The sequence below is a fragment of the Pollicipes pollicipes genome, unplaced genomic scaffold, assembly GCF_011947565.3.
Source record: "Pollicipes pollicipes isolate AB1234 unplaced genomic scaffold, Ppol_2.1 Scaffold_7261;HRSCAF=8764_pilon_pilon_pilon, whole genome shotgun sequence".
Lineage (NCBI taxonomy): Eukaryota > Metazoa > Arthropoda > Thecostraca > Pollicipedomorpha > Pollicipedidae > Pollicipes > Pollicipes pollicipes.
Window position 1 is genome coordinate 34,924,124 of NW_023597054.1, and position 70,781 is coordinate 34,994,904.

General features: G+C 53.6%; 2 protein-coding genes across 2 annotated transcripts; one reads left to right on the forward strand and one right to left on the reverse strand.

Moving 5' to 3' along the window:
• Nucleotides 1-21,354: 21,354 nt before the first annotated feature.
• Nucleotides 21,355-37,360, forward strand: LOC119113005 (putative defense protein 1). The gene is made up of 4 exons (XM_037237316.1): nt 21,355-21,544; nt 29,663-29,876; nt 33,997-34,210; nt 34,540-37,360. The coding sequence occupies exons 1-3, from the start codon at nt 21,364-21,366 to the stop codon at nt 34,208-34,210; spliced, it is 609 nt and encodes a 202-aa protein (XP_037093211.1). The 5' UTR covers nt 21,355-21,363; the 3' UTR covers nt 34,540-37,360.
• Nucleotides 37,361-38,438: 1,078 nt separating this feature from the next.
• LOC119111351 (poly(rC)-binding protein 3) lies at nt 38,439-60,628 on the reverse strand. The gene is made up of 9 exons (XM_037235167.1): nt 60,617-60,628; nt 60,203-60,319; nt 50,292-50,444; nt 48,539-48,646; nt 47,992-48,291; nt 46,838-46,916; nt 41,760-41,907; nt 40,841-40,975; nt 38,439-39,050 (listed from the first exon to the last, which is right to left on the reverse strand). Exons 1-9 carry the CDS (start codon nt 60,626-60,628, stop codon nt 38,960-38,962), a joined length of 1,143 nt encoding a protein of 380 aa, XP_037091062.1. The 3' UTR covers nt 38,439-38,959.
• Nucleotides 60,629-70,781: the final 10,153 nt, after the last annotated feature.

Here is a 70,781-nt window from a genome sequence, read left to right on the forward strand (position 1 = left end):
AGCCCACCTAGTCTTGTAACATGACAAAATTCTTGACAGCAATATCCGTATCGTCACAATGCCCACGTACAAGTGATGGTGATGCCGTCATTCATATACGTGAATGCCGTCACCAAGACGTAAATGTCATCATTCATATACCACCGCACCTACAAACCATCAACAACCCTTTACCAACGTCATGTTCCCCGCTCTCCGAGGAGGAAAATGACCTCTCTCGCAATTTTTACAAACCAATTATTCACGCATGGCAGGTAGATAACGCAACCCGGACACAGGAACGCAAAAACTGGTCGAGCAGCACGCAGCCTTCCTGCTGTCAGACAGCCTTCCTGACCTCAGCCAGCGGCTGGACGCGACGCGGTACCGTTGGACGAGACGGCCGATCCGGGCTGGGCCGGTCGCCATCAGCCGGCCGACGAACCCTTGTTTTAAACCAGACCGGGTGTTACGGGAATGACCCAGAGAAAATGAGCCGAGAGTGCGCTGTTGGGGCTTTCAGGAGCATTGCACTCATTATTGCGACATTGCGACTGCTATACAGCATTGCAACATGCATTCATCAGATCTGAGAACGTCCGCATTCCTGACACAGCGAAACACATTCCATTTTCCACGCTCGCAATTTCAAGCATGCTGCAAGTGGCCCTAGACCAAAAAGATGTTCCGTGTGGTGACATACGTCCGATGCAGTGCTTGCTCCGTCAGAGTAAATGCCCATGTCACATAGAGTGGGTCTAGGGCCCACTATATACCAGGTCATACACAAACGCGATTTAGTTGGGTTTGAGCGAAGCCCCTCCGAGCACCCCTATCGAAGAACCATTTGATATGATTCGCTTGAAATATTTGACGATCAGTTATGTGTAACTTGGAAAATGCAGCACCAATGCCTTTAAGTAGCTGATCATGTAGTAGCTAATCATGCCGCATTCATATATTTGAGTTCTGGGCTAAAGGTTTGAACTGTGGTAGTTTGTAGCCTGAAATTTCACCAAACGAACGGCATAAATTTTCTCCATTACTGCACCGACATGGTCGCCCCATTAAGCCTTATTTAATTCATCAAAAGCCACGTTTTCATGCCAGCTTATATTCATCATCAACGTCATTTAAAGCAAGCAAGTGGCTGGTCTCGTTGCTTGAGGTGATCACGTTTGTTTTTTTTTCTCAAATCGATATAGATAAAATATGCGCAAGGATCCCTGGCTTTCAAGTAACAAGCAAAGTTAATCAAAGTTTCATGTTCTCAGAAATGATTCACTCTGAAAATCGACTGCAAGAGCCAAACTAACAAGACATGTACCCATGCATCATGCATCGGAAAAACGTCTTGGGTACCGTGGGGCTGCATCGGGTGCCGTGGGGGGTGCGGTATGATCCGGAGTTTTGTCGAGCGGCGGAACTTTGTTCCGATCATGGTATCGGATCAGTATCACAACGCGCATAGCCGATGTCCAAAAAAAGAGCGATGCACTGTGGCGTGCGGATAAGAGCTATACACACCCAGAGCGCGACGCTAGGTGGCCAGCGGTTATTGTCAGTGCGGAGAGCTCCAGTCCTCCAGCAAGGTGTGTAAAAACCGGAGCACACGCCTGATTCAATTTCATGATGCATGATACTTTGTTGCGGCCACCCCGTAGTCGACCAGACACCGGTATATAGCCGATGGCTCCACTGAACCATGCCATCCCAGCGGTAGTGTAAACGCTACAGAAACGAGAGGTCGGTTTTTGCATGTTCACGGTCATTACACATACAAGGTCGCCAACCTATACCAGGCCAAAGTCAGGCCTTAGTTGTGAACGGAGAAGATTCTCAGGAAATTTTTCTATCGGATGTTACAGCGAAGTGTTAGACAAAGTCATACAACATTCATGTGGTATTCTAGACTATCAAACGACTGCTGTTAGGATTGCACGTGATTTTTTTAACCTTGGGTCAAGAATAAATATCAGATCAAGGTCAACACACAAACCGAATGTTTTCAATCAAGGTGATTGAAACATCCCATTTAAGCGGCAGTTCAGGTGGTTTCAATCAAGATGATTGAAAACATTCCATTAAAGCAGGAGTTTAATCCGTGGTGGCATCCGTATCGAATGACGTGTAACGAAAATATTCCAATTGTAACATAACAACAACATGATGTTTTTAATCACAGTTCAGCCAGTGGCAGGTTATAGCCAGGTGTAAATGTCTGGGCATCAGCTTATTCGTATGAAATAATGATGGTAATAATGATGATAAGATATTGCCTGAAGCGACTTTAATACAACACACAAATTGATCACTATGTGCCTAATCATCAATCGCATCTGACAGCTACGCTGTTAAGTGAAGAGAGCTCCTCACTTGGAAAATAACCACAGACCCGCGAGCGATTTGGTTTGATCTTGTGTGGCTCGTATCGCCACAAAGTACCATAGCAGGGATTATTTCCCGCATCGGCAATTCGCATCGCATATAGATTAATACCTTGGTATTTCTTAATAAAACCGCTCCCATTCCGAGATAGCGTCGGCCTACACCTCGTTACCGCCCTAGGATGCCCGGCTTAGCTTGGCAACAGCGATTTTCGACCTCACGTCATCGCAAAGCATGTGATGGCTTAGAACAGCTGGTCTCAATAGAAGACACCCAGCGTGTCAGCGAGCATTAGCCGTTCGGTAGGCAAACGGAAATGCATCACCGTTTTCGGGATGGCATTGTTTTTATTTTCTTGCCCAAGTTTTCTCGTCGTTCTTTGTCAATCCATTTGCATAGACACGCCCTTACACCCAATCCATTTGCACACGCATACACACACCCAATGCATTTCCATAAACACGCCAAGCGCACACCATGGGTCGACATCAGTTCTGTGTTCTCAAAAGGGAAGAGCTTATGTCATTATAGACATGCTCAGGACTGTCACCCACATTTCAGGTGCCATTGTTCAAATACTGGTGATTTGCGCACTGAACTCTTTGCTTTGCAATTTCTAACACAAAAAACTTCGTGTTTAGAAGTTCGCATTGTGAATCTTTGAGCACAATTTCTTCGTGCCACGATATTCTTAACTCAAGACATTCGTTGTCGTAAAACTTCGTACTGACAAATGTTCGTAACACAAAATTCGGTACAATAAATTTACGCATTGCAAAACTTCGTATACGCAATATGCCGTATTGCATTTCCTCTTAAGCGAATTGTTCGGAATCAAATTTCTTCATTAATGTTATTACTTGCACATACCATCTTATTTTGTCATATTTCTAATCATGACCTGTTTGTCATGCCGTGTTTATTTCTAAGATGTGTTTGTTTGCATAGGATTTTCGGCAAAAGCCATTGTTCGTACAACATTCAACGGAAATTGCAATTCTTCGCATTCGCAGCTCGAATTCGCAGACGAATTCGCAGCTCGCACGTTGTGCCGCACCGCACGCACGCGTCTCTGCCAATTCGCACGTTGTGCCGCGCGGCTCGTACGCGTCTCTGCCAATTCGAAAACAGTGCTCAACTTGTCCTCCAGCTGGCGTCCAGCATGGCTTACTACACTTGAACGGATCTGCCCCCTCTAAATGCCTCATTTTTTCGTGTGCGGAACTGTTTGTATCGCATCTGTCGCGCAGGCAATTATGTGTGTTGCATTTTTCGTGCACGCAACTACGGTGCTACATTCGTAAATGGGTACCAATTAGTTCATGACTCGTGTGTTAGTACTGATGTGACGTAGAATAATTTAGATCTGCTGATTTGCTTTTGCATAACCGTATACCGATACAACTGACTTGAATTCGCAATTTCTCGTTAGATGTGGAACCAGCAAGGTGGCGGAAGATATGCGTGATGCCACACCGGGGCGTGTCTATGACCCTTCAGCGGAACATGTCGAGAGCCAAATATGACTGCCATTGATTTCTGCTTTTGACTGAGAATCATGAGCATGAGGGTAAGCTATTTTCTTTTCAGTAAAATTTTTGTTGGACTTTTTCAGACAATTAGAAAGTGACGTATTTATATAAGTATTGAGGTGGCAGCATGACACAGTACATCATTTCTGAGGTGAAAGACGAATTGTTCGTAACCCGCTGGCCTGAGCACTCAGCGCTTTTCCACCGAGCTGCGGGGACGGACAGAGGAAAGGCGCCAGCAAAGAGGCACGTCATACCCTGGCCCAATGGGGTCATGTGTGGAGACAAATAATCGCAATATACAGGATGGAAACACCGATTGAGCCATCTATGCACGGGGCGATTAAAAACCAAGCAACGGCGGACGACAACATATCTAGGAACGATCAGCGTAGCAACGGGACGCATCAGCAAGTACAGAAGCCCTTGCCCTAGTGCCAGATATGTCATGCTGAATACTGCTCATGCGGAAAAGCGATGCGAAGAAATGCGTGAACGAGCAATTGCATCTACCAATAAACGGAACGCTAGAAAGTGCATTCAACAAATGGCATACGAAGAAGTGGGATGCGAAAAATCGTTTGCGCTAAAAATGAGATACAATCAGCTGCTTGACAAAAAGTGTGTATGAAGATATGCAGTGGGAGGAAATGCAGGGACGAAGAATTGCGATATGTTGCATTGTGCTACCGGAGCTCCGCAGACGCGATACGTAGGCGATGCAACATTTGCGCGGGACTTGCACGAAAATTGTTGCGCATTATGAAAAATGGTATAAGGGGACCCGTTTAAAGAAATGCTGTAGCTGCACCTTGCAACTACGCATCATGCAAAACGCAATTTTCGCAATTAATTGATGTATCTCATTGGCATAGTCTAGCCCGGAGGCAACCTGCGCCTCTCTTCCTTTCTTGTGGGCGGGGTAAGTGCTGTCCCTAAAAGTGGGCTGTGGTGCCGCGAGCAGCCCACGATATGCCGCAGGCGTCGGTGGCGACAGCCGCCCCGCGTCCGAGGCGGTATGCAGACCACGCCGGCCCGCTCGGTCAGCGCTGCCGGCGTTGGGGTAGGTCTGACCTGCCAGCACTGGCCGGGGCGTGTCTGTAAAGCGTGGCCGACCATCGGTCCCCCGACGCCCCGCTCCCGGCGCCGAGAGCCAGCAGTAGCTGCTCTCAACATGACAAACTGTCGTGCTAAGCGGCCGCGAGCGTGACAGAGACAGACAAACCCGGTCTGAGAGGAGGTCTGGCCTGGGTAGGGCCTGGCCTGGACAGGCCTGGGGGAGGCTGACCTGGAGAGACTCTGTCCTAGACAGATCTGGTTCGGAAAGCCCTGGCCTGTGGGAGCCTTTGTCTGCCTGCCATCATCTGTGTCTGCTGTGCAGCCTCCAGTCTGCAAGAGCCCTCGTCTGGGTACTGGCTGTCACGCCAGTCGACCGGAAGGCAAACAGTCCGCCACGCCGTGGCTGTGCCGGACCATCAGCGAGCAAACAGGCCCAATGGGTTCCTTCTCGTCGAAAACACGCGGCCCGAACGAGGTCGGCGTGTAAACTGCCGCCTCGTTCCACCAGAATTCGCTCATCTTAAAGCAAAATTTATCCTTCCTATAGGAAAGGCAGGAGCGTCTGCATTGATGTTGATCTAGTAAGGTCACTTGACCAGAATGGAACGGTTCATATTACTATTTTTCAAGGGTGAGGGGCGAAACTCACTCCTGGAAGGTTGCCACGGCGAAAGGCCCCGGCATAGCGCCGGCTCAAATAAGTCTTTACGTGTTCCACGTTTCGTTTTCGCGTCTTATAAATGGACTGTCTCTGTCCGACAGCGGAGTTGAAATACTATCACACACTTCCAGAAACCGCATTCTAGTGTTGCAGGGCGAGCGACAGCTAGGCCGCCGCCAGACCGAGCGCCTGCCAAAGCTTGCGCCGTGACTTCTCAGCGCTGCAGTAGGGGGGGGGGGGGGGGGTGATCCGCCGCAGTCCGTCTGCGGGCCACTGCTCAGACCTCAGCGCCCGCTCAATACCGGCGTCCCGAAAACAAATCGTCCCATCCGCCGTCGCGGCCGATGGCGGGGGCGGCCATGAGGTGGGAGTGGCCGCGTGATGCATCGACCACCCACTGTGCTCCGTCGCGGTCCAGCCCCAGTCGTATGGTCTGTGCGGCGACGTTTGCGTAGACTATCGCGACGAGGATGCTCTCTTTGTCCGCGCGGTCTCGCGCCGGCGGATCTTCGGGAGGAGCGCGATGATCTAGCGCCTTTATGTCGTCAGCTGCTTATTTCTCAGCAAGAGCTCAGGTCAAGCAGCACATTGCGTTTTTGTTTCGCCTTGACGAGACAATCTCGCTGCCATCAGGCAGCACTACAACATCGTGAGAAGATCATGACGGCTAAGCACCGAATGGGTCTTCTGCAGCAATCAGAGCAGCTCTCGGGCTCCCGAGCGGTTCGTCACGGGTAACTATGACACCAGCTTACAGCACTCCAGATCATTACAAGGTGTTGTCAATGACATGAACTCCGCGTCATATGCCGCGATGATGCAAAGGGACGCTCGGGAACACTGAAAACGGTGCGGTATCCCGCAGCGTTTTAAGGTGAGCCTGTTGTTCCAACCCACGACCCACTCTGCCCGCCTCCACGTCAGCCCCGTCTCACCCAGCCGCCTCTCTGCACCGCGGCAGCCCGTCCGGCCGCTGCAGCAGGCCCCTCCGGTCCGGCCGGTCCCTGGCCCGTGCTGAAGCCGGCCCGACGACGCAGACCGCCGGCGGTACTGACCTCCTGGCGTGTCCTGCGGCAGCGGCGAGGCGCGGCCCGAGCTGAGCAGCGCCAGGCCGAGCGCGGCCACCAGCGCCGGCCAGCCGGCCATCTCGGCCCCTCACTGGCGCATGTCCGCCTCCGACGCGCCCGACCGTCGCCACCGACTGGGCGCCGCGGTGGCGGCCGCCGGCGTCGCCCCGGCCGCACGCGCACCCCTCCCCGTCAGCCGCCGGCGCCGACGGCGGCCGCTCGCAAGAGCACTCGAGTCGCCTGCAGGCAAACGCTGCCGTTCAGCTACTGCAGAACACCAACGCCGCCCTTCTGATGCGCTCTTGTGCAGCATGCTTCGGGGCCTGGAGAAGAGAGGGGTGGAAGCCAGTGACGTAGCCACGAATTCGCCCAGGAGGAGGTCAAATTGGGCCATGGAGGGCCCTTCTGACCAGGTGCCCTCTCCTAGTGGCTTAAGAACCCTGATATTTTCAATTCGGTGGAGCTCTTCTCTCTCGGGACCACCTTATGCGATGTTTTAGAAGCGCTGCAGGCATTTTAAGCTGGCGAAAAGCACCGAACCCCTCGGCTCCAAGGGGGCCTCTGACGCCTCCATGGGGGGCGGGGGGGGGGGGCAAGAAGCCCCGAAATCTCCTGGCTTCCCCGCTACAGGGAGCCAATGAGGCCTCGAAGCACATCCAGATGTATTTCAGAAGTTTTCTGCATGCTCACCTGTACTTTACCGACTGTCCACTCTTGCCATTGGAACGCTTTAGACCAGACATGTGTCTGGATCTTGAGAAAAGGTCCCAGATCTCGAACCCTTCGACAACAATGAGAAAACAATTACGAAGTTTAAAGGTTACTTCGGACCCGAATCTTGTTGAATCTTGTTGGAAAAGTTTTATGACGCTACATAAAAGAACCTTGAGGTCATGGAAGAAACAAATAAAACATAATGTACGCATAAAATGCATTATGCTCTTGACAGATTATTGGACAAAAATATACCAAAGCTGCAAAATTTCAGAAAATTCTCCGGAAAAATCATCAAAATAAGATCCCAATAGATCCAGCCGCAAAGTTGTAATATACGCTAGATCTCAGAGGATCCCATGATAACATTTGAAGAACCGCCAAGAAGAGCATATCCAGCCGAAGAACGGCATTACCGTGCACACCACCGGCTCCAACAGGTTGTGCCCGAAGAACGGCAGCGTCGACGTAGCGTTTCTAAAGCCGCTGTCAAGCTCTTATATTTGAATGAGTTGAAACCAAACATTTAAATGAGTTGAAACCAATCGAATTATGCAAAACATATCCTGAATATTAATTCGTGCTAATACCATGTCGGGCGTTTGACGCCCCCCTCCCCCTCTTCCGGCCAATGGCTGCCCTCACGTCACCAAACCCCATCAGTGGGGCCGGCCGGCTTGGTTAGACCCATCGACAAGTAGCAGGAAACGGCATGGTCCCTGCTTTGTTATCGTAAATGTTAAACATGTCCTGGCAATAGCCTGTTGGCTCGGTTGAAGGAGAAGTCAAGCGTCTCGTAAAAGCCATGAGTTGTTGGAAGTTTGGTCATGTTTGCCCTCCATGGGAGGCTCTCTCATTCAGTTTCACATGTCGTAGAGTGCCGGAAATTCGCCGCAAAATCCTGTGAAATCCGGGAAAAGGATGTTGTGGGAAGCAGAAAAGCATTTAAGGTATCGAAATCCCAAACAGGTAACTCGTGGGCTTGTAATCCCAATTTTGTGTACGTTTTGAATCCCAATAAGAAATTAAATCTCGATTTTTTAATCCCGGTAATGCCCGTATGCGAAAAATTGCACGGTGTGCATTCTTTTTTGCGTCACTTTTCCCATACTCATCGAACGGAACATACGGTAAAAACGGTAAGAACTTTGAGACGGTAAGACCGGGGTTTGGTTTTTTGCGCCCCTTTTAACATGTGTATACCTGGCTTTGGCGCGAATTTTGTTGTCGTGCGCCTCCCGCGACCGCTCCAGACGCGATTCCACCCTTTTGGGGAGCCACGGTGGGCCAGAAGGTCTTAGTTTACACACCAATACCCCTTTGCGCTACTATTATGTTAACGCACGTTACGTGCTAGCGCACGGTGCGGTGAGAGTAGTTTCCCTGGGTTGCCGAGCTGGTGAAACGATTGTCATGTCATGCACCTTTCAGCGTTAGCAAGTATGGTAATATCCATAAGATCTGATAGCAATCTTTCCTCCAATATTAACCAAGAGCATCTTAGCGAACCACGTGTATCGGCCGTTCTCACGTTGTGTACGATCATTACAGTGCGTGCTATGGTAAAAATACGTGGGGTGTCGAAATGAATCCTTTCCATCGCACCAGTTTACTTATAACGTATGGGTTGACCGGGAACGCCACCCAATTGTAAGGGAAACGGACCGCGTGTCCCATTCATTTGGCATTGCAACTCTGAAAAACTTTCACCTACTTTGAAAATTGCACATGCATGTAAAGACTGCACTCAGCGAGGAATGTCTGAGGGGTAGTGACGCGAAAACAACAAGCCTCCACTGACGGCAGCCCGCGTTATCTGTGGAGTGTTGTGTTTGTGTGCGGCAGGCCACTCACACACTAACGCAAACGGTAAGCTTGCCCACTTTAAGTGATGAAAGCGTGTGCCCTATTCCAGCGGCAAATCCACTGGAAAACAAGTAGCCTAAAATACTGGAGCCAGCTGTGCAGCAGCCGGCCAATACGGTCCAGCTAGTGTTCAGGGCAATGACGTGGTATTGACTAAAAATACCATGCATGGGCACTGAATGTGCATACCGGAATCGCTAATTTATTGGCGTTGGTTAACGACTAAGCTGAGGGCAACAACAGGCACATAGGTAGTAGGTTACGTTCGATTCCCATTATGCATGTTTCAAAAGGGCTGTCCAGTGTGCATAAAAACCGTATCGACAAATGCATCATGTGACTGAGCACTCCAAGTTAGGATGATTAACGAGCGCGTGAATGTGTAGCTTTTGTGCTATATTACCTGCAACTCGCGCACAGCACGCAAAGAAGCCGCAGCAAGCTAACGTAATCTTGAATCGTCGCATAGAGTACCAGCACTGGTACGAGTTGCCGCTTTGGTTTGTTTTGGTTAAATGCATGCTTTGAACCGTTCGGACTTTCCACAGTGATGCGGAAAAACGAAATATTCGCAGAAATGAGACAATGCGACCAACCGCGTGATTTGCACCTTACTACACACAGCGTTCCAGTTATTGCCGAACACACCTTGCAAGTGCTGAGTCGATGCGTCTAGTGTGCGACATTAAATATCTCCGTAATGAGTAAGCAGTCAGCCACTGACACTGCCCACACGCTAGTAACGAGCACGAGCGGAACACTACTTTGAAATGGCAGTCGCAGGGCTGATGGGGGTCACAGCAGAATCAGCCTGGACGGCGGCCTGCTGCCGGTGTCTTGAGCCCAGTACCTCACCCGCCCCGTGACCTGCACCCCCCCCCCCCCCTACCCCGCCGTACGTCAGAGCCTCAGGAGGCGCCCTCGCATCCCGCCTCCCGGCCGTCAGCTGCACTTCTCCTGCAAACGTCGGACGCCGCTTCCCAGACTAATTTTATTTAGCACATGTGTTCTGAAGCACGCTGCTTCCATTATGACCACGCCCCGCTGTAATTTGGGGAGATTTGGAAGCACACCCGAGACGCGACGTTCAATGGGCTCTGTATCTTGCTACTTTACTCGCGACTCGTGTTGCGAATGAGAACAAACACCATGAAAGCACATTCCGTAGCAGGCGTCAAAAGCGGTCAGCACGTTTACAGAGAGCGAAGCCGCTCGGGTCACTGTTTCATCGCCACCTCCTATCTTTAGAGGCGCGTTTGGTTGTAAGGCACGTGTTATGACGCGTGCAGGTCCCTGGTGGGATTTTCGCCAGTCCCGACGCAGAGGCGGCACCGCGTTGCTGGATCTACGGCACACAAAGGCGCAGCTCTGTGGCGAGTCACGGAGAGCTAGTCAAACTCGGCTTAAATGATTAAGCCTTGATAGGCCGGGCAGGTCTCGGGAGGTGCTCGTGGGGCCTCCGGTTGTGGCTCGGCTCTGATTTGTTGGCGTACTTGTGATTTAGCGCAGAACACTCCCAAATCCGGGCGCGCGGGCCCGTCTCAAGAGATCCGCCATAGTGCGCCAAAGCTGGCCACGAACTGAGGATGCGGGTTATGTATGCGTACCCTAATGTATTGGAAAAGACAGTGGCGCAGTTATAAATTGAGGAGATAGAAAGTCAAAAGAAATTCAAAGGGTCGCCAATCTTGTTTAAAAGACGACACATTTGTGCTGTCACTTACAAGTAACACATCCTTTCTTACGTGGAGCATACAAGACACTCCACGGCCAGCTTGAGCAAGTTATAACTTGGTGTCAAAGCCTCACCATTTTGTGTATCATCATCATCATCATCATTTTTATTTTGTGCATCCTCATCGTGAACCATCTTGGCGGGTCTCTGGGTATATGACTGCACGTATGATGCCTGAGGCACGCTGTATTCTCAAAACAAATATGACGGTCATTTTCATGGAACCAAAATTATATCAACCAAGAGGTCTTCGCTTATTTCCTTGAACAAGGTCGCGGATATCCTGCCTATGACTTCTTGGGGACAAAATTGTGGTCTCGCCGGGAACAATGACGAAAGCTGATTCGACATCATCACGGACGACGTTAGAGGGGGTGATCCACATTTGTATGGGGTTTTGAACTGAGAAAGCTATTCTGAGATAGCCAAGATCATTTAGCGCAGTTCACAGCTCTGTCCTTTTAAGGCTTAGTTTCTGAGCTTGGCGCTTGCAGACTTGTACAGACTACTTCGTGCAGACGATTGCAAAGTTACCCAACCCTGTATGATGCCACAGAAACGTCACGCGAGCACCACCACCTCATGGACCATGTGGTGCCCAAGACCAGGAAAAATATAATCATCGCGAGATTTGTGTCTGGCGCACGTCAACACGATTTCTGGCCACAACGGACTTCAATTGGCTCTCAGCCAATGACTTGCGTTTAGTGCAATTCGAACAAGAATCAAGGTTTATACTACATAAAATAGGGCGTCGGACCCTAGTCCCTGGATCAACGGTATGAGTTACAATGGAAATAAGACCGGAAATCGAATACTTGGAGCCATGACCGAGTATGTGCATGCAAGTAAACAATATAAAATCACGGAAAAATAGGCAAGAGCATCCCGAAAAACGGCCAAAGTACGCATACATATGATATGCTTGTTTTATAAGCACCACACCGATTGGCATCACACCTCTCGACAAGTTGAAGTGTTACAAATGAGTCAGCGCGTCCGCTACGGTGTCGATTTCGCACGGCACGGATTTTCGCATGTCGATGGCAGTCACTCTGACGTTGTGCAAACGTTTCATGACGCTATCAAATGACGACTCACTGAGAAGTATATTTACGAAATAGCGAAATTGTGTTGTCTGTAACGGTCCTTTGCACTTAAATGCATACAAATAGTTAAAAGTCAGAGTATTTCATCATATTTAATGCTTGTATCAATCAGACATGTGCCTGGTTTCCAAGGTTTCTTCCCGGGAACTAGTCCCTGGTTCCAAATTCCGGAACCAAAAAGAGTTCGGTCACCAGCCTGTTATTAGGCCGAAGAGTCCGCAGCAGCCAGAATACAGCCTCGTAAGAAGCCGAAATATCCGGCATGAGCCAGGATCCAGCCTCATATTATGTCAAAAGATCCAGGAAGAGCCAATACCCAGCCCAATATGATGTCGAGAGATCCGGCAAGGACCACGGCACCAGAATCTTACCTGAGACTGCTGTCAGCCTTGCATTTTGAAGTTAAGCAAGGTGTTACTCTGCAGCAAGATTTTTCAAAATAGTTTTTGGTGGCCGAGTAGGGCAAAAAGTTACACCTATTCCCACTTTTTCTTAGAGTTGAGATGCCTGGGATGACCAAACAATATGAAAATACAGGCCTGGCACTCTTTAATACATCAATTATTTCAGAAAGCTGTCCAGTTTTCAGGGATTTCAGCTTGATGCAACCCAGCCACAATGAGATCTTGCAAACATCGGCCACACTTTGCAGAATGGAACATGGAAAATGTAGTTGTGTGAATTTTACCATTCCATATTTTTCACAAGCATGTAGTATTGTATCTATGGCTCAAACATCTCCTTCTGGCTCTTGCAAGATAGGCTGTCCTCCATGCCTGATTAGTGGAATGTCTGTCTACATGGCAAATTGCTGTTTTACCACAATCACTGATTGAGGAAAATTATTGTTTATTTGCCTCACACTGCACCTACTAACAACTCCTTTATCCCCGGTGACCGTCAGGGAAGCTCCTTTCCATCCCCATAAGCCCTCAGTAGTCACAAACACAGGTCACAGCAATGTTCCATGACTGCATCTCAGCAACAAGACTTGTACCATGAAGAGCTCGTGCCATAACGCATAAAGTAACGGCGGTATTCTGCCCAACTTCACCTGATCTATCCCGCCATCCGTTTTTATCTCCGTTTTGGCCGAAGTAATAGAAATTGGGTAGCATCGAACCGAACTAAAAGCGCAGACCCCGTTGGATGACCACGGCCAAGTGGCGTTTTGGTGATACCATTTTGGAAACAACTAGTCTAGGGATATAATGACCAGAATTCGTCAGTATAGAATCAAGTATGATGACCTGCAAGGCAAATTATCCTACCATTTTAGTTTACATTTGCTCAGAAGTCTGAGGTTGTGTAGGCTCGTGGGCAATGGATGGAGGTGGATAGAGGACTGATTACCAGCTGACCGACCCACACTGGCGACACTAGCCTAGTTCTGCCGGTATCTGATTTCAGACCTGTATCTCATAAATCTCACCTGCTATACGGTCGTGGGTTCCGGCCACACCTTGTTTCGGTGAGGTCATGACTTGACAGGAATTTACCAGCAAGACAGGCAAGAATGATATGAACGCAGCGTAGACAGATAGTACAGAGCTTTTCACATTTTGTTGATATCGGACAGCAGGGACACTGGTAGTACTCCCGTGTTGCTTCATTTCAGTCAACGCAAGGTCGGCATTCGCCTTATCTTGGTCAATGGGCCAAGAATGGGCCAAAGGGCCAATATTAAATTTTTCCAAATGCTGGCATCTCAGTCTTTTTCGTTCCCTTCATTTGCCACACCCCAGTCAGAGGAAAAGACAAAAGTTCTAAAAAAAAAAAACTATTGTAACTCTGACAGCCGCAACTCTGACCGGATTTTAGGGAGATCCTGATGGTTGGATAGTTGGAATTAGAACATTCTATTACCATGTAATATAATGGAGTATTGCAAGATCCTAGCGTGGTTGATCAGTGCACCATTCATAGTGGACACCCACCCGTAGTATTCTGCAATGATGAGCATACGGCTTCATCTATCCTCTACCCGTTTGTAAATGTTGGGCAATGATCTGCAACTAACAGTAAGGCTTTATGAGTTGAGCTGGCGGTATCAGGACATGCCGTTTGTTCGACTTGCCTGTGGTTTGCAACTTTTAATGAATGCAAAATAAAAAATTGGGGTTTTCTGTGTGACTTACATAACTTTGTGGCTGAGAACCACGGGTTAGGGTCTTGTCCTTTGACCAGATCAGTGACAACCGGTATTCAAGGTCCAGTGTTTTCGAAAGAACTAATGAGAACCAGGAACCAGGAACCAGGCCTATGGTCTGCTAAAGATCCAGACTGGAACCAGGATCCAGGCTTTGGCTTTGTCGAAGGAACGGATAAGAACCAGGATCTAGGGTTTATTTTATTGAAAGGACCAGTGCAAACCAATATCCAGAATCTTGGTTTGTTGAAAGAACCGGCACAACTAGGATCCGAGCATTTGTTTTGCCAGAAAGAACCAGTGGGAACAAGATCCAGGATTCGTTTTGGCTATGGAGCCAGCAGGATCCAGGAACCAAAGCTGGGAACCAGGCACATGCCCGGCCTGAGTATCTTCAAATGAGGAGCATTCCCTTTAACGCGGCTGCCCTCACGCTCTTACCACTGGACGATACTAATTACGCTGTCTCGCGCTAAATGCCTCCCCTGCAAGCACAAACTTTTTTCTCGAAGCTTATTCATTTGGTCTTGCTATAGGTCAAAACCCATGGTGGGCTAATGCCCACCGTTTACAGAGCAAATGTTGGGCGCCTTACCAGATTGTGGGCATTGCTGCATTGACATTGCTTATGCTAGGGCGGCATCGCAAATTTCGACACGGAGTTTGAGCAAAGGGCATCAGGAAATAAAATAACATTAGCCCAGCGGGCTTCGTTGTATCCCAGCAAGCCTGTGTGGCAGACAATCGTCCTCTGTCTGGGCCTTCGGACTGTCTGATACCTCGGCAGGACTCATGCGGTGTAATACAGGCCAATGATTCAGTGCGATACATTTTCATGGTCTCCGCAGAGTTTCAAGCTAGTGCCAAATGGCGATCTCACCGGAAACACGTGAAATTCTTCTAGCGAAGACAAATGTTCTGAGATCATTTAGCGGCCATCGGCGTCACATAAGAAGCGTTCAATATTGTCTGTCACTCCTGCAAGTGTCCCACGTGTATCCATCTACACTCGATTGGGGTTTGAAATTGAAGTCATCCAGCCTGTTTCTATGTGCATCTAACGGCAAAATATTGTTCCTCCTAAGTTCGGCTGGGAAAGGCCGTTTTCTAACCGTTTACATAAGACAGCGCCGCCTTTGCATCACGAGACTTGACCAAGAGCTACGCATCATTGATTTTGGGTCACAATTTTCCAGATGCAGGCTGAGATGAAGGAGATATCGCTTGCTTATTCAGAAAGTTATTCACTCATTTTGTCCAATAATATCATCGAACAGCACAATTTACATAATTGCTTGAAATGAGGAAGAAACACCTTCAGCACGTAGTTTTTCGACATCATGCATTCAAAGGTCCTATGCTGAGTTATCGATTTTCTACTTACCAGGAGGTGCTGGTTAAACGACGTTATCGAGCAAAAGCGGTTTCATTGGCGAAATGAAACGAGTACCGTGAAAAAAGTGACGAGTACCGTCAGTAGGTTACTGACGGTACTAGTCACAATGTCACGTATTGAATGCTAAAACGTGAGCACCTGAATTCCAGGAAAGCTCGTGAGGTTCGAGCAATATCAGTGGCGCTTGAACACCGTGATGAGAAGCTTTCTACTACAATACTTGGTGTGCGTTATTGGAGCCCTTTTGGCATCTATATTAGAAAGATCTAGACGGCGTCTGCACAGGTTCCTAACATTTTCTGGATTCACGTGTCCCTGTTTCCAAGCGCAATTTTTTTTTGCTTTAAGGATCAACTCCACACTTGTGCGAGGTTTTGAACTGAAATAGAAAATTTGAATATCACTCTGTGCAGTGCGCAGTGCTACTCTTCTTAAGGTCTAAACACGCGTAGTTTCTGAGCTACACGCTCGCGAAGATGTACAGGCTTTTCGTGGAGACTATTTCAAGGTCAACCAGGCATGCATGATGCCATAATGTCATTAAAATCCTAACATTTCATGAGCCATGCGACGATCAAGACAAAAAAGTAAATACCGAGTCGTTTATATCTGACGTTCGTCAGCACGATCCCAAAAAGAGGACGTCAGTTGGCTCTCAATCAATGGTATGTAAGGTACGATGATATAATCAAACGATGAGGTATTGAGGAACATATTTACTAAACGGAGAGGTCGTTATGCCTAGAGCAGTCTTTCCACTTAAAAGTATATCAATTGTTAAGGGTCAGCTTGCTTCGTGACATCTTCTGTTTGCTTCAATATCTTCGAATGTGGAACATTCCCTTTCACCTTGTTCAACCTGCTTCACTCATGATCATAAGCACGGCTTCAGACGTCGAGTACTGTCAACATAACCAATGTTTCCTCTTTAATGTCATGTGGCCAGTAAATTCTGGCAAACTAAAAGTCGATTACTCAGCATAAGACTCTGAACTCCTTTTACCGATTATCCTGCCCGGAAGATGACACATGATCACAATAAATACGATCTTTATAGCTAATCTACCCTCCTAGACAAATATGGCGTTAGAATCCGGAGCAGAAAAAGCATGCTGTAGCCCCATCTGACCTCCCGTGACCTGTCCTTGAACTGACTGACTCTTCTAGACCGCGAAAAGATCTTTTGCTAGTTGTTTAGGCCCCTGGAGAACTTCAAACCGGCGATTACGACCATCTGAAAATGTAACTTTTGTTGAACTGGCCGGGCCTCGCTTCAGTTTCTCATCATGAACATCCACGAGACTGAACAGCTTATTCACACATAGGGATGAAAAGGAGGGTGTTTGATCCGTGAGAGTAAACCACATCAGAACACTGAGCTGGTCTTGCCTCACCTGCGCACATTTTGTTTTCTTAATCGTAAGTTTGCGTGGTTCAGAGGTTTATTTTTGTGCATGCCCATGATCCTACTTTTGCCCCTCGTAATTTCTGGTGACCGCCACACTATCCTGAGGCCAAAAATTATAAGTGCTTTCAATTTAGCTCGGGGGACCTTTCTGCCGATATTCTTGTTTTCGTGGGATACGTGAGAGCCAAGATCTTGCAGAGCGTCCAAACGACTCTTCCGACCCAGCGAAGGTGACGCCGGAGATGGGTCCGGCGAAGCTAGCGCCGGAGATTGGTCCGGTGAAGCTGGCACCGGAGATTGGTCCGGCGAAGCTGGCGCTGGAGATTGGTCTGGCGAAGCTGGCGCCTGAGATTGGTCTGGTGAAGGTGGCACCGGAGATTGGTCCGGCGAAGCTGGCGCCGGAGATTGGTCCGGCGAAACTGGCGCGGGAGATTGGTCCGGCAAAGCTGGCGCTGGAGATTGGTCTGGCGAAGGTGGCGACGGAGATTGGTCCGGTGAAGCTAGCGCCGGAGATTGGTACGGCGAAGGTGGTGCCCGAGATTGGCCCGGCGAAAGTGGTGCCGGAGATTGACCCGGCGAAGATTAGCTATGAACTGATTGCCGCTATCTGCATTCGCACTAACAGCGAATCTTCTTTGTTTCATGCTTTCACCCTAATCCTTCCTTGCTCCGATGAATACTGAAGATACTGCACGCGGCAGGTGGAGGAGCGGTTGCCTCCGGCCAGCTGTGTGGATGGACCGCACCCTTGTATAAGCCATAGCCATGAACCCCCACGGCGATTCATTAGATTAGCAATATCACCCAACCATTAATCAGCCTCTACGTCTGTCAGCACCCGCGGTGACGTCGGCACCCATGCGATATCCGCCTTTCACCCGAATCTGCAACACAGCGAGCGCTCCTCACACGACCAGCACTTCACAGCACAGCACAGCACAGCACTTCACAGCACTTCACAGCACAGCACTTTCCGCGAGCACTTAGCGTGACCTGCTTCACGACCGATAACCCGGCCCCAGACCCGACACGAGAACACACGAGGGGCCACGTGGTGGTGACAGCCACGGCCCGCCGGCGGCAGCGACACGAGGTCGTATTGATCAAACAAGCTTCTGGGCCTGACGACTCTGAGTGACGGCTGGACCTTTGTCGCTGCTGACTTCCAGGAACTTCCTGTGGACAGGTCATCACGTGACCGCCACGTTTAACAGTCTGCTGCTGGAATGATGTAGCATCTGCGATTCTCTGTTATTATGTTATATGCATGACCGCTACAAAGCAATCTTTACACGCACACTCGATGAGGGTGCGTTTTCTTCACACGATGGACCTGTAACCACAGGATGAGTTCCACCCGTACAGGTCAGCCCGTAATCACAAGGCGATGATGCAAAACACTGGTGATAATATCAGCACCCTGCGTAAGATGCTAGGCGATGTTTACAAAGACGTGTTGAGTAGAATGTTTGGTAAAATTTTGTTACGTCTAGTCATGATTCAAGTTGTTTCGACCCAAAAGTACTTTTGGCAAACAAGTGGCTGGAGTTAGAAAAAATCAAATCGAAATGATTACTAGAAACCCTCTCCGATCATGACTCTTTCCAAGCAAATGGTACGAACGATCTAAAATGTACTGCATTACAACTTCCAACTGTTGTGAAATCGTTGGTATTTTGTTTGAATTGAAATAAACTCCACCTGGGCTAATACCAGTCGTATCGTTCAATGGTGCGTCGAGAAAAAATCCCGGGCTCTGGTGAACTGCATGCGATACAGATTGATGGTGAAACGGGTCTAACCCCACTTTCCAATGTAATGCCCGCCTGATTACTTATTTTGACCAGCTTCTGGTGGCATAGCAAGTAGGTGACTATCTGTTAATGTGAGTATAGTAAGTAGGTGACTATCTTTTATTTTGAGCGTGCGACCGTCTAGCTAACTCCTCACCCAGAAGAGGCATTGCCAATGCGCTGACGCGGCGGGAGCGTCTGGACGCAGCGTTGCGTAAGTGAGTGTTACTTTTACAATAACTGTAGTGACGTCAGGGGCGTCTGCGGCGCTGGGAGTCATTTCGACAGCAGTTCACGGAATTTAAATTCTAGTCAGATTCTAGAGATACGGGACCAGAAGGTGTGCCTACCGACGCACCTCCACTGCTCTGCGACAGAAAACTGCTCACTCTGCTTGAGGATTAAGTTCCCTGACATGGAAGTGCACTGGAGTGACATCCACTCGTTCATAATACACCATTCTCTGCCATAATGGGACGACGATGAAGCAGTGTCTGTGAAAGCCAACTCCTGTTCCGGCCAAAATGAGGCAGCGAATGTCGAGGTCCTCGAAAACAAATCCCTGTTCTAATCAACAAAGGAAAGATCAGGGAGGTTGAAAAACAGTGTGGTGGAGGGACCCCTGCAGTTATAAGCCGCAACCGGCGCTGAGTGCCTGTCTAAGAACAAGTGCGAACATTTTCAGCTGCTGTCGTTTTTCATCAGCTCGGGCCAGATAAGAGGATTCAGTGCGTTCTTTTGTTCTGCATCCCTCGCCCGGCGAGCAGGCTGCCAAGCCCAGCAGCGTTTTTAGGTAACATTTGATTTACTGTATCGATGATACCGATGCCCATGGTCAGCACGGTCCTTGACTGCTGGTCTCAGTACTTAAAACGGAGTGTTCCACATTTGGAGATATTGAGGCAAACATAAAATATGGTGAAACAAGCTTGCTTACAACTACTAGTGTACTTCTAAGCGGAAAAGACTGCTCTGCGCAGCACAATTTACTTTTCTAGAAAATGTGCTTCTTGACACGTCATTGTTTGATTACGTCATCTCACCTTCCACAACATTGACGGAGAGTCAGCTGGCTGCCGTTATATCTGGAAATCGTGCTCTCAAACACCATATTTGAACAACCCGACCAATATATTTTTCTGGGTCTCGATCGTCGCATGGCTTATGGAATGGCAGGACCCGAATGACGTTGTTATAGCGTCATGAATGCCAAGGTGACCATAAAATATCTTCCCGAGATGCTCTCCACATTTTTGCGGGCGTATAGCGCAGAAACGAGACGGATTTGGGTCTTTAGAAGACAGTGTTGTGAGCTGCTCCGAAAGGTCTCCAATGTGGCTATTTCAGCTCAAAACCCCATAAAAATGTGGAATATTCCCTTTAAAGACATTGTTTTTGATAGGAGCAAGAACTCACGGCAAACTTCTTCATCATGTCAATGTAAGTGCTATGCAAGATCAAACTATGGTCAAATGGGCTTGCGAGCGAAATGCCACTGGACTGTTACCTCTTGAGGACCCTGGGCGCAAAATGACCATTGCAGTCGACGCGCCCGAAAACACCAATTAACAAGAACAACTCTTGGGGACCCGACGTCCGACCTCTCTTTTCGTTTTTGCCGGTCAGCAAGGACTCACAGTTGTGCTGGTGAATTCAAAATTAAGCTTGCTGGACAAAAATAAAGGGCTGGATCAGAGAGTCAAGGCAAACGTCCATCGATTGCTTGTTATTGAACAGAGTTGGAGGCGACCACTAAGGTGTCATAGTAACAACGCGATTTGGTGGTGTGTTGTTGAACAATATCATTCGAGCCACAAATTGCAGGTTACCAAAGAGAAAATAGATGTGAAAATATTAGCCTGATCACTGACCAGCAAACTAGGAACAATTTTAGATTTGTGTCCACAGTACGCAAAGACAACCAGGTCTTCGTACATGACCAAGTGGTCATTTTGAATGCAAGCTACAAGGCAATGTTGCATGGCCGTCACAGCACAAGGAACCCTGTTTGTCATCGCCTTGCATGTCAAGCCATGGTCACCATCTGACCTTCACCTCGTCCTGGTCACGGTTGGCCGTGTTCCGTCTCCAAGTGGCCACGCCCATGTCCCGTCCCCGTCTCGTGTTGGCCGTGCACAGTTACCGGCGGCCGAGCGTAACTTTGGCGTGCTGCTGTTGCCCCCACCGACGGCCGCGGCGTGGTGTCTCTGAGGCAGTCCTGTCCTGCCCCAGCCCCCGCGGACGGCCGCGGCGCGCTGGCCAAGCCGCGCTGGCGGCCGTGGCGTGCCGCCCCAGCCCCCGCCGGCGGGCGCGGCGCGTTGCCCCCAGCCCGCCACGGAACACTGTCCCAGACCAGTCGTCGAGCACTGTCCCAGCCCGCGCCGGCGGCCGCAGCGCGTTGGCCCAGTCCCCGCCGGTGGCCACGACTGGCCTTCAGCGCCAGAGCGGCTGTGAGAGCGGCGCCGGCCGGCTTCAGTCGCGCTCCGTCCGCACCCGCCGCTGCCGCCATGCTCCGCCCGCTGCTGCTGCTCGCCGGCTGTCTGGCGCCGATCGTCGCCTTCCCGAACGGCGCGCCGACAGAGGCCTGTCTGCGCGGCATGGTGCCGAACCATGGCGGACAGCGCACTCAGGACCTGCGCTCCATGCCGTTCAGCGTCACCCGACAGTCGTACCAGGGCGGCGTCAGAGGTGAGTCACCTCGGACGTACCTCGGAGTGCAGCGTCGTAGTGTTAGTGCGGCGCCATCAGGCGCACCGGGGCGCCGTCATCAGACCTACCAGGGCGGGATCATCACACGCACTAGGGCAGAGGTGGCTCAGCTCAGGCGGCATGGCACAGCTCAGACAGGGTGGCGCCATCAGGCCTGGCGGGGCGGCGTAAGCGGTGAACGTCCTCGGCTGTCCCTGGTTGGGGTCGTCAGACGCGTCTGGGCGAGCGCGAAGGTGCATCTCCTCAGACCATCACCGCGGGGTCATCGGACGGACCGCGGCGGTCGAGGTTAGACCACATACGGCGCGGCGTGAGATCGTCAGGTACACCAGGGCCGGATCAGGAGTGCCGGCGCAGGCACCGGGCGAGCTCGCAGTCAGGTCTCTCCGGCGAAGCAAGGTCTGGTCAGAGATATCTCATCCAGCGATAGTACCAGAGCTATCTCGGCCGCGGAAACCTTGAACGAGTTTTCTACTTGTTCACCTTAAGGCTGTGCTCGAGGAGCGAGGTCTCCTGGACGCGTGAATAAGGGGCGGAGTTGGATGAACTGTCGCAAACCATCCAACGGAAAGTAGAAAACATGCGATGGATCCGGATGCAGGTCTGGTCGGTTCAGAGGAGCTTATTAGCCGGTCGCATTTTTTCAGCACCGCACGACATTTCTAACTAATTTCAAAATGGAGAGATGTAAAATTACGGGAGATGGGGCAGCCCAGGTACCCGACCGGATGTCACCACCAGCTCGACACGTGCAAAGTTGCCGCATTCTTCCATGACGTCATGTGAGCTCGGAGAGCCCCACGTGCACTGGATTAGAACGTTTAAAGCATAGGCTACAGTGCTGCGCGAAATGAATCAATTAAGACGTAACCGAGTTGACTGGTTACGTTGATCTCGCTATTGCGAGATCCCATTGACTTTGTGCGCTTTCGTAACGTTTGTCACGTGCGACTAGTTGAACGTTTTGAAATCATTTCAGTGTGAATAAGTATTGCTTATAATGAGCTGATTTCAAAAACATTCCAGCAAATTTGGAGTTGCAATATTGTGCTGAGGTAGCACAATCTTCTTAGCCTTTACGTGTTCGTTGCAGCACTTATGTTGTATGTAGCAAAATCAAAGTGCATGAATACTATTCTCCAAAGACGAAATTAAATGCGTGCCTATAAGCCACCTGTAATTACATCTGTGTACTTCGCGCGAAAGGATGAAGCAGGCAGTGATTACGTCCAATGCACATTTCCTGCCAAAGCAGTCTCTTGACAATGACCTAGTAGAACCTTTTTGTTTCTTCATTCTCTGATCTTGAGAGTCTAACTGTTCTCAAATCCAATCATTTACATGAATCCAATCACTTATATTTGCTGTTTTGTTTGTGAGGTTGTTGATATAGACCACCCAAATCCCTCACGACTAGTGAGAGAAACTTTTTGGCCGAATGTTATGAATCTCAACATCTCGTGTGCGTGCACGAATGCAGATTCTACTGTGGTGAATGTTGCATCGAATTGAACAGATGTCACACATTCAGACAGATGTGACAGAGATCTACATAATAATATCTACATTACAATTACAGATTACACCGTGCGTTATGGCCGAATGTTATGAATCTCAACATCTCGTGTGCGTGCACGAATGCAGATTCTACTGTGGTGAATGTTGCATCGAATTGAACAGATGTCACACATTCAGACAGATGTGACAGAGATCTACATAATAATATCTACATTACAATTACAGATTACACCGTGCGGATTCAAATAGATGTTACAAGGCGAAGAGAATGGCAAGTTTCCATTTGTGTTGTCAAATTGTGTATTCAATCCAGGTGCCATAACTTATGATATGACCGTGGCGAACTCGATGAGATGGAGTGCAGGCCATAACGTCCGAAGGCACCAGCGGTGTTAGTCTTATGGCGCGGAATGCCATTACGGTGCCTAGACCGAAAGGTGATTTATAACTATGTCCAGGACGTAACACGAGCCAACTACCATGAAACGACTGCTGCTGACAACTGCCCGGTGGGTTTCAAAACCAGGGCAGATGGGCCGTCAGGTGGTGCTGTTTTGCAGCCAGGGGTGTTGACGCGCACCACCACACTGTCTGTGTGCAGCGGATTCAGCAGCGAGTTTGACACTGACATGAGTCTCACTGTAGGGAGCACCTCCAGTTGACGTCGCACACTCCTGCGCGCGGGATATTAGCTTTGAGTCACCGCCAAGACCGTGTGCATCGTCTCAAAACAAGCTGGGTCCTCGACGGCGTGCATACTGCAGCGATATGGCCCTAGGGCAGTGTCTCAAGTTCTGAAATAAGCTCAACAACCCCCACGGCATGAAAGCACGACTCACGCGCACGTGCCCCTCTCACCACTCGCCCGACTCTCAAGGATTGGAGAGCGACACTTGTGCCGCCTTTCACCCTCTGGCATCGGTGACACGCTACGTGTTATCATCAAGTGACGTCGGCACAGCTTCTCTCTCATGTCATCAGTCAGTCTGAAACGGCGTCACGATGAAGGTGTTGCTGCGAAGGTACTCCACCGCACGGTGCACGTCTATTTTATTCACCCGTTTTGATCAGAATGCATCAATGACCAAAAGCCGCGACTTGCTGTGTGGCTTCGCGCACACCAGCTGCCCGCTGTCCGTCCGCACTGACCTGCGGGGTGGCGCTCGTAAGGCCTCGTTAGGCCCAGTTCATTGGCGCCGGGTCAGTCTCCTACTTTCACCCCGGCCGGGCCAGTGAGAGGTGGCCACAGGTCGCGGGGCTCCTCGGCCGACAGTCACCGAGTGAAACTCGGGCAGTCTCCCCGAGAGGTCCGGTACCTAACCTCACTGCCCGCTGGCACCGGCATCTGTCAGACTGAAGCAGCGGCGGTGAAAGGCTCTAAATCCTGCTACTCACTCATTGTGTTGAATGGCTCATCGCCAGGTGGTAGTTAAACATGCGTACCAATGCCCGTATATCAGTCGAACAACTTACTACGCATTACGCAGAGATTAACACTTTCTTTGTTCACGTTGATGGTAGCGAAACAGAATGACCGCTTTGCATAGATCTTTAAATAATTTCTGCATATGTCATGTGACGATGATAGCAGCGTGAAGGATTTACCGGCTTTGTCTAGAGCCTGTTCTTGAGACTCACAACACTTTCACGCTGTGTTCAATCGTCTGAACCCAGCTCTGTGTCCAGTCGCCTGGAGGTCCACTCTGTGCCGTCGCCTGGACCCCGCTCTGTGCTGTCGCCTGGACCCCGCCCTGTGCTATCACCTGGGCCCGGCTCTGTGCTGTCGCCTGGACCCCGCTCTGTGCTATCACCTGGGCCCGGCTCTGTGCTGTCGCCTGGACCCCGCTCTGTGCTATCACCTGGGCCCGGCTCTGTGCTGTCGCCTGGACCCCGCTCTGTGCTGTCGCCTGGACCCCGCTCTGTGCTGTCGCCTGGACCCCGCTCTGTGCTATCACCTGGGCCCGGCTCTGTGCTGTCGCCTGGACCCCGCTCTGTGCTGTCGCCTGGACCCCGCTCTGTGCTATCACCTGGGCCCGGCTCTGTGCTGTCGCCTGGACCCCGCTATGTCCTTTCTCCTGGATCTCGCTCCGTCCTGTCTCCTGGACCCTGCTCTGTCTTATCACCTGGTCCGGCCTCCCACCACCCTTTTGGCTCGTGCCTCCCCCCGCTCCGCGTCATTTACCTCGGTCAATAGTGCCGCTGGGGGGTCACGGAGGACCGATTAGCTCGCTGGAATGGGTAACGTGGGCAATTTGTACCAATCTGTAACTGCTCCATCCGTCTAAGGTTTATGAGCCGTCTAAGAGGAACCCTTGTTGTGGTCGGGCTACCGGATATATGCCTTTTGGGAATCATCAGGTATAAAGTTAGGCGTATTTGTACAATGATCAGTCTGTATCGATCCATGATGTGGTGGCGTACATTGATTGATGTGATACAATGTCTGCATACTTTAGCAGCACGCAGGCAGTTAATGATGCCATGCCGCAAGGGCTTAACGGGATTGATCTTGCGCAAAAATTATTTCGAGGGGAATGTGTTTGACGTAACCTTCTGAATCATTTGGTGCTTATTTTTGCTGAGGGGTTTCTGCTCACGTAACAATCCTACAAGGTTTTGGTCATAGCATGGGCAACATGACAATAAACTGCGCAGTGGTGACACCAAATGTGGCAGCATTTGAACTCGTAAGGTTTACATCAGAGTTACACGAATGGTCATATTTTGGATGTTCAGGAGTTGTCGCGGTTAAAATTATAAAAAGTTCTGGGAACCCAATCCCTTAAGGAGTTGGGTAATTCGAGCAAGGTGAGAGGCAAAAATTCCCATTCAGCGAAGAACCAGGTTAATGCTCAACACATACTTGACTACATTTGCTGTGTGACATTTGCTGTGACAGGCACCAGTTGTTTCTCACCGTCGTCCTCACCCTCTGTTTTCAGGTCTCCACGACTAAAAGTATTAGGCAAGGGGCCATAACTCTCTATGACCATACACGACGAACATCTGTATATGTGTCAAGGAAATAATCGCTTCAGCTTTTCCAAAAATGTCTGACCTGGGAGACATAAAATCCCATGCGCCGTGCGGTCGCGCTCGTTGCAACAAGACCGTAGAGAGAGAAGCCCTTTGTCTTGCCATATCGACCCGCAGCAAGCAATTGAACACCGTGGAAGTAAAGCATTTGTGTACGCGTGTTCGGTTCATGGTAAGATTGGCAATGGCTTACCGGAAAGGCTACGGCCCGGCGAGAAAAGATGTGCACAAAAACGCTGGATTTTTTATACGTTGTTGCTCATTTGATGGCTATGCTGTACAGATGAAAATAATCACTGAGCTGTTTTGGGGTAAAGGTACTCGAAGCCAGAAATTAAGTAATTTAAGAAAATACGAATGGTCAGCGTAAGGCATTACACTAAAAAGAATGATTAATGACAAAACACAATCACAAATATGACAGCAACAATGGAGAAACGATGAACTTGTTGAAACGTTTCCGAGGTGTTGGGAAGAGACAAATATGATTACAGCACACAGAGAAAGGCTCACAGATAACCCTAGATATTCTCCCAGGCCCGAAAACTGCCTAAAAAATATGTCATAGTGATGGTTACATAACTTGATCGACGATGCCTGCGATATCATCGTGGAGCCGAATGGGTAGCATGTTAATTTAATGTCGGCAAGGTAAGCATCGCGCAGGGAAAAGATCATGTCATTATGAGACGGTGGCTGGCACGAAGATGGCAGCACCATTCATCACAGATATCTTGATCCCTGCCGACAAAAGGCCAGGCTCAACATACTCGAAAAAGATCCTGAAGTTTTGCAGGCTGGTCCAGTCAACATGATGCGGGGATTTCTTGGACATGCACTTGGTTGGATGATGGGGGAACATTTTGACTCCCGTAATATTCCTTACACTAAGAAAGCTAGAAAGACGAAATCATAATGTAAATTAAGCGTTATGCAAACTTCCTTTTTCCCAATTTTAAGCGGGCTAGGCTGTGACTTTCAGGCCAAAGAAGGTAAAACAAGGTCGAACTCGGGATCGGTGTCCGAAGTGTCCCAGACATTTTCCCCCATGCACCAATTGACCATGCAATTTGACTTCACGAACGTTTTCCAAAATATCGTTTAAACGGCGCGGCATAGCCCTGCCAAACTGAACAACAAATAGATGCAGGTTACTTAGTGGCAGATGTTTTGGTGTAACGCATTAGACGTACCAAGTAAGGTCGCTGGCCTATAGCAGGTTAAAATCAGACCATGGCTGTCAGCAAAGGCAATTCGCTGGGTATCTTCCAATGTGACACCACAACCGAGTTATAAGCAAAATCATACAGTCTTGATATTTTTTCTTAGACATTCGGAAATTTTAATTAGAAATGTGGTTAATTGCATTGGTCTTGGATCTGACATGAGGGCCCGTTCAAAGGCAAACCTACACCGCCTTATTACTAGAAAATTGGATTAATCAAGTAGGTTACACGTTCATTTCGAATTCCTGGATTTAAACGAGGTCAAAACATTTGTTATCTTCGCTTCATGAAGTTCAGGGTAGGTCATGGACCTAATATGACATCGATCAACCTTTTTCTCAGAGGCAAGCCGTCTAGGGTTAGTACTTTGTGCCGATCGTTAATTCAAACAGCCAAATAATCTCGAAGGTTTTTGGTCATTTGTAACTTCTAAAGATGAAAAATATCAATTACCTGATGTGAACACCAGCAACTTTTTGCTAATGAGAAGAATTTAGCTTAAAGCTGCTTGGGGGAGAATGTCTGGGACACTTCGAACATCGATCCGGAGTTTGACCGTGTTTGACCTTCAATGGCCTGAAAGTCACAGCCTAGGGCACTTGAAAATTGGCAAAAGGGAGTTTACATAATGCTCTATCTACATAATGAATTTGGTCTTTCTAGCTTTCTTAGTGTTGTCATCATTCGTAATGGCCGTTGATCACAATCGCAGCAACAGAGAAGAGGCGACCTGCGTTTTTCCCGCCCGCTACGAAAAGATAGAAGGAAAGTATAAGTACTTCGGGAAGGATCATTTGCAGCGCGTTTGACCATGATACAGAAATGGTCGGCGGGAACCTGTCGTTCGGCGGAGCTCGAGTAAACAGGAGCATGACCCGTCTGAAGTGTCGACGGCGAGCTGTTGGCGCGGACGTAGGTGTTGCTGCTGGAACTGATTCCACAGCCAAGCCAACTACCGCTTCACAAAACACGATCAGCAATGTGGCGACGAGAAATTCCCACGTTGTCCACAGAGTTTCGGGAGACAGAGAACTTCCAGGCCCAATGCCGACTTTACAAGAGATCGTGCTTCGGAGTTCGTCTAGTGCGGCTTCAGCATATGCAGGGCATAATACACAAACACGCGTGTGTTGGCATAGAGCGTTAGTGTACATCTCTCACCCTCCTAGCCTATGGCGGAGATCTTTCGCTGATCTGCTGGCATGGCACACAAACCTCAACCATTCAGTTTAACTCACGTGAGAATGCCGTCACGCTCCATGGATCTTAAAACCAGTTCTGCACCCTGATCTTGGTAGATCGCGACATTGCTGCACGCCCTTGATGCATATGTGCGTCAAGGGCACGAAATTATATGCGGTATGAAGCGTGTGTCATACGACACATAACTTCAGGTCCTTGGTAGATGGATGCAGTGATATGTATTTTGAGATGCTGCCGTCAGTTTTTGGTCGCAAGACGAGTTTTCTTAGTAGATGAACACCGTTTTTCTGGTGTTGTTTTACTAGGAGTCTGGTTCCTTTGGTGCGCATTGTAATGTTGCTGATATGTGTAATGCTGTGACATTACAATATGCCTAGCAATGTGCGCATCTTTGTATACACGGTACTTCAGTAAACAGCTATCCGTCTGCATAGCATCCCATATTTTTCCTTCTTAATGGGTTGGACTTAACTCTGCATTACAGGCAAGGTAGCTGTAGTCTTAACCCTTACCCTTTGATACACAACTCGTGAACTGCAGTTTCGTTCATTTTTTATCAGAGGTCAGGAAAATACGGAGTGCTACGAAGTGCCCAGTGCTTCCCAACGTGCTAGCTAAACGAGCTGGTGCGCGGTTCAGTTCACTACTGCGGCCGGGGAGCCATGGGTGCCGTTGTCCCGCATATTCCAGACACCACTGGACCCCGGGTGCCACAGATATTGGCGCATTCCTCCTGGTTGGCACGTGCCCAGGACGCTTAGCCACCCTTGGCCAGCTGCCAGGAATTCTGTAATGACCTCTGCATGATTCAGATCGGGACGACCTCTCCTCTGGCGCAGATGCCTCGAACCGTCGGACCGTTTTCGACAGCGTGGGAGGCGATATTGGACCGCTCGCTTATTGTCATACAGATAGAGATATGCCAAAGGCGCTGTTTTCTACGTGCGTTATTACGAGTGGTCAATATTGGCACTCGTCACTTGCTCAAGTCCTTTCGCGTCACGAACGCGAACGTGAACATGAGCATGGTCACCGAGGACCCAGCACTCCTCCCATGAAAAGTCGTCTCATAGTGCTGCCGCGCGTGACGTTTGGGGCCTTGTCTCCGTTTCAGTGACCATCAAGGCGCCGGGCAAGAACTACTTCAAGGGCTTCATGGTGCAGGCGCGCGATCCGTCTACGGGTAAGGCTGCCACGGGGCAGGGGAGCTGGCAGCCAGTCGACAACGTCAACCTGATGAACGAGTGCGCCGCGCTCACCCACGCCGACCGCAGCGAGAAGGAAAGCGTCTCCGTTACCTGGACCGGACGCCAAGACGTCACCATGCAGTAAGTGCCAGTCACATGGACCTAGTGACACTGTGTGGCGGGTGTCCTTCACATGGGCCAGACGGCACCATCAGCAGCAGGCAGGGGGCGCAGGGGCACGTGGCCCCCCCACCCTTTAGGTTCCTAAGGGCCCTTCGGGCCCCTCGGAACATACGATTAAGGGCTCGATTTGAGGACCCGAAGGACCCGAAAGGCCAGATGGAGGCCTCATTCAGGGGCTGCAGCCCGCGGGGCCGGGCACTCCAATGCCAGCCAAAGGGCCCCGCGCGCTGATCAGGGGTCCAGTGAGTCGATAAGACTTATATTTCGGTCAGACACCACCAGTAACACACAGTCGGCTTCGTAGCGGCATGGGCCCGGGCGCAATTTCACATGCAGGGACAAAGCCAAAGTCTGATTTACATTTCTCGGGGCCCCACAACGCCAACAGAGGCCCTGTGTTGTCCAGGGGCCTCGAGTTGGCCAGAAGCAGCGCTCGAGGAGGCCCGAAGAGTCTAGAGGGACCACCGGGTCTGACAACCAAGAGCGCGATTGGAGAGTCTAAGGACATCGAGGGCTGGTCGGAGTCTTATTCAGCGGCCCCGATCTGAGAAAACAAGCCCTCAAATAAGAATCACTGGGCCCTTTGCGCCTATCGGGGAACCTCTTAGTCGATATGGGCCTATATACCGGCCAGGTAACATCCTGCCACGCAGTCGGCTCCGTATCGGTATGGGCCTGAGGACCCACTTCTCAATCAGTTACAAAGCCGGGGCCAGTGATTTACACTGCTTGTATGCGTCATGGGCGCACGGTGCTAACGGAGGGCCCTGCGCTCAGCTCGCAAAGGCCCTGAGACGACCAAGAAAAGCGTTCGATGAGGCCCGAATAGCGGCCCGGGCGGCCCACTGGAACCGACGATCAAAGGCCCGGTTGAAGAGCATCAAGGCAGAAGGGCTGGCTGTAGGTCACATAGAGAATCGCGGTCCCTAGGGTCGTGACCTGAAATATCAGCCGCGACAATGCGGGGGTCTAAGTCGGTCAGGTACCACGAACACCGAACAATCGGCTCCATGTCCGTCTGAGCCCTTGAGACCTATTTCCCAAGCAGAAATGAGCCCGGAGTCCGCGATTTGCAGTGTTGGGGGCTCCTGGATCCCGTGTCGCTTGGTGCGCTTCCAGCATATACTTATGATGTAAGTCTCCGTCAATGTTACAGTGTTGGTCCGCGGAATCGTCGGTTGTTGCCCGCCGCACTCGCCGGCCGTAGATAATCGCGTAGGGTTCCGAAAAAACGCCACTTCTCCGAAAGCAGAAACTCTAAGCCCTCGCTTTGGGTGTCAAAACACGCGCAACATATGCCAGGCAGGTACTGAAAATTTGCTTGAGATTACAGGACATCTCGTTGATTGGTTAGGTGGTTATTTGGATTAGAGCCCTTTTGACCAGTATGGATCATTTCAAGGCTATGGGATGACGCAGACTGAATTACAGTAAGGACAGGACTACATGCGCCTGAGGGCCAACCACTGAGCTTAGCCCAAGCAGGGACCCTCTCTGAGGAGTATGTGCTGAGCACCCGGTCGGGTCGGCCTCCGAGGTGCCTCTCGACCTACTCGTGGCTGGCGCATGCAGCCTGCCCCGGATGAGCGGGGTGTCACGAAGACGGAAGATGAAGCGAGAAAGAGGATAAGGGGATCGGATTACATAAAAGAGATACCTTTAGAGAACTTCATAGAGGGCTTGACGACACCTCTATTAGGACGATGGTTTAGTTGAAGCCTGTTACTGCAGGCGTTGTCTGGCTGGCTTGTGACGGCACGAGTTCTTGGTTTATGTATTGAATTTGCTTTGTGTATTCATTCATCAACTGCATTTTAGGCTACAACAATGCAGACAAGGGTGTCCATGCCCGTTGCAACGTGGCCCTTGCAATTTAGGCGATTCAATATGCACGAAGCAACAAGCTGCACGCCTAATGAAAACGACCCGCGTTAATCAAAGAAAAATCCGCAGTTTCATCAAAGCGGCAGCATGATTTAAGGCTGAAGTCTGCACCCGTTAGCTCACGACAATCACTAAAGTACGTTCTTCTGCTGGTACAGCCATCCACGACGCTAGCCACGCTGTTCAGACCACCTCCCAGTTATGAGACCGGGAGACCAGCGCACGGAGATCTTTCTCAGGGGACGTGACGCCACGCCAGTGGACCTTCCCATTCACGTTCAGAGTGTCACGGCATTCGAGGGATTTAATTTGGGCAGACAGCGACGGGTCGGCACACTCGGAACGGTTCCACGTCAGCGCACGTGACTCGGCCTCGCTCGGTCGGCCGTGTGCCAAGTTTGAATGTGAGACACGGGGTCATCGGCGAGCCGGAGCCGCTGGCTGACCTCCCTCCAGCCGTGGCCCGCCTGCCGGGGTGCGGGTTCAGCGCATGTCCGCCAGCTGTCCAGCGGTGCGCCACTCGCCAGCGCGTGGCCCGGTCGCCATAGCTCCGCGGCCGTGTCACCATGCGATTTGGGTACACAGAGGAGCATCGATCGCCTCCTGTCGTCCGGATGCGCCGCTAACACATCACCCTGGAGACTCCTGCGTACGCGGGCCGCAGAACGGGCAGGCCTGCGACTAAATGATGCTCAGTTATACTGCTAGCATGGGGCACTTGTTGAGAATAAAAGATTTGGATGTGACAATGCATTTTTATCTTGTTTTGGAATGTTTACGGAGTTAAGTGCTTGATTAACACGCGCCTGGGTGGCCAGTTGAATATCCTTCACTCGGGTGAGGGGGGGGGGGGGATAATTTGATCTCGCCCTGTGATCTAAAAAATTAAGGAAGCTAGAGACACCAAATTTACCGCATGGGTTGGCTTGTATGTGAACATACTCATGTCAAAATTTTATATTTTCAATTCACGACCTTCGGGTCATGTGATGTGAAACAAGCTCAAACTTCAGACTGGTGTCTTAAGTACCCCGTGACCTCGTCATCCAGCCGCCTTGAACCTGAAGACCTGTGAAATAGTATGCTAGTGTTCATTTAAGGTCACTGATCTTGTTTGGGCTTTAGAAGGTCACGCCGACCAAAATCCCGCGACATTATTTTTATTTTTTGCATTTAAATGAGCGTCTAGGATTACGTAAGCCAGTATGTTCCTAAGAGCAGAATATTGATCCGGGTCATTTTAGGCCAGTTACCTACTCTGAATCACAAGAAGCTCATGGAGGATGTCTGCCACGTTCCATTTTATTAGTAAATTAACAATGAGCACCAGAAACTACCCAATACAGCAAGCTGTTAAGCAAAAAGCTGGTTGATTTTGACCTCGGTCTGACGTTCCTACCTAACCTTAGGTCAACGGCATCTGGTTTAATTCTACATTCAATTTGCTATTGCGTGAGAAGCTATTTCAGAGATGTATGGCCACTTCTAACACTCCGTTGTCGAATCAGATTGAACGATTCCTTAGAAATGACCCTCGCTGACTTCTACGGCCTGCATTTGACCTGCCATAAGTCAGTAACCTTATAAGGTAAATCAAATACTTTCCACCAAAAGATCTGCTGTTTAATTCCCTACAGCTATGCGCAATTTGACGGGCTTCGCCGTGTGGCTTGTATATTATTCCGGAAAACCTTCGGGATCAAATTGCCCGCACCCTGATGCGTGTTAATATTCAAAGTATCATGAAGCATTGGTTATCATGGGCCTCGATTAACTGAAACCAAAGTAATCAAGGCATTGCATGGAGCCATTCACTGCGTCTATAGCCTCAGACATGTCGGAATTGCTTACCAGTTGACATCAGTTATGCGCAACATAGCAAATCGGTTTAGAATTTCGGTCATGTGTTCCCGTGATTGTAACAAGCATTCGCATTGCCTGCTTTGAGCCACAAGTGGATTTTATACCAAACGCAAACGTCGCTGTTTAACAGCTTTTCTGTCACCTATGTTCTATGAAGTTATCCGAGTTGGCCTATCACGTCAGTGCATCGACCCCGCGACAGTGCAAACGGTTCTAGGTGTTGCGTGTCCCTGATCTACCCAGTCCGTGCAGTGCGACGGTGCTGCAGGCGCACAGCCGGTTCTGTGTGTTGTGTGTCCCCTGACCTGACCTGACCTGCCCGTCCGTGCAGTGCGACGGTGCTGCAGGCGTACAACCGGTTCTGGGCGGACGTGCCGGTGCTGGACGCTGGTGGCGGCGGGCAGACTGCAGCAGCCTCGCCGCTGCAGCAGAGCTTCGCAGCCCTCCAGCCGGGCGTGGTGACCAACCGACCCGCCAATTCCCCACAGTTCGGTCCCGTCGTGGATCAGAGCCGTTTCGATCCGCAGCGTTACTTCCTGCAGTAGGTCAGTGACCCGACGGCGGCGCGCCGAGCGAGGCCACCCTGCCTAAGATGCCTGTGTCTGGCGTGCGTTCAGCGTTCACGCACGACGCAAATTGGCCCGACCGGATGGGCGTTGGTCATACAACCATTACTGTTATTATTATATTATGGCACTTCGTAGAAGCTTTTAGGACAAATGCAACTGTCTCGATTGCCTTTCGTCCGGTGTCCGGTGGGTGGCAGCTGACAATGCTAGCGAATGCTGTATTGCTGCGAAGTGCTGTGAACCTGGATTGTCAGAAGCTGTTCCTCCTACCAACCGATGAATAATAACTGTTTCATTGTTTGCAGGACGTCGGGTAATAAAGGCCAGTAGTGACCAGGCAGAAGCAAATTTCGCCCAGATGTGGCGAGAAGGTTGAGGTGTAAAATGTCAAGACGGTGTTCGTCCGGCCTCTGCTAAACGTGCATGCATTAGTGTCAAACTAGTTATCTACTGTTTTTGAAAGCTGCTGTTGTGATAATATTGGGAAGTGGATATCGATCTGAATATGTTGAAGTTGAATAAAGCGGGACTTTACGTTAAACAGTTGCATTGAGACAGCTACTAAAAAATGTTGTATGTAAGCTGAAAGCTGCGACGATGCTGTATTACTGCGCGATCTAGAAGAGAGTGCATCTCACATGTCCGACACGGCCAACGGCACTGATTTTCTATCTCGTAAGACTGGAACTCTGAAGGTATTATTAAGGTTGAACACAGACGGGAAATTTGAAGACAGTTGGCTTGATGATCTCTGAAGTAATCAGTACTGTAGTTTGTGTGGTTCGGTGCGCCTTGATTGTCAAAAAAACGTCGTCACCGTTACGATGCGTATATTTACCACCAGATCTGTTATGTTTTGCATCTGATACAAAATGCACTTATTGCCTCAATGAATATGACAACAATATCTATTCACGGGATAAAAGAGGTCTAGACAATAGCGCCAACAACAAACAATCGAGTATTGGATTGGTGTGAGAGTCGCGGTCAAGCTGACAAGATTCTGACAAAGATGGCGACTTTCATCAGTTCGACAACGCCCGGCAGACAAACAACGCCCTAAATGTAACGAAAACGCCGATTTTGCGCCGTGCAAATCACACGCGCACACTACGAACAAAAACACAAACCTCAACACAATATGCGTATCGTAAAGATGTATAGCTACACAAATATCTCTATATACAAATATAGGACGATGGAAAACTCCATAAAAACTACACGCTCACTCCGAATTTTGAATTTGCTCCTCCATGCGCACCTTATCCTACGTAAGATTATACTAAACAAAGCACTGGTGCACTCACCATATCGAACAACGTTGGCACATACACCGAAGACAACAATATATCTCAACCGGTACATCCGCGTAACCCCATGCACCGGCCCGGTGGCTCGCTGATAACTACAGCTTCCACCAACGAATCACAGGTGGCGGTGAGAACAGCGGCTGTGGTAGCACGCGAATATCATGCCTTTTGTACCATCGCCAACAAGTGATATGAAAGCGAAGATATGTGAGGGTTGTTTAAATCACGCTTGGCCAGATATATTGCCTGATGTGATTGTCCGCTGATATAAAATATTGATAGAGAGCATGATATTAGAATTGGGTGTAGCCATAGCGCGACACTCCACCGCTCCTATTCATGCACACCCTCGAACAAATAGCCCGCAGTAACAGCAAACAAGGCCGGCCGACACCGACCGGCGCAGCGCAGCGCCGGCTATGTACACGCGCGGCCGCCACTCGCCGTCCCTCCCCCTGCTCTGGTAGCATGACCTTACGTCGGACGGGGCTGGCGGGTAAGCGGGTCTGGGTGAAGGCATCGGTGAGGACTGGCTCTCGGACGCCGCGCACAGGCCGCCGCCCGTCGAGAGGTCAGGGGAGGGCAGGGTGCGCCGCCGGCGACACGTGGAGCGTGCCCGGGCCGGCGGGGAGGGTCGGAGGCCGGGGCTCCGGTCTGGTGAGCGAGGCGGAGATTGAGCGACAATCTGAGCACGAAACTCCTAACGCTAGCCATCACCTACCTAGCAAGTGTATATGTAATCGATAAATACTGCTATTGCACAGAGATTGCACACATCGAATACGACTACTAGAGGCCAAAGTCGACCCTCAACCCACCGTCTTTCTGTGCATACATTTACATCGATCTCCGTTTCCATGAGACCTTCACTGACCTCAAATCCTATTGCTGCATTCCTTAAGTCAATTTACGCGGACAACCTTTCGGGTTCCGCTCGCCCCAAATGGCCGCGCCGCGCTGACGGCGTACCTTTTCTGAACAGCACGTCGTCCGTCGCTCGTCCGCGCAGGCACCAGGGAGGTGAGATCGCTTCTCCGCCGCACTGATTGAAAGGACTCATTGAGCAGCACTCAGGAAGACAGAACCACCTTGTTTGTTCGAGAAAGACTAGGTTAAGCTAGGTCGTCGGGGCGGGCCACGCCGAGGAGCCGCACGCATCCGTGCGCTACAAACACGCGAGATATGGGGCGGTGGGACCCAGCGGTGACGAGGAGGGCGGTCGTGGGCGCCGGCGCCTATCCTGAGGCCACCGACCGCCCGACCGAGCAGCTGATGCGGCCACCCCACGCGGTGTCACGTGTGTCGATGATACGACACCGCCGGGCAAGGGGCGGGCGGCGACATCTCCGGCTGCTCAGACAGCGCCCAGAGTCACGTCCGCTCTCTACGGGTGAGCGCGGGAGCAACCTCCGGTGAGGAGCTGTATGTCAGGTCACGGGTCACTGGCCCCACCGCGCGAAAAGGCCGGCCAACTGTATCCACCCCGAGAGACAAAGAGAGACGGGGATGAGACCTGGCCCATCCGGTCCGTCAGTGGGCAGTCCTCCGGCCGCAGTCACGTTACGTTGAACCATGACTGCCCAGTGGTCCTGGCATGGAAAGGGCCGCTCTGGACAGGGCAGGACAAACAGCGACACGCATCAGGGACGCCCCGTCCGCGCCGCTGCCAAAGACAACGCGGCCCAAGACGTCGCCGCGGCCGAGCGCTGGCCCCGAGCGGAGTGGACACCATGAGGTCACGCCCGACCCTTGGACCGGTGACAGCGGCTCGGGACGGGTGACGCGCCGACGCTGGCAGTCCCTGCCAGCCACGCGGCCCGCCGGCCTGCCGCGCGGCGACCGACAGGCGGCGCTGCCGGTCCGTGGGACCGGGAGAGGAGCCGGTCCAGTTCGCAAAGCCGGCCTCCACCGCTCGACGCCGGCAGCGGCGGCAGCGGGCAGGGACAGGTGTGACGTCAGAGGCAGACGGCTCCCGACAGCCACGGTCGCGCGTCCGCAGACGGGGCTGCCGGCTGGGGGTGGGAAGACCCCCGTCGCCGGCGGTCGGGTCAACGACAGGGGGCGGGTCGGGCTGGTTTCGAGGGTCACGCGCTGCCGATAGACGCAGGGTTTGGTCGCAAGTCGGAGATGGGCAGGGGAGGCGTAGGCCAGGGTAGGTAGGCCTGATAGACACAGGATATAAGGCCATCAAGTGGCGATGCTAGCAGAGCAGGAACAACAGCAGAAGTACAGAGCGCTATAAAAGATATTCACACCTATCCGTTGAACGTGTAAAATACTCCCCGTTTTACGTATGTACAGCACCATTTGGCGTAGCGGTAGTTTATATTGTGAGAAAACAGACGCAACACGATAGCCAACACAAGACACCAAGCCTGATTACAAAAATATGACGCATTCTTACCGAGCCAAGCCGCCCAGGTGGCCCGCGCCCAGCGGCGTGCGATAGCAGGCCAGGCCATGGAGACCCGACAGCCCATCACAGAGCGAGCGACCTGACCACGGTGCGCACGTCCCGGGCCGCGCTCGTCCGACCCATTGCATCTGCGTCCCAGTCTGAGCAGTCCGGCTGAGACCAGTCTGAGCAGTCCGGCTGATTGCATCTGAGTCCCAGCCTCAGCAGTCAGGCTAACGGCTAATTGCATCTGCGTCCCGACCTGAGCGGTCAGAGCGGACTGAGTCTGCGTCCCAGCCCGCGTGGTCCGACTGTCGGCGTCTGCGTCCGTGTCATGTCGTCGTCGGTGTCGGGAGAGCCCGGGTCGTCAGGGGTCGACGCGCTTGTCGTGGCACGGCGGCGGTGCGGGCATCTTCGAGGTAAGGAGCAGGGTTGGCCGCTTGCTGTCGGCGTCTCGGGGATCGCCACGGCGCGTCGGTGTATCGGGATCAGGTCAGTGTGTCGGAAATTTTGAGTCAGAAACTTCGTGTCAGCGTGTCAGGATACTTGTCCGTGTACCAGAGGGTTGGTGCTCGCGTGTCAAAAAGTTTCGAGTCCGTACATCAGAGAGCCTGTGTCAGCATGTCGAAGAGCCGTGTCAGTGTGTCGAGGAGCCGTGTCGGTGTATCGAAAAGCCGTGCCGACGTGTCGATGAAAGTGTCAGTATGTCGATGTCCGTGTTAGTGTGTCGAAGAGCTGTGTCAGTGTGTCAAAGAGCCGTGCCGACGTGTTGATGTCCGTATCAGTGTGTCGAAGAGCCATGTCGGCATGTCGGTGTCCGCGTCAGTGCACCAGGGAGTCCGTGTCAGCGTGTCCGAGAGTCCGTGCCGGTGCACCCGAGTCTGTGTCACTACGTTTCAGAGATTCGTGTCGGCGTGTCGCTGTTCAGACTGCTCCCCGGCGGATCGGTGGCGGCTGCCTCGGTGTCGGCGACTCTCACAGGATGACTGCATAGCAAGGGCCCGGCGGCGCCGCCGTATATCAATGGATTGGTACTTTGATGATGTGGTTGGGAGAGATGTACTGAAATCCCATGCCGGCGACACCCATGCTGGCCGTCTCCAGCGATATTCTGTCGAGAGAGGGGTCGTGAGTCAGCACAGCTGCAGCGGTCGCGTCGCCATGAGGCAGGCCTTGTGGCACGCCAGCTCCAACTCCGCAACGGCACGGGCGGCTCACCGTCACCCCAACTCTGCCACCTGTGGTGGGGGACGGCCGGCCACGGATGGCCGCGAGCACGTAGCCACAGCATCCGAGTTCGCTGACAGAAAATTGCGCAAAAGCAAAGTACCGTGATCTGCGGTTCTTAATTTTTTTACGACCTAGCAGGTATACGAGTTTCCTCGACAACAAAAACGCTGCGACATATGGAAAAGTACCCTGCAATCGGGACGACGTGGCGTCTTAGTAGCATGAGGCCTACCACTGGTAACAGTCGACTCATAAAGACTTAAATTCCTCATTGCGTTTCGGAAGTGGATTGGGCGGGGAGTACAGATCACGCTCGGATTGGCAGCCGTAGTTCTCCGAAGCTTTACGCGAGGACGCCTACTGGGGCAGCTCTCTCAAACGACAGAAACAAGCGATAAGCGTCCCGCCAGCTCTGGAGCTTGACCAAAGACCGACAGCTATATGACGCTTGACAGAGTGCGCCCCGAGTTGAGAGTGACTCACTGCTAGCGCTGGCAACATGCTGGACCTCAGAACCGTTCATTCTCTAATATTTGACCACACGGCGGTGGACTGTGGCGAGTTTAAGCGGGTCAGGCCGGGAAAACTTTCTATCTGCAGCGTGCATGCCAACAACAAGCACAACACCCAATGTGTATGCAAGCATGTTGCCAAAGAGTAAAAAACAGACAATTGATGACAGCAGTTTGCTTTCTAGGACCATAATAACAGAGCTGGTGGACAAAGCATGCTGCATGCTAATTGACTGCGATACAGAAGAGGGAAACCTTCCTGGTGGTGCCCACAGTGCAGGTGGGGAACGATGAGTGAGGTACTTCACGTGCTTGCTGCCTCTTATAGAGCCCCACGCAGTCATACGAAACCATGCAATCCAAATGTGAGACCAGCCGAGGTTCCGCGTCCAACGGCGCATTGAAAATCAGACGTAAAGCACAGTGGAACTTATTAAACAGATAGCAAGCACTATCGTAACATATCTTTTGAAAAAGGATGACCAGTAAAATACATCACAAAATTAAAGGGCGCAACATGAAGCCAAAGACAGCGCATTTCAGTATATGTTGCTGGCCTGAGATTGATTCAAATAAGTCTCAAACATAGCCAAGAAGGAAGTTCAACATATATCGAGCAGAATGCACACTTGCGATGAAAAGGCCATCAATCAATGAAGGTGGAAATTTGTGACGGTTGGTGCATCCAAATCGGTTTTGCTACTTTCAACATTTTGTCAGGTGGCTTTCAGTTTCAATTTTTTTCTAGAGAACTTTCAGCCAACTCCCGATTCGCCTGTTGATTCGCCTGGTTCAGAACCGACCCGATTCTCTCGTGCAAAACCAGGTCAGGTCAGTCTGCGTCAGCTGCGGCGCGCTCTGGCGGCGGCGGGCGGATGGCCGAGCTGCAGCTGGTGAGGTGGATGGAAAGCGGGCAGAAGATGAGGCTGTTGTCATACCGGGCCTCGCCACACATAAATCGGCTCGCGCGACGCCGCGTGCGTGATAGCGTCGCACCACGCCGTCAGTAAATCACCAGCCGCCGGCCGGGCGTCGAGAGGCCGGCAGGAAATTGGAACGCTCTCGTCCGCAGACCGGCGCCGCCGGTAATCGGCGGGGATCGGCGGCGGGCAAACGCGGCGGTGGTGACGCATGCAGGGCGAGCGGGGCAGGGTCCGACCTCAGGTTGATGAGGTATACGGCCAGCGCCACGTTGTCCGGCGCGCCGGTGATGCTGATGGTGCGGTCCGTGTTGCCGCACTCCCGGTCCTTCTCCTCGCAGTTGCTGATGCGAATAGTGGCGCCGCTGATCTGCCTGTGGAGCGGCCGAGACACGCCGGTGACGTCGAGTGCGGCTAGATGGCGCGCGCGGCGCGGCTCACCTGGTGTTGATCAGGTACTGGGCGAGAGCCACTTGGTCGCCAGTGCCCTTGATAGTGATGACGCGGTCCTGGTGGGTGGAGTCCTCCGTGGTATCATCGAACTTTGAAATAGTGATCATGGCGCCGGTAATCTGCCTGGGGACGCGGCAGACAGCGTGGCGGTGTTAGGCGGTTAGTGGGTGCTCATTCACACTCCTTCAGGTGAGCTGCACGCAAAGCCAGCAGTAAACGGGATACCGCAGTGAGTTAGTAAAAGTGGCATGGGGTCTCCTGATGGCCGGCGACAGAAGCAGAGCGGGCCACAGGTCAAAATTAGAAAGCGTTACCAAAGCGTTATAAATGAAGCGACATCACCACCGGAAAACAGTGCAGATAGGCGCACGAGAGAAGTAGCGAAATCAAGCCTCACACCACGTCAACAGCCACTTTCGTACGTCAAATGCACCAACAACAAACCATTCTTCAAGAGTTAGCTCAGTTCCCAAGCGAGCAGCCCGCCAAGACAGCGCACGCGGGTTAGCGCGTGTTGACGTTCCGTTTAGAGCGCGTCTACCGTTTGAGCGAGCGGCTGGCGACCCGTCGCCGGCTGATCAGTATTCGAGAACGGGTCAATGCTTCGCCGCTCCTCAGCGCCCTATTGAGTTAAGCTGCTGGCTGGGCCGGCGCGAGAGAGCGGGCCCGGTGCCGACGGCGAAGGGGAGGGGGAAGTGAGTGTACCTGATCTCGGCGATCTTGGTGCCGCCCTTGCCGATGATGCAGCCGATCAGCTCGTTGGGCACCGTGATCTCGTGCGACTGCGTGCAGGGTCCGGCGGTGGGCGGCGCGCGTAGCTGGGACCCTGCCAGGGCGGCCAGAGCCGTCATCGCTGCAACGGGCCAGCCGCCGAGTCAGGCCAGGTTGGCCGGCGCGCGGGCAGCCACGGCCGGGCGACCATCGAGCCAACACGCGGAGGATAGCATGGGATCGCGACGAGATCCGATGCCGTCATCCAGGTCAGGTTAGGTCAGAACTGGTACCTGCGGGGCGGGTCAGAGCTGGGGTGAGCTCACTACCTCGCTACAATCGCCCACATCCAGACACGTAGTCAGGATTTTCCCTACGAGTGGGGGGGGGGGGGGGGGCAAATGTTAAATGGTATCCAAATTCCTGCGAACTCGACCCAAACTCCAGCAAAATCGCTCGATATCTAGTGAAAGCCTCTAGGCTCGAAGGTTAGGCGAGGGGCATGACGCCATGCTTCCACGTGTCCATGCGTCTTGGAACAGCTGTCTTTCGGAATTCATATTTTCGCATCGAGCCTAATGGGCTATGAGCAGTCAAGTTGGGCACTAATCAAGATGCACTCAAAAATAAAAAAGCTTATAAGCATGGAGCATAATAAACGTCAGACGTCTTAGGGCATAACTTCAGTTTCATAATTCACGTGAGCACAACGCTGCTTGGCAAATGAAATCCAATGCAGACAATGTGTGCTTATTCCAGGTGCGCTACGTGCCAAAGACAACCCTGAGTCCGTACAATAGCGGCGGCTGCGAGCGGCGCGGCCGTGGCGCGTGGACCGATCCCTGCGCCGCCGACCGCGGCAGTCGAGACGCGCTGCCTCCCCGGAGCCCCGCAGTCCGCTCGGGCATTCGCCGCACGCCGCGAGGCTGTCCGTCGCCAGCGCGACGTCCCGACTGCTTGCGGAAGGCGTGGGAATTGTTCCCCGAGCTTGGACGTGACCGCCGGAAAAGGCGCCGACAGCGCGACAATGGTGGCGGGCGGGCCCAGGGGAGCGGCGGCGTGGGGAGCCTGACGGGCCGAGGAGTCAGAGCCCGGACAGAGGTGTTAACGGTCGGCCGGGGGAGTCAACGGTCGGTTAGAGGTGTCAGTGGCCGATCAGGGGTGTCAGCGGTCGGCCATGGATGTCAGTGGCCGACCAGAGTGGTCAGTGTCCGATCAAGGGTGTCAGTGGCCGACCAGGATGTCACCGGTTGGCCAGGGCATCAGTGACCGGCCAGGGGTGTAAGTGGTCGGCCATGGAGTGTCAGTGACCGAAAATTGAAGATGACAGTGTCCGCCCAGTGGTGTAAGTGGTCATTCAGTGATGTCAGTGGCTGGTCAGGGGTGTCAGCGACCGACACCAGATGTGTCAGTGGCCGACCAGTGGTGTCAGCGGTCAGCCATGGCTGTCAACAGCCGAACGGAGGTGCCATTGACCAAACAGAGGCATCAGCGGCCGCCCAGAGGTGTGAGTGCTCAACCAGGGGTGTCAGTATCGTGCCAGAGGTTTCATGGCCCGGCAGGAGGGATGACAAAGACGCCACTGGCAAGCTGAAGCGCCAGAGCAGACAAGGGCAAAGTCGACGAGTCAAATAAGGGAGAGGATATCCGTGAATGATGTGAAAGGTAGACAACGGATCCTAGGGACGACAAGCGAGAGTAACAAAGGAAACGCCACCCCCTATGCGATCCCGCGACAAGTGAACCACTCATGTCCAAAATTGGTTGTTCGAACCAGCCCCCACTGATGTCTGTCTAGTGGGAGGCCCTGAGAATCTCATGTTTGTCGATGGGAATCCTTTTGATGTATCTAGTCTGCGGTCATCCGCCAGACTGGCGACCGTGATCTGCTGCCTGCAGCCACCTTGCCAGCAGGCTGGCTACGATCTGTGGACCGAGGTCTGACAACTGGGACCAATGGCCTGACGTCTGGTCTGGCAGATCATCTACCAGACGAGAAGGTTTGACCAACGACCTGAGGTCGTCTCCGACCCGCCTACGGCGGCGCGCCGGCTTCCCCGACCGGCGGCGCGGCCGGCCGGCCGTCGGCCTCCTCCATTATGCAGTCGCGGCTTTGTCGGCCGGGCGCCAGTGAGTGACGGCGCGCCCGGGCCAGTGCCGTTGATTGGGTTATCGTGGATTTACACCCGGCCGCCGGACACAGGTGAGTCCGGGCCGCCGCCCGGCGCCGCCCAGCTGAAATATTCAGCACGCCGCGGCTCGGGCGGACCGCCACGGCGGCCGTGCTGACCCGTCCAGGCGCGGCGTCCCCGCCCGCCTCAGGCGGCTCGGGCCAGGGCCGGCCAAGAGGGATAGTGGGTCGGCTGTGAGCTGTGACCTTCAAAGCTCAGACAGACAGCCGGCCGCTGTGTCTCCCACTGATCGGCGACCAGTGGATCGGTCGACAGATGGCTGGCTGTGGTTTGTGGTCTGAGGTCGTCTGCCAGGCGTGCTACTGTCATCAATGACCTGAGGTCGTCCGATAGATGAGCGGCAACGGTCCATGACTTGACCTCGTCTGACCGACGACCGATTGTGAGCTGTGGCCTGAGCTGTGGATGACTGCCACACACCAAAATAGAGCCGATCTGATTGCAGAAAAGAAATGCTAGAAATAAAATGAATGGCGCGCGGCCGAATTTCTATGAGCATTCTCCATCGATTCAGATTGTTGTGAGCACGGAGATCCTCCTTCGCGTATGTCTGATATTTGGGTCAAGACGTGATGACACAAAAGTCCTACGACCGTGGAGGCGCTTTGCGAAATCTCACAAAGAATTTTCGTTGGACACACATGGTGAGTGGATGACGTCATCACAAACTATGCTGTGACGCGGGTCGCGTTTCCATAAATCACAGCTGGAATCGAGTGTGCCAAGCGCTGGCACGTTCCCAAGAGGCATGCGAATTCGTGCCAGGCACACTCGCTGCCGGTCTGAGCCTTCAATATTTAGCAAAACCCGACGCGCATGGAGAGTGACTGTTCTTCTCTGCTCAACCCGAAGCGATTTCGAGAATGGGTCCGAAATGCGCCACTAAGGCAGCCAACCGTCATATGCGCCTAGCGCGAGCAGCGCCAGTAGCAGCTCAAAATATAACTGGTGACAAAGGCTACACACGGAAGCGTTATAAACATCCAGTTCTTGTGATGTGGACCATAATTAAATAACCTAAGTAGGCTGGTCGCGGAATCCAAGGCTCGACGCCAGCTGGCTGTAGAGCGTCATGTCTGACAACCACATGGCGAATCGGAATTCTACGAATTCGGGAACTGTGCCGTGATGAACTGGATACTTGCGGCATATTCTGGCAAAGGGTGAAGCATTTAGCCACTCGTGAGTTACAGCGGGACAATTTTCGTTCCCTCTCTACCTCCGGAACCAAAAGACCAATTTCCGTGTCTCGAATTGTTATCGATAGTTTTGGATATTGTGACTCATTGAACACTGATCGCGTGGCATGTTAGATCAAGACTACATACAAATACTCATTCGTGAGCACTTGTTACTCGCATTTGCAAATTGATTGGAATGTCGATATACCATTATCGGTTTTTTTCTGATCTACTGCAAAAGCGGACAACAATCTACGTCTACAAAATAAAGTACAAACAGATGTATATAAATCAATCTAATGAAAATGATGTATGATCTGCTGATAATTATTGAACTTCAATGCCGACAGAGGCACTGGTCAAGCAGCGATATCAAGCATTTATTAGAATATATTTTGAGAGTGCTCAACGTTTCAAAGCAGCTGTCATTGTCGCTGTTGACCGGCAACACTGCCTTGAAATGTTGGACATTCTTAATATATATCCTGATCACGTCTTGGTATCGCCGCTTACCCAGTGCCCGAGGTATATTAAATGTAGGCTGTGTTCAGCATCAGAACTCATGGCGCCCAGCAATGGGAGCTCAAAGCCTTCTCTGCATGGATCATGTAAAAGCCCAGGTGTGGATTTGTACGGTGGCTAGTTAAAGAGCTGCCAGCTTTTGTGATTCTGAGAACCCGGCCACCAGTTAGCCTCAATTGTAAAACTGCCCGTTTTGCTATTTTTTCTAAAATTCAGTTTTATCTAATTATTTATTCATTTTATCGATACTTATTTAATTTTTTTAAAAATCCGCCTGGGTCCACGGACTTATGGTGACTGTCTTTTTGTGTCTGCGAGATAGACAGCACAAGACAAATGGTACCGCAGGATGACGTGTTATAAAATCAAGGCATCAGATTTACCCGCCGATTTGACCTCTGCTGACCTCATACATTGTGTTTCAAATCCTGCTCTCCAGAGAACACCGTATATCAGGCAACACTAGCAACACGAAAATGCCAATGCTGACAACGTCATTTTGACATGACCAAGCATGGCCTGGTGAGCTATATTTCGTCACTGGACGGCCGTGGTAATTCTGTAATGGCATGGGAAGTTTTAAGCCGCTGCCGCTATTCATTCGGAGGCCAGAAACGGCCAGAAAACCCAAGGGTGGGGGCGGGGTGGGGGGATAACCGGCCCCAGCAACGCGCTGTTTACGGTTTACCCCGGTTAACATTGTTGTCTTCAATAGGTCGTAGCACAGACATATGCGCTTGCGTTACTCCTGATTATGTATACAGCTCAACAAATATTATATTTTAACGAAGAAGGCGCACCAAGACCGTGCTCTCACTCGTTACATTGCGTGACGGTGTGTCACAAGTCTGCTGGACGAAGTACTTGTATATGAGGAGCGCATCTTAAAACGTAGGCATTGCTTATTGACATGGGCACAACTACACGTTAAAGCTGTTTGGGTCCACTTCCGTTTTGGCGATATTTTGCACAAATCACAGAGATAGTCCCATCTGCCTTAAGGTTACTGGGCTCCAGATCCCACCGCTCCAATGGCGGCCGTGTCCATGCCTACTGCACCACATCACTTCACATTACCAATAGATAGCTTACAACTGAATGAAGTCAAGGCACTGAGCAGCTGCCAGCAGCGACCCAGTGCCTCGAACTCTCAAACGTGTACGCTAAGTAAACTGACCTGAAGTGTTGGCTTGAAGCGTGTTGTGGGCTCCCCCGAGGCCTCCGAGTAGGCTGGCCAGTGGGTTAGACTTATTCGGCTGGAAAATGGCGGGGAGCAATCGGTCAGATCGGGTCGAACTGCATCCGGCTCGGGTCACGGTGTCAGCCGGTGCGGTTTGGAGGCATGCACTGCTGTAACGGCCAGCCGCTCCATGTGAATCCATACGTCAGCTGATTTAAACACATGTTGGGTAGCTAGCAGTGCGTTTAACAATCAGTGAAGCGCTATTTACACGCCAATAATGCGAGAAATGACGAGAGACGTTCGTTGGAGAGCGTCACAAGAGATCTAAGCGTAATGCACGCGCATTGTCATGTAACATCATCTCACAATGACTTAGACGTGTGTGCTCTGGTCTCTGTTGCTTAACGTTAAAGACCCCGAGCGGCAAAAGTCGGGGAGCCAATGACGGTGCATCAGCACTTCATAATGATGAGCCAAGTCAAATGCGCGGACGCCCTCTCATCTCGGCCATGCGGGGAACACAGGCGAAGGTACGACGCAGGTCGCGGCGGGGAGCCGGCTGAAATGCCATGGTCGCTTCCGTTTGCAACAGCTTCGGACCAGCCATGCAGCGGTCAGTGATTGGACACTGGAGACACCACGAGGGCGGAAACACGGCATTCGTCCCGCAGGTAAAACAGCGGTCGTGCAGGCCAGGTATACGATACGGGGCTGTGGTCGGGTCGTTTCCCGACGGGGCGGAGCGGGGCGAGCCGGGGCTCGAGGACAGAAGGCCGCATCGCTCCGCACACGACGGCTGACGGTCGGGGAGAGGGTTGAACGAGGTCAGGGAGAGATCGAACTAGGTCAGGGTCCAGCAAGCTCGGACAGGGCGGCGAACGGGCCGGAAAGACCGGTGGATGACAGAGCACACAGGGAAGCAGGAGAGTGCTCACGGCGAGCGGCGGATCCAGCCACAAAGGTCACGACAGGTGCGCCGGACGGGACAGGGTCACGCCGGAGCTCGGACCGGGTTAGGACGAGGTCACGTGGAGCGACGGGGTGGGCGGGGCAGATGTCACGCAGGGCGACGGGTCGGGTGGGGACGAGGCCGTGCGGGCGGCAGGCCGGTCACTACGTCACAGGCAGACGGCACTGCGGCCACTTACGTCCGGGAAGGCTGGCGGCAGGCTCGGCATCAGGATGTGCCCGGCCTTGGCGTCCAGGAAGTGGGGGGACATATGCGCCGACAGAGGCGTGTGCGGAGCGATGACTGGCGGCGACGAGTGGCCGGGCGCCGACGGCGCCGGCATGAACGGCAGCGGGCCGCTACTCACGTCCGGCCCCGAAGCCAGACCGAAGCCGCCCTGCAGCGCGAAGTTCTGGCCGCCGGCGAACAGCACCGGGCTGGCGGCGCTGCCCACCTGCGCCTTGGGCCGGTATGGAATGGTGGCGCCCTTGGGCGGCGACTGCAACAGGGGCGTGCCGGTCGCAGAGCCGCCGTCACCGGAGGCGAAGCGAGCAATAGAGGCCGCGTGGTGGCCGAGATGGCCCCATAAAGCCGGCTATAATCATGTAACTTCCGTGTGGAGAGTCGGTCGGATGACAATAACATGCCAATAACGGGGCAATTACGGTACAAAGGCCGGCGGGCCAGTTTAATGAGAGTGCGCGCGGCGAATGGAAGCGCCAGCCGCGGCGGCGGCGTGCTCTCACCTCCAACATCACGCAGCAGATGTGGTAGATACACTGCGTGATGGCGTCGCTGGTACCAGATATGGTGACAGCTCGCTCCGTGGAGTTAGGCAGCATTTCACTGGCCACCTGCGGACGCGGCGCCGGTGAGACGGAGCCGGCAACGCTCACAGCTCGGAAGGAATACGGATGTGGCTCGGGCCGAACGGAGTGGGGACTCTATACGAGTCAGACTCCTCAGCCACGGGTCAGACGCATCAGACTCTTGGTCTGCAGGATCTGACCTGCCCCCGGGCACTGTGGGTCGGCCGGATCTGATGTGTTCCGGCGAATGCTGGTTAGTCGCGTCTGGACCGCGAACACGCGGGCCAAATGCCATCTCGCTGGCTAGCCGGGTTTACAGGGCCGTTCCATGGCGACACGAGGGACGGTAAAGGCGCGATAAGCGCCTCCACTAACGGATTGCGTCCCGTGAAGACGGCGCTCCGCCTACATGCTCATCTGCGAACCCTTTACTATTCAGATCTCGGCGGCGAACTTGTATTTAACGCCTTTGATCTGTGCGCGACAAAGAACAGTGAACGCATTCGCATATTTTAAGCGAGAACGTAGTTTCGTAAAATATGTTTGGGGCGGTTTGGACAGAGCTAGTGGCAAAACTTAGCCTCGCCCGAAACGCCCCAAAACGGGTTTCCTGTGAATTTGACCCACTTTTTCAACGTTGGAGGGCTGCACCCCCAAATGAATATGGAACTTCACTCCTTCACTCCGGGCGGGCGTTAACTCGAGCAGTTCAGAGAGTCCACGCCCTAGGTCGACGGATCTACAGTGCCCCAATAACTGTTGTACTGTTTCTGTGTTTCTAATATCTGCCCTCGCTTTGTGAACGGGGCGGGGTGGTGGTAGGCACCTCCGAAGATTACGCTACAGACACGAAACAAAAAATTCAGAAAAAATTCAACAAAACAAAAACCAAGCACATCCTCCACTGTGTCAGCAAATTGACATGAAAACCGGATTAGGCACTGGTCAGGCTTCGTGGGCAGCCGAGTGATCACTGAGACCGGGAGTTTCCCAAGTAAGCGGATCGAGCTGCGCCGACAATGGTGCAACTTTTGCGTCAGTACTTAAAACAGGAAAGGTTGTTATTCTTACATGGGGTCAGCAAATAATGTAAATATAGACAACCACCAGCAGCAAACTAGCTTTCACCCACACAGCTAGGCGCATCGAGACTTCAACGCGACTGATCACGGTAACTCTTCCAACTGCGCGGTTTGGCGGTGTGCGTGGGCACAACACTACTGCACAGTTTGGCGGTGTGCGTGGGCACAACGGTACTGCACGGTTTGGCGGCGTGCGTGGACACAACACTGCTGTACGGTTTGGCGGTGTGCGTGGGCGTAGCACTACTGCACGTTTTGGCGGTGTGCGTGGGCACAACACTACTGCACGGTTTGGCGGTGTGCGTGGGCACAACGGTACTGCACGGTTTAGCGGTGTGTGTGGACACAACGCTACTGCACGGCTTGGCAGTGTGCGTGGGCACGAGACTACTGCACGGCTTGACGGTGTGCGTGGGCTCAACACTACTGCACGGTTTGGCGGTGTGCGTGGGCTCAACACTACTGCACGGTTTGGCGGTGTACGTGGGCACGGCACTTTTGCACGGTTTGGCGGTGTGCATTGGCACGACACTACCGCACGGTTTGGCGGTGTGCATTGGCACGACACTACCGCACGGTTTGGCGGTTTGCGTGGGCACGACACTCGCCTGAATGCTGGCGCCGGTCACCTCCCGGATCTCCTTGATCTTGGCGCCGGCCTTGCCGATGAGGGAGCCGCACTGGGAGGCCGGCACGATGAGGCGCAGCGTGATGGGCGGCCGGGGCACGCCGCCGCCGCCGCCGCCCTGCAGCCCGCCCGCCTGCAATGGACGGAGACGCCGGTCGGAACCCCATCCGGCAGTGCGACGCCTGGGCACGGGCACGAGGGCCAGTCCCGCCATTAGCATGTGGGTCTAATGATGTTCAACTCCATTAGTACATAACAGAACGTCATTCGCCCACAGGCCCCGTCATTAAACAGTCCCAAAGCACCACAACGCAGCGCCGCAAGCTCAGAGAAGTTCTGCGCATTGTTCCATTGTGCAGACGTGGAAGCGCGGACCAGAACACCGAACCCCCCGCCCCTGCAGAATCAAAGACGCTTGTCTGACCACCATTCTGTGCGCTGGACACCGCCGTGTGCGTCAGACCGCCTCGCTCTGCGGACCTGCAGAGGCACAGACCAGACTGTCGTCACCTCTGTCCTCTGCCCTGCGGGCTCAGAGACCGCTTGGTCGGACTGGCGGCCGCCGGGGCGATCGACCCACGAGGCGGGCGCGGCCGGGCGTCGCGCGTCAGAGGGAGACGCCGGCCCACTCTGAGGACTGGCGTAGCCTGGTCTCCGCGCCACGGCGCTCTGAGCGGCTCTGAACTCAGCCACGTGGAACGTCGCGACCCGTGGACAGCGCGCGACGCCCAGGCGGCTTTAGGATCCCGTATCGCAGCTCTGGGCCGCATTGGGATCAGACGTCATCGCGACGAGTACCAGATCGGCAGAGCAGGACGTGAGTGGCGCAGAGATTTCCACTCGTACCTCACTTCACAGGCGAGATGCAGTCCATGTAATCGCTCGTCGTCACTATCACTAGGTAACCAGCGTACTCTTCCATTGGCGGGGTGGACTCATCAATCATCTGACCCAGAAGGCGCCGCCAAGCGACGATGCTGCGGTTTTGAGGCTTCCTGATAGCTTTGCAGTTCCCTGACAATTCTGCCCTTCCACTTCGATTTATCCGCGATTATTTCACTACGTTGTTAATGTTGCAGCACGCGATGCTGTTTTATTCAGCAGCGATGCCAGCCGCTCTCTCTCCGACGCGGCGCTCCTCCAGAGACCGTCTGGCTGGCAGGAGACGACAGCAGCGCTGTCTCCCAGGCGACCGTGCGCTCCGCCCGCCGCGCGCCGACTCAGGCCGATGAGTTAGGCGGCGTAATATCGCGTTATAGGCTCGGCGGGGCGCGTCTCAGCACAGACATTTGTGGCCGGCCGTGGGACACACGTCCGCCTCTAACGGCCCACGCAGGGCACGGCCGACTCGTAAACCACGCCTCAACTTCGGCCGCAAATCAAATATTCAGCTGCGTCTCCGAGCAACACATTCGGCGTGGCCGCGTCTATATCGAATTCATAGGTTACGGCGTAGGTCGAGCGGCGCGGTCGGCGGCGGCGGAACTTCGGCGCGACCTCGGCCCGCCGCCGGGCTGAATTAAACACGCTGTCACGCCCCGGGTCGGTGCTGAGCCAGCTCGCGCACCGCTGGAATCCCCCGGCGTGACACGCCTTCGGGCGGCCGCGTCAGGATTCCCCGACCCAAACAGCCGGCGCGGCCAGAGCCCCCGCCGCGGCGGGCCGCCGGCGGCCAAGATGGCCGCGCCCATCGACGCCACGCACGCGCCCCCGCGTCCCCGGCAGTCCCCGCGCTGCCACCGGCCTGCGCCAGCTAATGCTGGACCCTAGACACCGGGGACCGCGTAAGGAGCCGGCAATATGGAGCTGGTGGTGCCGGAGCGGCACTAATGTGACGTAAACCTATAAAAACGATCGTTCCGTGATGAAGTAATCGCTCCCCAGCCGACTACCTCCGATGACAATGTCGGCCTGGAGTAACGGCCACCAAGTTTTATCCCAATAATGAAGGAAATTTTAACTTTACCCAATCAATCAGCGGCGCCTGTGACTTTCCAGATAACTTTTAATCTACTTGACCGGCCGCTGGAAATACGGAATTGGGCCAATCGGGCTCGGCGCGGGCCGGACGCTGGGGCCGTGGCACCGCGTTCGCACCGCGAGCAACCACCAGGTGCCGTCGGAAATATTGAACACGCGGCGGCGGGCCCCGGTCTCGGTAGGGTTCGTCAGGGCCGAGCATCAGCGCCGGCGGCGGGGCGTCACACCATCAAACGCCACCCAACCCATAATGGACGGGGCTGTCTGCGCGGACGGCTCGACGGTCGAGTAGGGTGGAGGCCGGGTGACGCGGCGGCGTGACGGGATGGGCAGGGCCGCAGGGCCGACCGCGGCTCAACGGGAGCTCTGTCCCCAGGTGGAGGCGTACGGGGGAAACCGGGTTGTCGCATGCTGTTCAAACGGGGAAATCTCGCTCCCGGACGGAACTCTACCACGAAAATCGTGCTCGCCGATGCAGTTGTACCAGCAAAATCGAGCTCCCAGCGGGGCAGCAGGGCCCGTCGCGCCTGCCCTCTGCCCGCACCCCTTCTTTGTGTGCGCCTGTCCCGGCATCGACCGGAGCGGCCGCCTCACGTCGCGAGCGCGTCAGACGGAGACGCGCCCGTTCCAGGCGGTGCCAGTCGAGCGCGAGGTGCCGGTCCGCGCCCGCCGCCTGGCAGCCACTCTGCACCCACCGCCGACCCCAGCCAGTCACGAGGCACGGGGTCACGAGCGCTCTGTGCTGGCAGATGCCGTGAGGGAGGGGCACGTGACAGGTGTGGGGCTAGCCGGCTCTCCGTGGCTGTCAGTACCAAGGACAAAATCTGAGGTGACGTTTGCGTAAGCACAGGGCAATGGGCAGCGCCTGCCAACCAGTGAAATCCCGGTTTAATTAAGAAACATTGCGCAGGGCACTAGTTCCCTTCTAACAGCCGGTGTCTGAGTCTGTGACACCGATGTGAGCAGCTGTCGTGGATGTCAATTATTTTATAGTGATCTACAGTCTTACGAAGTGCTACTTGAGATCATGGTAGGACAGTTACCAAAATTTGCAAGTGCTCAAACGACTGCAGTCCGCCCAGCCGTTAGCCACCTCGGATATCGCACACCATTAAGCGCATTAAAATCACTGACGTCGTGGAGACGAGGGGAGCGCGGCTCAGAGCAACTACGGAGCCACTCCTCAGATCAAATACGCGCTGAGGGGTCCCCAGGGTGCCACAGCTAGCGGCGAGTGGCCGAGACAACTCTCCGCAGCCGCCAGCGACGTCTGAAGTCAGCGCCTGGGGGTCAGACTCCCTCGACAAAGCTTAGGACCCGAGTCGACACCTCTCCAACTCCAGCAGAACAATACTCGGCCTTTGAAGCTTTTTTTGCTCGGGTTCTCAGCGCTGGTGCTGCTGCCCGAAGTGTCCAATTGATCCCGGTTCGGTGCAGAGGATCTGAGCCGACCCTTCCCAGTTCAGGACACTTGAGAGAGGCTTAAAAAGGATGCTGGAGGCATTCGCGCTCAGCAGAAGGCGTCCAAACTTCCCTGAATGGCGCAGTTGGCTCTGGTGCTGGCTGAATCAACAGAGCGAGCACCGTTGACAGCCCTGACCGCATTTCGCAAAGCCATTCCACAGCAGCAAATGTATGTACATCCGTTCACCGTTTTCGGAGGCTCTCGGTTTCGTAAAAGCATCATCGGTTCACAGCGTGGGCGATGGAAGGTTACTGCGAGCGAAGCAAGCCGTGTTGGATGTCAGAGTTCCGCCGCGTTTTTCCGGGGACCGACCGACTGCTGGAGAATGCCAGCTGGAAAACGTCTGTGGGCTCAACCCGCAATTTTTTAACGACGCCTTGCCGTCAGCCCGTGTAGCTTTGGGGCAGATCATGTCAGGAATTCAAAATTTGCAGTAGGCCCATTCCAAAAACACCAAAAAGCACCCAAATCAACACTGGAGGCCCCTGTTGATGGTTGGAAGAGGATGTTTGGTCTGGTTCTTTTATTTGATGCACACAAGATTACTTGCCTTCAATTTGGTCTTATTTAAATTTCTGTTTGGAGAACATAAGAACCAGGGTGTTGCGACGCGGTTGACATTGTAAAAATATTGTAGTGCCTGTTTCTAATGTCCTGGTGCTGAAACGTCCGGGAGCTATTCCACAGAAATCTCAAACACTGGCATTTAAAAAATGCAAGCACAGACAAATGCCTGTCTTAATGGGACACAAAGAAAATGTCTAAAAAAGAGTGTGTACCGCAGTTTACCCTAGTGCACCGCAGTTTCAAAATATACATCTAAATATTTTATACCAAACGATCCGCTATTCAACTTTCTACAACCATGCAAAATTTGGCAAGGATACACCGCGCCGTTTGGAAACCATTCGGAAAAAATGTTCGGGGGGGGGGGGCAAATTGACACCGCCCCATCCCGAGCGCGTGTTCAGACCGCTGTTTTGATGCGTTATGCACGCTTCAATTAGATAAGAAAGCTGTCTTAACAAATATTTTATGTTGGAAGATAGCTTAAAGCACCAGTGAATCAATTGGGATAAGAGCATGGAGTCCTAGCCAAAAACGAAAATGACATTGAACCTAGAAAGGTCATGTACCAGATGGTCATCTCCCATAATGATGCTTATACTCATCGTTCACGAAAACATCAGCATTGCCAGCAAATTTAGTCTCACCTTACCTGTCCTGAACCAATGTGTCTTTGCCTCACGATTTGGGAGAGGTTTATCAATTACATCGAAATTGCATAAAATACATTATTTTACTAGCAGAGCACAACTTTGCTTGATGACACGATGACACCACAAACAATTTCGAGGGCAACTGATTTTTAAAACTATTCGCTGCACTGGTATGGCATGATATGCAATCGGTTTCGTGTGTTCTGTCACTACAGTTATCACAACGGCCACACCAGCTTTCACAGAAAATAGAGGAAATCGAAAGTAACCAGCATTTAACGATGCTCCATCGAAGGGGTTTCGCTCAAGCATGTATCAAACAGAAAGAACACCAGCCGTTGATTAACTCGCACATCTGACTCTTCATTCCTGACTCAATCTTACAGTGCCATCATTAATCAAACTGCAATATTTGGTAGCATGATTTGTTGCATACCTATATATAATTCGTACATCTATACCTATATTCTGGGATGGAGGGAGGAGCACTCCTGGCCACCCTGTTCTCGGGTAGCGGCGAAGGAAAAAGTATAAATCTATATCGACATGTGTGATAGGTATTATTTGGATCGCAATATTACCATCGTGCATTTTTCGTGTTATCTCCCTCATCAGCGAATGAGAGGCAAACGTATCTAAATAAATTGTTTACATTACAAGTCTGGATAAATAATCACTTGAAAACGTAGCTGCCCCAGCTGCAGGACCGCAACGTAAGTCGAACCTGGCAATGCAACGTGTTTTTGTTGGATTAGGCGATAAGAGGCCGCAGGATATCTCATCACAGGTCATCATCATAGGGGAATAAATACGTTTATATTCCATGACAACTTTTTATTCCAAAATGCTTGCAACTTAGTACCTATTTGCCCGTTGTGCATGCCATGCTGTTTTTGGTCTCAAGCATGGCCCGGTCTCTGAAGTCAGCAAGGCCACGTCTGCCGAAATCGACAGTGACGCTTAAATTTGACATCCACCTACATATTTAGCGCCAAAGCATGTGTAACACGTGTGTAACACATAGTGAACCAGGGGAATGTTTGGTCCTTCTTTGCATAGAGCTCCAGTGACCTTAAGCCGGTGCCCCCAATATGGTTCCCTGGAGGAGCACGTCCAAGTGTTGTACCTGAGTGTAGTTAACCATGAAGCACTAAATAGTGATTTGTAATGAGAAATTGCGGCTGGTCTTATTTGAAAAAGGATATCCGAGTGTTCTCGTCTCGGGAGTCATCAGCGATTTTCAGGTAACCAAAAAATACATCTTCTCGATCCGTGGTCCACGGGGCTTTCGAATGTATTTTGAGCCGAACAGATCTGCTAATTGGTCCCAGGGACAAGGAGGGACTAAAAAATAGAGTCCCTCGCGGGTGCAGAAATGTTCTAGTCAATGGTGGTTCCCAGGACCCACCGCAACATTGTGCCTGCCGCTAATTTGCAAGTGACATTGCCTATATATCCCCGTACAGACAAAACAAGGCAGGGCCGATCCCAACGACTACGAGCGCGCCTAAGAACAGAAGCCGGAGCAAGACGCGGTCCCGGTAACACCACTCGTCCTAGCCGCCCGTCCGGGAAGCCCGACGCTGCAGCGCAAGTGGGACAGTGCCACACCCTGCGACACTGAGCTGGATCACCCCGAGGGGTCGCCGGCGAGCTCGCCCGCGGACCCGCCCCGATGGACACCGCGCCGGGCACCGATCCCCAGAGCCGGCCACGTAATGTGAGACGGTCCTGGCGGACTGCGGCCGGCCCCCGGAGGCCACAGTCGGCCCCGGGGCCGGCGCTCGCAGCGCTGCCGGGCCGCGTCGGCGGCGCGGGCCCGACCCGGGCCGGTGCCAAATGGCCGGCGGCCGGCGGTGACGCGGCGACACAGGTGCCGTCCACACGGCGACCGCACGTGGCGTCGACTCTGTCTCTGTCGCGTCGCGCCCCGATTGTCGGACGCTAGGCACGCCTATTAATCAGGGCCGTAATGGCGCGGCCAGAATATCGCACCCGACGCGCCGCGCGCGCCAGCCCCGCCGGCGGGCCCTGGGGCGGCCCAGCAAGACTGCCGGCGCAGCAGGAAAACAGGGGCAGGGCACGGGACCCGGCAGAGCGCAGGAGAACTCGGCAGTGCAGGGGAGCGCAACGGGACGCCTGCCTCGCACATCAAGCATGCGAGCGCCAAGACCACTGTCATCCCGATCTGTTCCGTCGCTTGCAGCAGCGAAGCCGAGGCCCAGATGGTGGACAGTATGGAACGCACGTCCACGCCGTCACAAGTTAATTATTCACCCCTGCAGCCGCGGAATCCCTTTAGAACGGGACATAACCCGATCGGCTGGTGGTTGGGCTCCTCGGCAGACGACGGTATCTCGAGCAGGTGGGCTCGTCGTGACCTCTGAACCGAGCGGACAACGAGCAGGGCGTGGCCCTCCATGCATACGGTAGCGGCGTGGCTTCAACAAAATCGGCCGGCTGGCCGGTGGGGCCAGCGGTTAGTGCCATTAGCGGTCCACCGCTGAGCACCTGACGTTCAATACGGGTCGACGCTGGCCAGCAAAGTGCCAAGACGCCCCGCCCCCGGAGAAGCATTTCCGTGTAACGGCCGCGCACGAGACAGCCTCTGAGACAGGTGGTCAGTGAGTTAGCGCTAGGAGTGGGGGGTGGGAGGGAGGGGGCGTTCATCCCGCCTTTCTCGGCGGACCGCTATCGTTGTCACGCTCGACGGCGCGTGGCACAAAGAAGCGGCGCTTTCAGATAACGGCACGCTCGCCACCGAGATACGCCGTGCCGGCCCGCTCAAAGCTCGGCCATCTATTATTTACACCGCTGCCGGCTCCTCCTCCCCTTCCCCACACACGCCGGCGAGCCGGCACGGGCCGCCAGGTGTGCGGGCGGCACAGACAGCGCTGGACGCATCCGGGGGCGGCAGGAGCGCCGCGGCGGCTTCACACCGCGGCGGGGCCGATAATTCCCCGGCCATTTACGGCTCAGCAATCGACCGGCGGCCGCCGCTCGGCCGGCCGCCTTCCGCCCTTGGGAGACGGCGCCGCGCGCGGCCGCAGGGCGGCGCCACCGCCGTGACTGCGGGGCCGCCGGCGGGGCGGACACGGCCGACGGCCCGCAGCGGCCGCACGCATGACGACCGCCGACCCCCGGCTGTCTCCGCGGCAGTCGGAACTGGAGCCTCGGCGAGCGCCAGGCTAGGCTGGCGCCGCTAACGCCAGGTGCAGATACGACGGCGGGATTCCATACGGGCGATGAGAATAAAGGTCTATTTCTTCCTCGCTGAAAAATGATCATTTGTGAGTGACTTTTGTAGGAAAAAACACTGGAAAGCCCATGAAGATAACGTCCCAAAATGAAGGTACCTCTTCTCTTCCTGCGGCGCTCTTCCATAACAATGGTTAGGAGACAACAGAGACGACAGCTCCGCACGTCACCATCATGAGGAGGGGGACGCCGATGTCGTCCGCAGGCCTCCCACCGACGTCAGAACCGTGTGCTCCGCAGATTCGGCCAAATTATAAACTCTAAAAGCTCCTCGGGGACCCAGCTGGTGCCGGCCAATGGCAGCCGTTCGAATTTGGTAACTTTGTAACAACCCTGATCACGCGGGCACTAATTAATTTGGGTAAAGGGCAATAATGGGCTGCCTAAAAATTAAGTTAGGTCATCAATCAGGCGTTCCGATTAGTCGCGCTATTCCCGAACACACACTCAAGAAATTAATGACCACTGAAACTTAATAAGGTTATCTCATGCGCTTGCTAGAACCATAAATAACAAACTACTTCCCCCACCGCTCAAAATGCAAACCTCGCCCCGAACATTAGTGGTCAGGATCTGGATTAAAAATCTGAGCACGAGCACCACCACGATGTCTCATTGATCCGCCAACGGCAGCGAAAGGTGCCCCGCACCTAGCACGTGGTGCCGGGAGAGAGCATAAGGTGCCGAGCTGATCCCACTCTCCCCGGCTAAGCGTGCGACGAAAATTGGATTGCTTAGCGTCGATTTCGAGCGAGACGTTCACATTGTGGCTGTCTCTGCGAGACTGCAAAGAGCTGCGGCGGCACGAAAAGGCTGCCTCCGTTGACGGCGGTGACGCCGCGAAGCTGCCGCTGCTGTTTGGTCGAACGCTGCGGCGCCAGGTCGGGCGGCGGGCCCGGCCGCGCGGCCGAGGGCGGGGAAGGCGGGCCGACCTGGGCGCGGTGGCCTCTGCTAAACGGGCCCATCCATCACGGGGCCCGCGACACGGGCGCCCAGGGCGGCGCATTACTCGGCGCCGGGCCACGGCGGCCATCCGCCCTAGATCGGCACACTCCCGAGCGCAGATCGCAGGCCGCAGCGCGCTGTCCGGCCAGCGGAGGCGGCCTCTGAACAGCAGCTACGGACCCAGTCTTCAGCCAACTTGCCAGGAGTGTCAGCCCGATGGCGGCCGGCAGACGCAGACAGTGGCCGCAGCCCTTCTCCCAGCGACGCCAAACCAGCGCAGCCCCGGCGCACGCTCCTTGTCCTTCAGCACGGTGGGCGGTGGACGACCAGATCCGGACCGATGATGTCATGTTCAGGCCACTAACCCAAGTCAAAATCGAGAACACGACGGCAGAGCAACTATCGGCACCACGCGGCACGGAAGGCGGGCGCCAGGTTGACTGACAGAGGACCACGAGCCCAGTACGTGCGTCACCAGCGCGGACGAGCCAAGGTGACCTGGCTTTGAGTGAGTGCTGATGCGCTGCATCAATGTCAAGTCGCTTGCCTCTCAGCACCGGCGACAAAGTTTCACCGCCGTGACTCTGGTGCGGATACGAGTTCAAACGCTTAGTCCTCTGACGCTGATATGCATCCTCGCCCGCAAGGTTTCGCGATGCCGGAGAGTAGCATACAACTCTTGGCGTCCCTCCGTTGCAGGTGCGTGCGACTGATGTTCGTGGTATCTTGCCAATGTAGATATGAAACCACACGCTGGTGTCGCAGGACTGCAGCGCACCACATCTGACTTCGGAATGTCCGAGCTGCGCGCGTACAGACCCGCGCGCGTCGCTGAATGCCTGAAACCGCCGGCGAGCACCGCGGCCTGGACCTGATAGTAATTAATTCGGAGCGCCGAGGCAGATACCTCACCCCTGAACATACTGCTGGAAAAGGCAGCCTACGGCCCATGTATCAAGGCAAGCTACGTGCTCGGCGTCAGCCAGACCCGACCCTCCGTGACGAGGTAGAAGGTGCGCTCACCTCCTCAAACTTCTGGCAGACCAGCGTGAACGCCTTGAAGATGGCGTCCGTCGCTCCAGTGACAGTGACGATACGTTCTGGGCAGGAGCCATCTGAAATGTTGATCTTCGCGCCGCTCTGAAAAGACACGACAGAGATCACGGTAAGCTGGTGGACGCCCCAACAGCTCCTTGTGTAGATGGAGTGAGGCTTTGATAAATGGCAAACACAGACAACAATGCGGCCCGGGGGGGGGGGGGGGGCACGGGCACGGCTCAAACAGAGCATCTCGACGTTCTTTTTGCAGTGGGACAGCTGGAGCCTGTGAGAGGGCGCTCGCCGCCGAGCTCACCTGTTTCATCAAATAACTGAACAGGGACAGCAGGGGGCCAAGACTAAGCCTTGACTACGCATCCGAGGAAACAGCGACAGTACCATCCGGCCCATGTTCAGTGCTCGTGATGTGCACTGTGAAAGCCATGTGAGCGGCACACAGTCAACGTTCAGTCGCAATGAATACGCCGGTCTTGTGAAGTGTGTGATAGTTGGAGATCAAATGTTTGGTAGATCCTGTCAAACAAAACATAGGTCTAAGGTTGGTTCGGCAAGACTCGCGCTGTGACGGGAGGATTTCGCTGTTAGGTCGCGTGGGGCGCCAGGAGGATCCAGCAACGAATATGAAAACTGGAGTTTTACCAGGACATTAAAATCAGTGATGAGCCCGGTTGAAAAAAAAATCGGTAAAATATGCTTTCAAGCGTCACTTTCACACGTCATAGCGACGGTGGGAGAATGTATTGCCTCGGCAGTTTGTAGGGAACGCGGGTTAAAGGCTCTGGCTGTCCTGTTGCGAGCGCATTTTGCGCGGGGTCGTGTTTATTGTCAATTCAAAGTGCCATTAGGGGAGAGCAGATGGAGGCCAGTATCCTGGCTGGCTGGGAACAGCAGGCGACCGGTAGCGTTCTGCGCTGCGGAGCCCTGGACCATGGGCTGCCGGGCAGACTGCGCCGCAGGGAGGGGGGCGGGGAGTCTCCGCCCTGACCGCGTGCCGCCGGCAGCGGGTCCCGACGTGTCGCGGTGGGTCCTGACCCCTGTTGCAGTCCGAGGCGGTGGCCGCTGCCGCCACCGCAGCTGTTGCTGTTGGCAGCGGCGGCCGCGCGGGGCCGTGACGCTGGGCAATAAATCGCCGCGTCACCTGGCCGGCGGCGCGGCGACACGAGGACGCGCCTGCCGCGTCGCCGCCGCTTCCGCCGCGCTGACACCTGACCCGCTCCCCCGGGGCCGCGGCCGGCCCCACCCCCAGAGCCGGCCGTCCGCTGGCGAGCAGCTGCCCGGAGCAGGTCCGTCCTCCCCCGGGGGGACGGGGTGCAGCCGTCTGGAGCTGGCCCGTTCCCCAGAGTGCAGCCGTCCCCATCCCCAAGAGGTATCTCAGGCGCGTAGACATGAACTCATCACTTTTAGCGCGATGACAATATTGTTTAACACCTTCAGCACGTTTGCCATTTAACTCCTGTGTAAATTTGGAAAGAAAACATGCTCATGTTTCTTTAATTTACAAACGAGTCTCACGAATTGCGTCCTTAAAGTTTCGCAACAGCAATTTATAAAACGCTAGACATTGTGGGTTCGTCTATTCATGATATTTTGAAACGCTCTGCCCTACGATCTCGTAAATACCCGACTCCAGTTTCTCACCGACGCTCATTACCAGACTACGTGGCTTGGACCTTATGTTCGGCCACCCAGCGTCAGGTTTGATATTCTAGCCCAGGAAGTATCAGAATGGATAGCTCATCTTGGCCGCTGCTTAAGTTTGGCGCCACTCTTACGTCACATGGCGCTCTCGATTTCTGGTGGGCCATTACAACGAACAGATAAATCAGCGCACTGCACCGCGTCCATCAGCTGTGCTTCAACAAGGAATTCCCGGGATGAAATGAACTCCGTTTCGGACAGAAATGAAACAAGCTCGCGATTTATGTATACTATATGGGCTAACTGACCGGGAAAGATATGATAATATGATTTAGCTTCGTTACGTCTTGACGGTCCACTGAATACGGAACTCGCCTACTGAGACGCTCGGTACTACATTGCATATGTGCTAAATCAAGTGGATAATGGTCGAGCTCATTGCCCTTCCGTACGGTGTGACAATGTCTCCAGCTGTTTGAGACGTTTTACGCATATCGACAAATGACCAGCGATCGCTATTGGAGAGAAGCTGGGAGTGGTCGCTCAAGCATAAATCCCCGTCACGATGAGTGTAATAGCTGTCTTGTGATTGGACATAGTTTTGCCAAATGAGCTGCGGGGAGGGCTGAATAGTGAAAATGATCCAAACTGCGCCCAAAATATGCCAACAAATAGGGTTCTTCCTGGATTTTACCCATCTTCTGCCCAAAAATGGGGGGGGGGGGGGGGGCTGAAGCCGAAGCTGGGAGTAGGGCTTCAGCCCTATTCCCAGGGCCCCCATCTGAATAGGGAACTGCACCCCTGTATACGTATAAGGCACACTGGTCTCGCTCTGCGTACTTGCGTACAGATCAACACATCCTGTGAATTTCGTGCTTTTTGCTTTCTTCGTTTTTGAGATCACAAGGGGTCAAATTGACGCCCACCCGGGCGAAGGGTATCCATCCGGCCACCCAGGCGCGTGTTAAAAAATGGCCGGTGGTTCCGTTTCTCTTCGTTACCGTCCTCTTTCCTAGATCGGAATTTCTTAGATTTCGGGTATGTAATGACTGAGTTGAGGAAAATGTAGAGTTGGTCCACGTTCTGCAAAAATTTAAGGTGATAGCAGATTATATTACCTAATCATTTGATCGCTTACTCAGTCGTAACACTTCTGTTCACCCAACCTTTGTGTACCGCCATAGAAGCAGCCTAGGGGCATGGGACACCCTCAACCCTTTGGCCCGCGTTTTTTCTATTTTTTTTTCGGCATAGCTGGCTTCTGACAGAAAGTGAAAAAGCCACCTGATGCGTTCACACTAGGCTCCAGGCCCCACTTCCGAAACCCCTGACTGCACCCCTCATTGTGCATCCCCAATTTTGGCGAATACCATTCCGAAAGCCGTATCTATTTTTCGAAATTGTTAAGTGAGAAAGCATTTAGTTGAACCCGTGCAGAGGCGTAAACAAGGTGCTCCGTTACCCCCTGATTTGGGAGTCTTACATAGGCCGTGTGGACTCTGAATCGGGATTAAAGATCAACAACACTGGGTCCCCATAAACCCTGGTTGCCCACTCAGACCCTACAGCACTGTATGCAGGGTTTCGCAATTGAGAGGGAGGGGGGGGGGAGGGCGAGAGGGCGCCCTTCTCTCGAAACATTCACCGGAAAACTAATGAAGCACATCACATTGCGCGGATTTTCTGGCCTGGTGTAAAACAACATCGCATGTTTCTATCTCTTAAGGGGATTTTTTCACTTTCAACGATATTGAAGCAGGCATAAGGTACGATGAAACAAGCTCGCTTATACCTATTAATATGTTTTTGAAGTTGAAAATACTGCTCTAGACAGCACAATCATCTGTTAACTAAAAATTTCCTTAATGCGTCATGGTTTGATTATGTCATCGCACCTTGCACAACACCGATTGAGAGCCAGTTGACGGCCGTTTTATCTGGAGATCATCCTCTCGGACGCAAGATATGAGCGCCTCGACAATTATATATTTTTGTTGGCCTGGATTACCGCACGGCTTAGGGAACGGCAGAATTTGAATGATATTATTATAGCGTCATGAATGGCAGGATGACTTTGAAATACTCTACCCGATATACCTTTTCCCATTTTCGCGGGCGTGTAGCTGAGAAACTACAGGATTTTAAGTCTTAAAAAGGGCAGAATGATGAGCAGCTCCGAAAAGGCTTTAAGATGGCTATTTTAGTTCAAAAACCCCCTATAAATGTGTGACACTCCTGTATGTTTCACATGTGCACCTTGCATTGTTTATTGTCAGCGTTTATTCGTGCACACGTAATTGGAATAATACAATAAATTTTAAAGGGGGAGTTCGTGAGCCCAGAGACAATTATGTGGCCACGCCCCATAGCCTCTGGTTCTTTCTTCCTCACCCGGCAGCGCGGCGGGGAGTCTATTCCGCGGCTGGTGCATCCCGGGAGAGCCTACCTCGCAGGCAGTGCAAGGCGGGAGAGTCTACTCCACAGGCTGTGACGTGCAGACCATCGTGCCTTCAAAGACCATTGGGCCATACTGCCGCGTTCGCGGTCGGCGGGAGTGTCTACCCCACAGGCTGTGACGTGCAGACCATCGTGCGGTCAAAAAGACCATTGGGCCCTTCTGCCGCGGTCGCGGTGGCTCAATTTGTGGAGGGTCCTCTGTCTTCTGTCAAGCGGACCCTGGCGCGCCAAAGTTCGCCTGATGACAAAGCAGCGGACGAGGAGGGCGCTGCTGCATGCCAAACCGCGCCGGCTGTCCGCGCGACCCGGCTGAATGCGGCGTCGGATCAAAATCACCGGCGTCCCGCTCTCAAACGACCAACTAAAGATGCCTATTCAACCTCTCGAACTGTGAGCCAAGCGGAGAATCGATATTGGCTGCGCTTTCAGCGTGGCATCGCCCTCGGAGACAAGCTCGTTCTCTCCTCCCCACCTGCCGCCACCGGCCCGTGCACTCATGTGCGGAGGCTGCTCAATTCAGACGCGCGGCGATCAATACTTCAGCAGTCAACTAAACAAGCAAAATATCACTGGAGCGGCTGACAGACGGCATTGGAGACTCGCGATCTCGGGCATTTCGCTGAAGTCGGCCGAACTTTAAAAACTGATTTACTGAGCTGGAGCCCGCTAAGGCGAAAGGAAATGAGGTAGTATTGCCAGAGATCAACTTGATACCATTCAAATAGAAATATGCCTGTATAGGCCCTGCCGGCGCACCTTTGAATATCGGAGAGCTTCGATCGAGTGATAACCGCCACCTCATCAGCTGTGAAAATGAGTCTGCAGCTTCGGCAGTCGAGCGACGGGCCGAGTGCCGGGAGCGACAGAGCAGAGGGGCAGGAGAGAGGGTCGCTGGTCGGCTGACCAGGCCGCCGCTGCCGGCGACACGCCGTCTGGGTCGTTGGTGGGCCTCCCGGCCGCCCGGCCGCCACCGGCGCGGATAAGCCGCCAGTCAATACAGACCCGGCGGCCGGGCCACCGTCTGGCGCGCCCGACCGGGGGAGCGGCAGACAGCGAGGCGCCAGGCTGGAGGGAGCGGCAGACAGCGTGGCGCCTGGCCGGAGAGCGGCAGACAGCGAGGCGCCAGGCTGGAGGGGTGGCAGACAGCGAGGCGCCCGGTTGGAGGGGCGGCAGACAGCGAGGCGCCAGGCCGAGGGAACGGCAGACAGCGTGGCGCCCAGCTGGAGAGCGGCAGATAGCCGGGCGACAGGCTAGAGGAGTGGCAGACAGCGAGGCGCCCGGTTGGAGGGGCGGCAGACGGCTGGGCGGCAGGCTGGAGGAGCGGCAGACAGACCCGGATTGACGAGCGGCAGACAGTGAGACGCCTAGCTGGAGGAGCGGCAGACAGCGAGGCGCCCGGCTGGAGAGGCGACAGACAGCGACTGGATTTGCGGCAGATGGCTGGGTACTAGGCTGGAGAGCGGCAGACGGTGCGGCGCCGCGCTTGTAGAGCCGCGTTCTGTAAGGCGCTGGGCAGACAGCAGAGCCCTTCGCTGAAAGAACGGTGGAAAAAGTGACGCCCTGCTGGCCAGACTGTCGGAGAAAGAGAAGGCCCGAATGAAGAGATCGCAGACAGCGGGCAGATCGGCTGGGGGATAAGAGACAGCTGCAGTCCCGGCTGGAAGAGCAGCAGAGAGATGGGCGCCCTGCAGAAGGAGCGACGGACGGCTGGGCAGAGGTAGACAGCGAAGATCAACGCTGAGAGAACAGCAGACAGAAAAAATATCTCGCCAGAGAAAAGACAGAAACTATAGCTCCTTGTCGGATGAAAAACATACGTCCAGGTAGAAATAACATTTGTATTAAGCACAGTTCCGTATCAAGGTGAAATAGCCCTTAACCAAAAGTACGTGTCATTCTCTTTCTAATGCGTGTATGCTATTTTTAACGTTTAACACAGTGAGGGTGTAGCAATTGCACTCGTTAGAAAATAGCATGGAGAACCATTCCCCTGAGTGTCCTGCGGTCGGGATAACGAGCCCGAGGAAGGCTGACTGAGACCACCGGCGGTGGATATTACAGGGGCACGACTGATGAGATACAGTAGGACTGGCAATTACGCCCCCGGCCGACACCAGTCAAATGCAATCACAGCCGATCTCGCGCCGCGGCCGGCGCCTGTGACGGCTGAGTGACCAGCCGGTCCTCTCGGCTGGTGGCTCGCGCCCTGACTCAGCTCTGACACCCAGCCGTTCTGGCAGCTCTGACACCCAGCTGACTCAACTCTGACACCCAGACGTTCTGGCAGCACCGGCCAGTCGGACGACAGCAGCGGCCTGTCAGTTTGGTCAGGTCCCGCGGGTTTGTGACTCGGCAGGTTAGGATGGAGCCACAGGACTCAGGCTTTGTTTGTCTGTTGTCGACTGCAGACTTAACGGCCTTACGTTCTGCGTGTGACGGTTGGCCACATTATCGAAACATAGAGCGTTCCCAACGGCCGGAAGCCTTCGGTCCTGCTTTTCTGGTGAATATATCCGGATAACTGGGAGTGCTCCACAGTCGCAAACAGGAGCTGAGTTGGTCGTGTTTTGTCTTCAGGGAAATCTTCCGGAGCCGGTGGATACCGGGTGCAGCGCAGCCTTATTCCAGGCAGGTGGCGGCGGGTCAGGCGGAAAATCACGGACATGAATAATGCATCCCAGTATGCCCCAGACCAATATGCTGCGATCCCAAATAATTCAAAGCAGTCGATGCTTTCCATACTTGTGGCGGACTCTGGCGCGGAACGTGCGAATGTTGCCGCCGCGGACATCGAACCTGGCTGGGAAACTTTGCCTGTTGAAGCCAGGGACTCAAACGCACTGGACACGTTCGACTGACGACAATTAAAATTCCCAATCAGGTGGAACCATTTGGCAGGCAAAATTTAATACATTCAGCGGAGCGGACAGATTTGGTGAGCGGTAATGAAAATCGGCAATCGGGCGCAACGTCTGGACAGGTCAAGTGAAGGTGGCCGGCGAGTCGTTGCTAGCCGTGGACTGTCGCCCCTGCGTCGGCGCCAGCGTTTAAGCAGCCCGCAGCCGCAGCCCTTGTTGTTTGCGTCCGTCGCCCGTCTTACGAGGAAACTGCCGAGCTATTCTCAGAGGCTTCGTAATGACTTTCTGGAAGAGAAGACCCGTGAAATAAGCTGCGGGCAACCAATGAACGACCGAGTAGCTCTCCGCGGTGCGCGGGCGACCGCACGGCGAGTCGGAGCTGTTGTCAGTTTCCCGGCGGAGCACCACCAGAGTCGCAGCCGAGCCGCTATGGGCAGCCCGGCGGGCGGCGGTCGCGGCGGCCGGGGCCCGGCTGAGAGTCAGAGTCGCGCGGGAGAGCCGCGCACGCCGTGGGGTCGGCGACCCGTGGAAGAACGTGCCAACTTCTCAAGCGAGTTACCGACGCCTTTTTCCAGAGTTGGACGTTTTCAGACGGCGGTCAGGCGCTGGGCTCGGCACACCGGATCGGCAGCTGTCGGTCACGTGACTCCTCCGTCAGAGTGGGGACAGAGACGGCGGCGGACTCGACGGCGGGCACACGTGCCGCGGGAGTCAGCGTGCCCGCCGCCGGACTCAGCATCGCGCTAGCCTCGCCTCGCTCCGCCGCAGCACGCCGAGTCAGCGCCAGCCGCCTGCCACGCCCGCCGCCGGGCTGCCGATCGTAAAGGGCCGCGACGGCGTGGTCTGATCCGTGATGACGACGGGCCACGCTGATGACGCGGACGGCATTCGCCCGCCGCCGCCTGACAGTCAGGCGGGCAGGGCGTGCGGCACGCTCTACAGAGGCCTCTCGCTGAGGGATTCTGTTGCGCGCAGCTGGATTTCGGCCACTGAGCGGGAGCACAGTGTTTGATCCTTCTCGCGTGTGTCAAGAGAGGGGCAGCGTGATCCGGCATGGTCGCTGTTGGCAATGGAAACCAGGAAACGCTCCTTTGGCTCGATGGTTTCAGCAGCCACGCCGCACTCCCAGCACGTGCAAGTTTTCTTTCAATTAGAATAGATCCACACAAACAAACAACTCGCACTAGCTCATACCAACATGCGTTCTGTAAAAAGCCGATTTACCATACTGGCGCGGTAGCAGAACTCCGACGTCTCGAGACGACAAAAACACTTCGCGTCGGCGTGCGCCCGGCACGGCGGCAGCTGTCGGGTCGACCGCCGCCGCGCCAGCCTCTCCGTCAGCCTCTGTTTGGCGCATCGATCGGGCGCCGCTCTCGTGTCCAAATAGCCATCAGGTCGTATCATAAATTTAATCTAGCACGGCCTAGTCATTTATATCGTGCTCTCGTCCACCACGACGTTGGATGACCGCGCGGGCGGCCCCGGCGAGTCCGCGCGTCTGGAGCGACGCTCGGCGGGCGGCAGCGCCGGTCGCCGTCTCGTCCCACCGCGCAGACGACGCCGGCACACTTTTGAAGAATACAAAACTCATCAGGCGCACGGCAGCCGCCAGCGGCAGATATTAAAACACGGAGATAGTACGCTCTGCACGACAGAGACGCGCAGCAAGTTTCCATGGACGGCTCCGCCAGAAGCTGATTCAGTCTATTGAAAGGTGGCCGGCCCGCTTCGGGCCGGCTCGAACCAACTGTCACAATCCCCAGCCGTCTGCAAATCTTACTTAACTCTATGGGAGAAGTTTGCACGCCCGCATTGACTTAGGGTGACACGCCACAGCGGCACGCGCCTGTTGGCACCAATGCTTGCATCACGCCACTGTTGGCACCCGTGTTTGCACCATGTCCGCGCCCGAGAGGAGCTCGACAGTAATGACTGTGTCGGAGCGCGCATGCTCGTGCAAAAAGGGTTGGGTGCCGGGGGCATGCGTACGCTGCACATGGGATGGTTGTATGCAAATACGGCAGGTAGTGACCAACATAACTGGAGGAAAATAAAGCTTCATTTGCATAACTGAAATCGATACTTTAAATTAGAGAGCACCACAACAAAGAGTCTGCAGTTTCCTTGCTTCACGCAAAGAATGTAAGCACCCCGTGGGATTCAGCGCAGCCAGGAGCTGTCCGGGGAACCCTCAGCCAGGGTTCAGTGCAGCCAGGAGCTGTCCACGGAACCCTCAGCAACACGATCCACATCCAGTGCGCGCACCGGCTGCGCTCCAGAGGAGTGGGCCAGAGCAATCTCTCCCGAGGCTTCCCACTGTTTACTGCAGATGCACCCCTTCCCCCTCCACCTACCCCCACATTTAATTATCGGGAGCCGGCTGTGTATCCAACAGCCTGAGAAATGCTGCCGCTGCGGCGCTTATGACGATGGAAACTGAAATCATCCTACCGGCGGCCGAGGAATTTCGCACTCCCACGGCGGGGCTTTTCATTTCAATTCGGTCCTTTGAGCGCCGTGCGGGATGAGAGTTTGACGGTGAGGGAGCTCAACGGGCGACGGCGGCCCGCTGATATCATCTAGACGACGGCGATCACTCGCCGGGAAAATATCCGTCCATTCCAGGTGCCACTGTCGCTGATACGGGGCGCCGCGCCGCCTGATGGCCGCCGCCCGTTTGGCGGTCCAGATCGGGCTCGGTGCGACGGCCGGGGGACTGGTGCAGAGCGCTGGAAGATGGGTGCAGAGGGTCGAAGCGCTGGTGCTGTAGATCGGGCGCGGAAGTCAGGAAGGTGGCGCAGATGGTGTCAAGACTGGTGCCGAGCGTGAGACTGGTGCAAAGCCCTAGAAGACTGATGTAGATGGAACCACCATGGAAGACAACTATATGTCATGCAGACGCTCCACGGGTGGTCAAAGGACTGGTGCAGAAGGCGAAAGGACTGGTGCAGGGGCACTGGGCACTGGCGCAGTATATCATGAGGTCGATCCGGGGAACGGCAGAGGGCGGGAGACTGGGAGGCGGTCACAGACTACTGCAGAGGACCGGATGTATTTCTAGCCGGGGTAACTAACCAGGGGAAGTACGGTGATTGCTGTAGTTTTATAGTTTTATCCCTCCCCAGACAGTCCGCTCATCCAGCGCTCGCTGTCGGTGGCTGTAACCTCAGAAATAAACCAAGCACGGCCCACACGACGGTCTCTGGAGCTGGAGACAATCTCTATAGTCCGACATCCCATCACGCCAGGTAGCTGGGCCTGTCAGCTTAATTAGCAAAGTTGGGACAAGGAAAGCGGTTATATTATACCAAACTTTGCTCATATCATGTGGGCCGGCATGCTGGCCCGGCTCTGGCCAGGAGCGGACCCGTCGCTCGGGAGCATCAGCCGTGGCTGGCGCTTGGAGCAGTGAGGCGGGATCCGGGGCCCAGGCCGGGCCGGCGTCTCGGCTAATGCTCCGTGACTGGCGGCGGCGCCGGTAAGAGGTGCAGCGGTCCCAGGGGCGCGCCGCACGGTCCTGTCAGAGCCCGGATTAAAAAGTCGCCGGCCGCCGATAGCCGGGCTCGCCATTCAATTTGGCGGCCGTC

Coding starts and splice junctions, on each gene's coding strand:
- LOC119111351 (XM_037235167.1), bottom strand. Junction 41,908..46,837: donor GCTTCAAGCCAACACTTCAG/GTCAGTTTACTT, acceptor GGCCCGTTGCAG/CGATGACGGCTCTGGCCGCC. Junction 40,976..41,759: donor ACCAAGATCGCCGAGATCAG/GTACACTCACTT, acceptor GCCGCTCCACAG/GCAGATCAGCGGCGCCACTA.
- LOC119113005 (XM_037237316.1), top strand. CDS start 21,364: ATGCTCCGCCCGCTGCTGCTGCTCGCCGGCTGTCTGGCGCCGATCGTC. Junction 21,545..29,662: donor GTACCAGGGCGGCGTCAGAG/GTGAGTCACCTC, acceptor TCTCCGTTTCAG/TGACCATCAAGGCGCCGGGC. Junction 29,877..33,996: donor CGCCAAGACGTCACCATGCA/GTAAGTGCCAGT, acceptor CCGTCCGTGCAG/TGCGACGGTGCTGCAGGCGT.